Here is a 60,948-nt window from a genome sequence, read left to right as displayed (position 1 = left end):
CACTGCATGGCTCAGGAAGGAAGAGTGGAGAGAAATGAGACTGCTGTAGAACTGATAGACTTTGTGTATTGAGAGGGGAAAAAAATCAGTACCGATTATCTTTCAAAATACTGTCTTTTTAATGTGTTCTGCTTGTACAGCCAGATGGCTTTCAATTCTTGACCTACAGTGTCTAATAGAAATAAAAGCTGGTGCCTGTTGAGATTGTGCTTTCTATCTCTACCAGGTAACCACTGTTGTAAGATGCAGAAAGGAGAAAAATAGAGGTAAAATCACTTCAAATTAGCTATGGCTGGGATAGAAGACAGAAGTAGGCATTTTCTAATGGCTAAAATACTGTGTTCACAAGAATATTTCAGCTGCTCTGTCTTGTTTCTGGTTTTAAGCAATCCACATATTCCTTAGTAAAAATAAGCTTAAGCCCTTAAGCTGTACTCATACAAAGAACTTCTGGCATGTGAATATTTTGGCATTCCCAAACTTATGCAGTGTTTACAAGCGTTTACAGAACTAATTGCAGATGTCCTGCAGATTGAAAGTGCCATCCGGCTCTGGTGCAGGGTGCAAAGCTCAGCCCTGACTGTGTCATGTCCTCGTCAAGCATCGTGAAGTCCTGCCCCAATGCAGCTGCGTTTGCCCAGTTCGGCTGTGCTGGGCCGTGCCTGCATCCCCCGCTCAGCCCCTGCAGCTGCTCTAGGTCCAGGCTCTCCTTTCACAACCTTCTCTCTGTCCAAGACGCCGCCTCTGCTGCTTCCTGCTCCGTTCTCCTGCGTTTGAGCTGCGATGGTTCGTGTCAGAGCCTTTTCCCTTGGCTGGGGACCGTGGTGATGCTACCCAGGACCGTGGTGATGCTACCCAGGCCACAGCGCTTGGCTCCGCGCCACCCTCCCACATCCTGCTTTCCTAGGCTCCACCTGCCGTGGCCACAAAATAACAGGGACGATGGCGTTGTTTTTGTTGGGTTTTGTGTCTGTTTCCCTTTCCATTTACCCTTCTCGGCACAGAGGCTGCGGCAGCTGCGGCGGGGCCAGCGCCGCTATCGGGGCGGGCCGGGAGGAGGCGTGGCGGCCGCTGCCGCTGTGTGAGAGGCGGGCATGAGGGAGGGGAGGCGGGCATGAGGGAGGGGCGGCGGGAGCCGGGCTTTTACAGCCAGCGCCTCCGGGCCGGGGGCGAGGCCGCCGCCTGGCCCGGGGGAGCGCCGGGGGCTGCGGTGAGGGGGCGCGGGCGGCGCGGCCTGGCGCGGCTCGTCTGGGGAGCGGGGGGGAGGAAAGCCCGGCGGGGCAGCCGGAGGGCGGCGGGCTCGGGGCCGCTGGGGGAGGCCCGGGGCGGGAGGCGGGTGCGGGGTCCCGGGGTTGACGGATGCCCTGCTCCGATCCCCGTGGCCGCGGCCGGGTCCGCCCGCCCGCAGGGCCGCGCTGCCCGCGCCGTTCAGGGCGCAGCGAGGCGGCGGCTGAAGGAGCTTCCTGCCGGTCCGGGGCTGCCTTGTGCCGCTCCCCGGGCACGCCGGGACTGCCTTGTGCCGCTCCCCGGGGATGCCCGTCCCGCGGCATCCTAAAAGTACCTTTGAAGCAATAAAGCGGAGCTGTACGGTTCGCACTGGCGGCAGCGGGGCTTCCTGCTCGCTGCCCCCGTCCCTGGCCCGGGGGTGCGTGTCCGGTCCCGTGTTCCGCGGGGGCTGCGGCGCTGCCCCCGGGATATCAGCGGGCTGGCAGCCACCAGCTCCCCGCGCCCCGGGGACCAGGGCGGAATCTGCGGAAAACAGCAGCAAATCTGCTTTTCCATGCTGGCAGCCAGGCGAGCATCAACCCCTGTGCCCCAGTGACATATGGTTTGGGCATCGCCAGGTAGCGGCTCCTCTGTGCCTTGGAGATTTGCGTGGCAGAATTTGGAGAGGTTGCACTCATACCTGCGTTTGTAACTGCTGCTGCTGGATAGAGAGCTGTGGGGATAGAGAGCTGACAGTAATTGACAACTTGTAAAAAAACCAAAAGTAACAATCCTGTAATGGAGCATGCGGCGTAATTTAATGACGTATTCATAAAAATGTCATTAAATCGGTTTTTGTTTTTAACATTGGGTAAAATGGGGCTTGTGGTAACATGGAACAAAGCTGAGAGAAGTAATACTTAGCAATAAATAGCAGAAAATTCAAGTGCACAGCATTGAAGTTTAATAGAATAAAATACTTCGACAAAATCCTTGGGTAATTGTAGAAACTAAAATGATTTTACAGGTAAAGAGTTGTAACTGCCATTTTATTTTTTGCCACTGTAAGCAAATCACCAATGTATAAATTTTACTAAGAAATATTTGTGTGCGTTTCTATAAATATATTTATTTTTCAATGTATTGTTTCCAAGGTTGTTGGCCTTTTGTGTGGATGGCTTCAGAGAACATTTCAGGAGTAGGGTAAGTCCTAAGGCTTTTTGGTGTATTTATGGGCTTCCCTTATACAAAAAATGAACGGGATCAATTGTTCACCAACTGTGATGAAACTGGCAGTATAGTAAGCCTTTAGCATAAAGAAAGCTCTAAACACGTACATTTAAATGTTTTAGGGCGTGTGACATCTACAGAATACAGAAAATTAAAAAAAAAAACTATGGAACAGTGTTTGTGGTATTTTTAGGCATCTGAAATTTTAGGCATATGAAATTACATTACATTTTCAATGTCTTCTGCTTTTCAGTCATGTGGAAAGAATTCTCAGCAACAGAATTGAAAATTCTGGTTTTGTCTATTGTATTTGTTTTTCTTCCTCAAATGGACATATATGTCCTTAAATTAGCATTTTCATGTACTCTAGGTATATTTAGTATCAATTTATGACCCAAGCTGCTGTTTTATGCCAATTTCATATTAGCGCAGAACTGTTCCGACAAAGCTGCGTTTTTTTTGGCATTTTTATACTTTCACTTTAATGGATGTCTTGCTCTTTCAATGCTAGTTCATTGGTCAGAAATGCAATCTCTCTAATTCTCAGCAAAGCATTTGAAGTTATAATCCCTATAATCCTTGTAAAGCAATTTGATGTGTGGTCTATTTTGAGGCTGTCCTGGTTGTGCCAGTAATGTATTTCAGTTTTCTAGCCTGTATTCATTTGATAAATAATTTTTTAATCTTGATATTTAATGTATCATTGTGTTTCATTTAAATTTACACAGCATTTTTCATATAGTCTTAAAACTATAGGTACTATGTATTATATCTTAATTGTATAAATTCTCAGTTATACTATTAATGGAAAGTTATACCCAGTTTATGTAATCATTTGATTATGTTGTTGCACTTGGTGCATGGTTGTATGAGTAATGCTGCTTTGAGGATGTTTGGTTTGGAGAGATTGGTGTCTTTTGAGTGTCTCTCCTTGCCATCTGTTTTCTGTTTCCAAGTTTAGAGCTTCTGCAAGAACAGTACCCTTTTTGTTTGCAAAAAGACTGCATCAAAATTGTCCTTCTCAGAAAGAAAGGAAGGTTTAAGAGTCAATCTGAGCAAGCATTGAGAACTTTATCAGTGGCTGTAAAGTCTGTGATTTTATAGCAGATCAGTCATCAAGCAACCTTAAAGGAATGATATTGTATGAAAGTTAAAGTTTATGAAAGACAGTACTATTATTAGATTTAAAGAACCAGAAACACCAAATCCCAACACATTGTATTCTTTCAAAAAGTTTATTTTTTTTATTTTTTAGAGCTGCATACGAGTGCCTGAGATAAAAGCAATGATAAAAAAGCAAAACAGGGAAGATGTAATGTAATGTTATAGATGTGCATGAAGTTAAATTTTAGTGCTTTCAATCTCTTAGGTATCTCCTCTTTAATGCTACAGTTGATTTATTTTCCCCCTCTTCCCAAGCAGAAAACTGGAGGAAGTAAGTTTTACCTTACTTATCCAAATTTGTTTCAGACACCAGTGTTTAATAACAACTTAATGGAATGTGTAAACAGGTAAATGAGAGAAGTCTAAACCCACAAGTTTCTGCTATAAAAGTTAACGTGAAATGTCCAAACCCACAAATTATTGTTTCAGTCTGGACGGTGATGGTGTGGCCTAACAGATAAATAGGATCGTGGTAATTTGTTTTGGTCTTTTTGATTGCCAGAATGAAATCTTGCACTCTTCTTTTGCCCTTTTTTTTGGTATCCACTGCAGGTGAGACCAGCTTTATGATAAGGGTTTGCTTTGGCAGAAAATGATGTAACATGATAGATAATGCTGTTCATATTAGTTCCACAAAAATAATCTGTGTTGACTGTTCTGTTGTACTAGTTATTGCCCCACCATTTGTAAACTTTCAGTGCAAAACTTGGCTAGTTCCAGTAACTTTCTGAGACTTAGTACAGTTTTTGTAAATGCACTTGCAGGAATGAAGTGGAAGCCAGCTGAATTCTCTCGTGCCCTGCTGAGACGAAATGACATTCACGTTTGGGGCGAATGGAAGCCACGGCAATGTGTAACATGGGAGGGAAAGGCACGGATGGACCATGTGGCGTGACTCGTTCAGGCTGCAGCTCTTCTGCCTGCTCATGGCAGTGCTGGCTGTCGTGGTGCTGGTCCATAACTTTTTTCAGTTAGAGGTAAGTGGAACCTGTTTCTTCTCCGAGATGGCTTGAGCAACATTATGGGCTTTTGAGTGTGAGGTTAGAATTGTCTGACTGACAGCACTTAGCTATAAATAGGAATCACAGAAAATTCATAGTTGAAGGTATGTCTGGAGGTATTTAATTCAACACCCTCCTAAACAGACTGACATCAGAGTTAGTTTGGATTGCAACAGGGTATTTTGACTTTTGACCATATTCAAAGACACTCATATTTCACAACCTACCTAGGCAGCCTGTTGCAATGCTGCATCCCTCTTAGAGGGAAGAATGTTTGCCTTAAGTGCAACCTTTTATCCTATTAGAATGTTACTCCAGTTCCTCTGTGACTCCCCTGTGGTTAGTGAAAGACTGCCGTTAGGTTCCCTTTTGGTCTTCTCTAGAATTAAAAAAAGATGCTTTGGTTCCCTTAGTGTCATTCCAGTTCCCTAAGCATCTCAAGGGTTCTTAGCTAGTCTTGCCAGCTTTACTCTGGCATGGGTTGTCCAAAAGCCAGACACAGTGTTCTAGGTGTGGCTTCACCATGGTCAAGTTGAGGAGAACTCTAACTTTGCTCAATCATCTGGTTAGGAGCTTGTTCATTCTTTGCTACAATGCTGTGCTGCTGACACACAGTGAGTTTGCTGTCTCCTGGAATCCCTAGGTCTTTTCTGAAGAGCAGTTACTAGCTTGTTCATCTCCAGCCTGTCTGATGCAATTTTTGTTTATCTTTCCCTTTTTCCCCTCTGCTGTATCTGTCTTGCATATTTCTTCATTTTACTTCTTGCTTCAGTGCAGAGGTACTTTCAAACTGCTTAGTCAGTAAGTCCAGATTAAAGTCAAGGAGGATGAGGATCTGTCTTCAGGAGCCCTGGAGGCTGACCCTGCCCTCTGGCTGCCTGCATGGCCAGGCATTCCAGTGCTGCATTTGGTGGATGAGCATGGTAATTAGGTAACACCTTGTTTAATTATAGCTGTTCTTCATACATGCCAGCCAGTCAGTAAGTGCTTTATGCTTTTAAGTTGTGTATATGCTGTGTGCAGAATCTTCCTTCCTCCTGGCTGGTGATGCCCAAATGAAATGATCCAAAAGAGGGGCTGTAAAGCCCCCTCACTCCACACAAAATACAGTTGAATTGGAAGAGGATCATGTAAGGGTAAGGAAGATGTTTGGGAAGTCTAAAACCACAAGTGATTCAGGATCAATAACTGAAGAATGAGTGTTACATATTCCAGTACTTGTGGGCACATTAAATAGAAACTGCAGCAGCTGATTTTAAAGGAAGCAGGGATATTTTATTAAGGATTGCAGCAAAGCTGCAGAAGCTTTTGCAGTAAGTCTTTGTAGTTACTAAATGTATATATTCAAAAACTGGATGAATGCACAGAAGAAAAGTCCATTGGGGGTACTAGATACCCTAGTGTTTAAGAAATCTAAACCATAAAGGGCTAAAAAGTGTGTTAAGTCTACAGGAGGAAATGGCACAGCATGTTCAGTCTGTTTTCCCATATACCTGCTGTTGGAAACTATTGGCAATCAAAATATTGTGTTTGATGGACTTTTGGTTCAAGTTAGCATGATCCATTTTGTTTGTAGGAGGTAGCTTTTGTTTTCTCTTTTTGTGGTTTTATTTTGTTTTGGGTTTTGACCTAGGATGTTGCCTGAGGAGTGTTGATATTTAGAATCTTAAACTGTTTTCTTTCCATTTTAAAATTACATTTCTTAGAGAAAAGTTCTCTGGCAGTGCTTTGAGAGTGAAATGGAAAATGCAGGTTGAGTGTTCACTCTGTGCTTTTTCTGGCCATTGTCCATGATAAGTTTCTTTGTGGCTTTGTTGCCCTTTACATATCTGCTATTCTAACCTCAGTTAAGTATTGTGTTCCTGATAAATCTTTACACTATAACATGCGACTCTAACCCCTTCTGTTGACATGACTTTTCTGAATGGACCTGCTCCTGTATTTGTCTTGGCTCAGTTTTCCAGGCAGTCTAATATAGGCATTTATGCTGATTCTTTTCAGTCAGAGATCAAAGCCAGAAAAAATCTTATAACACTTTCACAGAATATCTGTAACCAAATCTGTTCAGGCTTTGGAAGGAGAGCTTATTGTTGGTTACTATTGAGAATGTGTTTGTAAATGCATCAGACATACTTCTCATCCCTAAATCATCCTAGCTGGTTAAAGCTCAAGATCTAAGGCAATTGTCAGCTGGTGTCCCTTCTGTTTTGCTTTAGGATTTTATACCTTTTCATGTTGGAATGTTTCCTCTTAATTTCTTATACTACTAATCCTCCCAACAGTCATACCCATGTCAGATTTTTACTTTTCTTGTGTTTAAAAAACCCAACAAGCTGTCCACAAAAGGTTTGGTAGCCTGCTTATTATTTACTTTGCTTTTTTTAATGGAATAACTATTCCTTTGAGGTCACATAGTTGATTATATAGTACCAGAAGAAATGTGCGTTTATTTTATTAGATTTTTTTTTCTGTGACTATAGCCAGACAGATAAAATGTGCAATTTTTTGTGAAGTATCAGGATGTTGCCCAGACATCATGCTCTCAGGATGCAGGAGGGATTGTGTATTTGTACTAGTGACCTTTGGGGTGACAGAACCACTTTGGGATTGGTTGTGAGTGCTATTTTATTTACAAGCCCCTAGAAGAGAGAGGAGAAGGTAAGTTTCTTGCCAGGACAGAGTATGAAATCAGATAGCTGAGAGTGAGCAAAAGAACTGTGTAACAAAGTTTTAAATTCTTGCTGCTAAACTGCAGGTGCCTACAAAAGATAACTTTATCTTATTCCAATTCCAATTATTTCTGGAACATTTGACTGTCAGGTGATGGCTTTTGAGGACTGGCTTTGACACTTAGAGTAGTTTAGCAGCCCTTCAGTGCTGTGAGATGGTAATGATAGAGAACTGATTTCATATCTGTCATAGACAACAAATAAAGTACCTGGAGTGTAAAATTACTGAATATAAGATGACTGACCTTTCAGGAATTGGTATTTGTTCAGATTCAGATGCTGTCTCCTGGAGCTTTTATTTCCCCACTGTGCCTGTTGCCTGGGAATCTCCTGTGTTGTTTCCTGTTCTAGTGACAGTGATTTAGGCAGGTTTCCAGCAGCTGTTGAGGCCAAAGCAGGAGTTAACAGCTGGTGGAAGATACTGGGATTTGAGGGGGAGTTCCCCTTTTTCAGCAGCCATGGAAATACTCAATGTTTTCATCAGCCACCTACACCGTGGTGTTTAACTGAGGACAGGTGTTGATTGCAGATCTTCCCAAGTACTCTGTGACTCATCTAGAGTATCTTTGAGAGCATTATTGCCTGGGTTAATCTATATGGTGTACCTAATGTTTGATTAGTTGATGGTGAGAATGCCAAAAGCTGAGGAGATGAGCTGAAACTTCCATTAATTCTCATAAAAATACATTTCCTTTTTTCCCCTTTTATGACATCTCTAATGCAGGAACTGCTAGTGGATTTATTTGTGCTTAACTGACATGTAATCTCTTCTGTCCTGCCTGTGTTACTTGGCAGATAGCCATTAAATTACTTTGTGGTCACATTTGGGTTCTGCTTAGCTTCAAAATGCAGTAAATTAAAAAAAAAAAAGATAGGTAGGAAAAAACCCCAAAAAACCAAAAAACCTAAACAAACTCCTCCCACACAAACAAAAACCGCTCAAACCCAGCAAACAATGGGTTTGCACTTAAAATACATGACACCTTGAATGGGGTATAGATGGAAATAAGCAAAGCAGGTGTTATCCAACATGGAGCCTGTAATCAACACTAAAAGAATGTGTCATAAAGGAAGAGCTCTCTTTAGAAATCCTCTCTATCTGCTTTTCATAAAGGAATTTTGTTTAGTTTAGCTACTAACTACAATAGAAAGCCCTCCATTCTGCACAGTCTCAGTATGATGACAGAGAGGAGCCAGAGAGACTTGGAAATGCCAAGAGGGAGTAGGAAATGAAGTGGGGACAAACTCAGCTAATTATTTACCTCAGAGCAGGCCTTGTGTATCCGTAGGGGCTGGAGAACTTAAGTACTTGTTTGGAGCTGAGCCTGGGAAGCACTTAAGAAAGGAAGATGGTTTGGAAAGCTTTTATATTCCAGTCAGGGATCTTTGGTGTATTAATGGACTCTCAGGCTTTTTCTGCCTTTACTGGCAGGGAGAATCTGTGCAATATTTTATTCTGTGAATAGCATACATGGTCTAGGTTATTTTCACACATAAGCTTCTAATTCTGCAACAATACAGGGTCCTGGTTAGGCTTGAAAGAGGGCTGTAAAGATGAACAAAGATGCTGGAGAAAGAATGCTCCTCAGGATGTTGATGCTCTGCTTTTACCTTCATGGAGCTTCCCCCTCAGGCCCTTTGAAGATAGACTGAGGAAATATTTGTGGTATGATCTATTCTGCTTAGGGGGACATAACCTGGAGATCTTGAAGTGACAGTGCATGTCCTTGTTCTCAGCTGCATACAAGTGAAGAGCTTTGGCCTTATGCTCTGCTAAAAGTCTGTGTAGGGCGACTGATTTGGAGCAATCAACCATATTCTGTTTTCTGAATGAGTTTGTTGGCTTGGTGTTCTCTGCACCCTCTCTCACTGAAAGGTATGGGTATGCATTTGGAAAGACTTCAGAAAGCCTAGCTGGGCCAGAAATGGCATCTCTACATCTCTGACAGAAAGACTGGGTTAAAAGCACTGAGGAAATTTATGGAAAATTAAAATTAGGGATACATCAGTTTTTAAGCTGTCTTAGATGACCATCTCTTCTTAATTTGAAAGGATTTGTTTTTCCCATGTCCGCCAACCATTGAAGAACCAACTGAAAACCAGAAACTTTCTCTTGGGAACTTACACTGAAAACAGCAATTAATCCTAACACATATTCTCCCTTTCCACTCCTCTTTAGGAGTACATAAATATTTTTGCTGAGACATTGTTGGTGGCTTATTGGATGCATCAAAATATATAGCAAACTTTTAAAAATATTTCCATGCAGTATTTTCTGTTATATATATATATATGTATATATTTATGCATGAGCAAGTGAAGGGAAGAAGTTGTGAAGGTATCCAAAAATAGAAACTTGGCTTAATTCAATAGTGCATGTAGGCAAGATTTAAAGTAGAACTGTGCCTGAGATTCACTCTCAGCTTTGGCTGAAATTTACAGGACTAATAAAAGTAATGTGCAGCATACATCTGCAGCTTGGCTTGCTGCAGCTTGGCTTGCTGTGATGGAAAACAAAAATAATTATGAATTATTGCCTTCAGGGAAAATTTATTAAATCCTGGGTGGGACTATAAAACAGAAGCAAAGGCTTCTATTATGATGTTAACATCTAGTATATAGATGGGTATATGTCAATTATGTTTTAGAGCTACAGTGTAGCAATTTACAGTTTCAGGTTTTATAGTTAACTTGGATATCAAACAAAGATTTTGTGTATCCGTCCTACATCCTCCTGTGCTCATCCTCTCTTCTCTAAAGCTGATCAAAACCAATTTATGTCACAGACTTCAAAAGCCTGTATGTTTTTATTGCTTGTTATGTTTACCTTTCTTCTGAATAAGTATGTTGAATCTCAGTGTGGTTCAAATGGTTTTAAGACACTGCTGAAATTTCCATGGCCTAAGAAAGGTTTATAACAATGAATAAGGCTTTAATATGAGTGTTGTGATTTTAGTACAAGACATTTAAAAGTAGTTAGTAGTGAGTAGTTAGTTAAGGAGGAAGTAAATGGAAAATACTGAGGTATTGGTAAGTACAATGATATTTTTAAAGATTTCAAATAATGTAATTTGGATTTTTAGCAATCTTTCAAATCTAAATGAGCATATCATCTGATGCTATGTGAATGGTACACTGTATATATAATTTTAATCTTTGCTTGAAAGACTGTTTTCCTTCTTTATGAAATAGAACTATGGATAAATTCTACTACATATACCTGGTAATTAATTGGTCATTAACTGCTGATTTTGTGTGTATTTTAAGGGGTTTTTCTTAATTTGCTGATTAGAAATCTCATGGGTACCTCTGGAGTCTTAGACTGTGCTATTTTTAAAATTTTCCTAATGCAAACCTGCAAAATTATGTGATGTCATAAAGAAGATGGTATTTGCAGTCATTTGCATGCAAATACAGCTTTGGACACAGATATTTTTGCAAAAAATACAGTTTTATCGAGTTGCAGCAGAAGCCCCCTCTCTTAGTTTAGTTTTGTATTTAAGTATTTTAATTTATAAACTCTTGTGTGATTAGGGGATGCTTTGCTTGCTGTTTCATTTGGTGCTAGAAGCAGCTGTATATAGATTTTAAAATCTTCTAAATAAACAAGCAGGTTTTTTGCCTGTTTAGTCCTAGCTTGTCCTGCACTATTCTACTTGCCAGATGGCTCATGAATTCATTGTCCCAGGAGGATCTGGCTTTTGTTCTTTTATTTCTTTTAATGTGTACACAATGAGGAAACATGCACTTCAGATAATTAGCCAAGAAGAGATGTGAGAGTGACCAGATAAATGAGTGCAGCTGCCACATGCAGCAAGCCTCTCTGGAAGGCATGTGCAGGGGTGCATCAGCTTAACCTGCAGTGTAACATCTATTTCCCTGCATTACATGGAGCAGCTATTAGAACCCATGGTGCTCCAAGGCTAAAATGTTACTGCAGAAGAAAAGGAAACATGAGTTATAATTTATTTTTGTGGGGGTGTTCGCAGGGTCCAGGACGAGGGAAGAGATGAGAATCTTGACTCCATGTTTCAGAAGGCTGATTTATTATTTTATGATATATATTATATTAAAAGAAAATGATATATTAGAACTATACTAAAAGAATAGAAGAAAGGATTTCATCAGAAGGCTAACAAGGAATAGAAAGTAATGAATAATAAAAGCTCATGACTCTCAGAGAGTCTGAGCCAGCTGACTGTGGTTGGCCATTAATTAAAAACAACCACCTGGACCAATCACAGATGCACCTGTTGCATTCCACAGCAGCAGATAATTATTGTTTACATGTCATTTCTGAGGCCTCTCAGCTTCTCAGAAGAAAAAAATCCTAGCAAAAGGATTTTTCATAAAATGTGTCTGTGACACCTTTTGTCATTTTTTTTCACATTGCTGATATTTGGAGAGTGTACTGGTAGCTGAAACACTGCCATGCATTGGATGTATGCTCTTTAAATGCTTGTTTGCCAAAGCAGGATAACTACAGCTTAGAAATCTCATGGTCAAAGTAACAGACTTGGGTCTTCTAGTGAAGTTGATTCATTTGGTCAGCTTCAAAGCTCTGTTAAGCAAAGCCCAGTTCTTGGGACCATTTCCCAACAAAGCATCCATTATTCCCAGTGTTTCATTTCACAGCACAGCTTCAGGTAATCTTTTTCTCCCCAGCACCTGGATGATGACACAGTTTCAGGATCGAATTGGATAACAGAAAACAATGTCCAGCATTCTCTGTCCCAGACAGCCAAAACCACCAGGAAGCCTTACTGTGGGTACACGGAGCAGACCTTGTCCAAACGGGAACAAGCAGAGCAGGAATCCTTGCTTGCTGCAATACAGTGGCCAAAGCCCCCTGATGGCAAAATCCCCTTTGCACAGAGCACTGATCCCACACAGAGTGACTTTGTGATTGTGAAACCCAGCAAGTTCTTCAAGGTGGGTGATCAGTTGGAGGTACTCGTTCGTATGAAGGACTTCCAAGGAAAACCCAAGCAGTATGGTGGAGACTATTTACAAGCACGAATTCACTCTCCTGGCCTGAAAGCTGGAGCAGCAGGAAGGATTGTAGATTGCCACAATGGCCTTTACAAAGTCTTCTTTACCTTGCTTTGGCCAGGAGAGGTCAAAGTTTCTGTGTCACTTGTCCATCCGAGTGAAGCCATCCAAGTCCTCCTGCGTTTGCGAGAGGAAAGGCCGGACAGAGTCTATTTCAAAAGCTCCTTCAAGTCTGGGAGGTATTCAGAGACTACAGAGTGCAACGTTTGCTTGCCTGCAGGTCTCCCAGTCTGTAACTTCACAGATCTCTACACGGGTGAGCCATGGTTCTGTTACAAGCCTCGGAAACTGTCCTGTGCCAGCCGAATCAACCATGCCAAAGGTGGATATCTGAAAGGTCTTCTGACACAAGAGGAAAGTCTCTTTTTCCAAAGGTTTGTATGTTGTTGGATTTATATATGTTCAGTCAAGTAGTTTTGTTTGGTTTTTTTCATACAAATGTTAGCCTATTGCTTAAATATGACACATTGCCTTAGAGAAGGAGTGTAACTGCAGGACCAGATGTTTGGTCTTAGTTGTTGAATAGTCTGTTCCCCTCCATTCAGCAGTGCAAGAATCTTAGACAGCAATCTTAAACTTGGCATGTAGTTCTCTTTCTGTGCTTTGAATTCAACCTTACTGAATTTCACAAGAGCATGCTGTCTAAAGCTGGTGGAAACAACTGGGGGACTTTTTCCTTATTTTCTGTTTCCATACCTGCACTTGCAATATTAATAACAATGCTTTGAGAAGTATTTTTGTTCAAATCTAAACTATTCAAAAAGGATCTGGGTTTTAGGCTCATTTTTACAGAAATTACCAATTGTTTTTGTCCTAATCAAAAATTGTCTTAAATGTGTTCCTTGTCACTCAATATAACTTTCAAATCTTATAAACAATTTTCATAAAGGAAACACCTGGTAGAACAAATTGCTGAGCAATACCCATGCAAATGGAAATGATCTGTGCATGTTATTTCAAGTGTCAAACTAAATTAGTTTCACAGTCATATTTTATTTCTGCATTCAGCATTAAAAAAACCCCAAGCCTTCTCTTATTGCCTGCGTATGTGTGACAGAGCTGCTTCTGTATGAAATTGCACAGCTGAATTTAGATAGTTAGTTACTGGGTAGTGTCAGAGTTGTAGATGTAGGCTAAAGCCTTGCTCTCCAACAAAGATGTTGTAGGGAAGTCTTTTGGCACTATGTTCACTTGATGTTTAAATTGGGAAAGATTTTAGGGTAGCAGCTCCAAATAGTGTAATTTAGGAAAGTATGTGTGCATGTTCATAACCAAGACCAGAAATAAAAAGTAAGCATCAGTGGGGGTTTTTTTGCTCTTCCAAATCAAGTTTGTAAATGGGTCTTTTGACTTTCTGTGTCTCTGCCAGTCCACCTGTAAAATATAGCTTATATTTATTATGGTGATGTTTCCATATGGGAATGGAAAAGGTGTTTTTCTTGGTTTAGTTTTGATTGTTTATTTGTTTGTTTCATTCAGCTCTGAGATCCTTGACCGAAGTGGCTTAAAGAAATTCCAAAAAATTTACTTCTTAAATGGAGGGAAAAAAAATAGACAAGGATTCTCTTCAAAACAGTAGCAAAAGACAGAACAAGATCTCAGTATTAGTCAGCTGGGAGCTGCTGCTGTAGCCCTGTACCCTTGCAGTGGTTTGTCCCCACAAGTTCTGCAAGCTGGGAACATCTTTGGGGCAAATCCCCAAAAGCTTCCTGCAGACCTCTGACAGCTTGATTGCTTTATTGAGATTTGTGTCAGTACAAGCTTGCACAAGATTTGTGTCAGTGCCATGAAATTTTGAATTTGGATCGAGAATAGCAACGCTAGTCTCAAAATAAATGTGGAATGAATTCAGCAGTGGGAAGTAGAGTAAACTTAGAGTAAAAATTCATAGTACTGTGTGCTTATTTGAAGTGGAGTAAGAAAAAAAAAAGATTAATATTACCTCCAAGTTTCACAGTAACTTTTACAAATATTGCTGTGTTCATTTTTTGTTCAAGTGACGTGAATATCAAAAGGCCAATACTCTCCAGTGGACCTGATTCAGTCATTGTAAAGCCCAAGGCATTTACAGGTAAGGTGAACTGCTTAAGATTCTTTTTGGTAATTCATAATTAAATTTATAAAAAGAACGACAGGCATCAAATAATAATTTGGGGTTTTTTTTAGCATGGCAAAAAAGTCAGTATCAGATTTCTATTGAGATGATGAAGGCTTTTGGGTGTTAACTTTAATACAAGTTCAGAAATAGTGATTTTTTTTTTTCTGAAATTACATACATAAATGGGATTATTAGCAAAAGAAGAAATCAAAAGAAGAGAGAACTTTGTTCTCTTGCCAAAAATGTCTTTTATTTCCCCTAGCATTTACTCACAGTGTAAAATGTCTTAAAGTAACTGCTTACCAAACTCTCAATCTAATGAAAACAGCTGTGTGGTGTTTCTTAATTTCTTTCTTTGTTAAGAATGTTGTCGAACAGATTTTGATAACTTGCATTTAGGTATTATTATAATTTGTGTTACCACAGGATGTCAGAATCTACAGTTCTGGACCAGAACTTAATTGTTCTGTGTCCTTTCTAAGAACAGAACAAAGACAGTCTGTACTAAAATTAACTCAGATTTTATCTCATTCATATCCAAAGGCAAGATTTTTATGCTTCTAAAAAGTCTGCATAAAATGTGATACACAGTAAATTATTTCTTAAATGAAAACTTTTCATATTTGTTTTTCATAAGGTCATAAGAGACTTTTAAGGTAGAGTTACTGACCTGAGCAATAAAGTCTGAATAGAAGGCGACTTAGAGCATTTCTTGCTTTTAGTTTTACTGTTCACTAAAAAAATACAGTTCTGCTACTAGGTTTGCAGCATTTTACCCTCCACCTTTTCTTTGTCCAGATCCTTTAGCTGATATGTTTGTTGCTTTTTTCATCCTGTATGGTTCCTGGCAGAAACTGCTGCAAATTCAAAATTTGATTGTCACCCTTCTTCCAGGAGCTAAGAATGATCAAAGCCTGCTTATAATGTCCTGACAATTAATGCTGGGTTAAAAAGTGTTGATAGGCATAGCACATTTCCTCAGGGAAATTCCTTCCAAGTACAGAAGTCTCTGAATAAATAAACTGAACTCATTGGTATAATGCTTGTGAATGTGTGGATTGGTTAGGACTGATGATACACACAAACTCTTTGTTCTGCTGTTGTTCTTTTTGTACAGGTTTTTCTGTACGGTGGTAAATGTAGATCAAGTTTTTAAAAACATTTTCTGAAATACAAGTTTTTATTTCTATCTTTGTTTTTTAACTTCAGATTGGAGCTTTTATTCTCTTTTATAAAATAAGGGCCAATTCTGAATTCTGGGCCAAAACTGGTATGATACTATACACAGACTTGATTTACTATGGGGCACCAACAAGTTGTTCTAGTACCACTCTTATATATATAAAAGTATCCATCTAAAAGGTAAATAATTGAATTGCTTTTGCATCAAAGCTTAGAATCTAACAAACTCAAGTTGGGAATTCACATTATGAGTTAGTCTTTAACTACATGATCATGTGAAGGCTTTTTTTTTTTCCTTTCACCTGTTAATAAATATTAGATGAGTTCACATTATTAGCTAGGGGTTTGTTTTCTTCCTTGTTCCTGCAGTCAGATTTAAAGAATCATCCAGAGATAGAATTTTCTGATGGCTTTGTTCTGTGGTAATTGTGATTATATTATTTGTGTTATACAAATGTGATTATATAGTAGTTTGCTTTTTAGTGTCCCTGTGAGGTCTAAGGAGGTTAACATCCTCTAACACAACATGCAGAGGATATTGAATAGAAAAAGAGCAATTAAAAATGCTTATTAGGAAAGATGGTTATGGTTGGCTCTATCTGTGTTATAATGAAGCATCTATCAGAGGATGCTTTTGGGCCCTGGAATTCCAGTGCTTGTACTTTTGCATCATTCAAACAGTCCCTGGCATGATTTTGGCCATGGCAAGGTGTGCTTTATCAAACAGCTGTAAGTTATGACAGGACATGGACTGTTCTTAGCAGTCCCCACACCAAGGTGAGTAGAAGTGTTTAAACAGCTGGAAGTATCTGCTCCATGCAGCTGGTGTTTGTGCCAGGGAAGATCTCCATGCTTGTTCAGCTGAGGTATTTAAATACACAAATGGCAAAGGAGGAACCTGAAACAGCCTTACAGAACTTTGATGTACCAATGTCACTCTGGTTACTAAGAGAAATATGGCAATATTTAGCTGACATAACCATGAGATTGCAGTTTCTCTTCCTGATACCTTTGCTTGCAAGGTATTGCTCAACTTCTGCAAGTTAAAAGGGCATCCTATGGAGCAGAGATTCCCTGATGTGTAGTTGCCCCTCAGGGAGCTGCCTGTCCCATGCAGTAAATGGGGAGGGGGCTGGATAGCAGAGATAAAGTACGAAATCCACGGAATTAGGAACTCTCTTAGTTATCCTATTCAAATGGCACATACACCATTTTTGGTCATAGCTGCAATTCTGGCATTTTCTAGCTTTGGAGGCCTTATGGTTCAGACTTAACTCTTCTATAGTGCCGAGGTATGTGTTATTCCGTAGGAGTAGTTTTTCTGGGGTCTGTTTCGGTCTGTTTGGGGGTTTTGTGGGTTTGTTTCGGGTTTGTTGGATGTTTCTCTGGGTGTTGCCAGGCTGTTCCCGCGGGTCGGTGTCCCCGCCGAGCAGCGCTGCCGTGCGCGGACCGGCCGCTGGAGGGCAGCAGCGCGCCGCGGCAGGGCGGCCTCCGCTCCTTCTGCGGCGGGACGGGGAGGATGCTCCGCCGGGCTCCTGCCTCGGCTCCTTCTGCAGCGGGACGGGGAGGATGCTCCGCCGGGCTCCTGCCTCCGCTCCTTCTGCGGCGGGACGGGGAGGATGCTCCGCCGGGCTCCTGCCTCGGCTCCTTCTGCGGCGGGACGGGGAGGATGCTCCGCCGGGCTCCTGCCTCGGCTCCTTCTGCAGCGGGACGGGGAGGATGCTCCGCCGGGCTCCTGCCTCCTCTCCTTCTGCGGCGGGACGGGGAGGATGCTCCGCCGGGCTCCTGCCTCCGCTCCTTCGGCGGCGGGACGGGGAGGATGCTCCGCCGGGCTCCTGCCTCCGCTCCTTCTGCAGCGGGACGGGGAGGATGCTCCGCCGGGCTCCTGCCTCCGCTCCTTCTGCGGCGGGACGGGGAGGATGCTCCGCCGGGCTCCTGCCTCCGCTCCTTCTGCAGCGGGACGGGGAGGATGCTCCGCCGGGCCCCTGCCTCCGCTCCTTCTGCCGGGCAAACACTGAGCGCTTCCAGCGTGCAGAGAAAGGTGGCAGATACGTTTTTACATTAGGGGCAGAGATACCATTTAATTTAAACCAAGTTGAACTATAATCGGCCAACCAGCTCTTGTCAGCAGTCGCTGACTACATGTCAGTGAAGATTATGGAGGCTGTTTTGGTTGCATGTTAATTTCAAAGGATTTTTCTCTTCCAGATTCAAGCAGTATGGGGAGAGCTGAAGATCCCACAGCTTCCCCTTCTGGTTATTATTATGAAGACCAGTGGAGGTCCAGAACACATTGGATCCATAATTTTAACAAATCAGAGGATATAACTGAGTGCTTACAAGGAAAAGTAATCCACTTGTTTGGAGACTCTACAATAAGGCAGTGGTTTGAATATTTGACAGCATTTGTTCCAGGTAATTTTTTGTTATTTAGCTTTAAGAGCCTTTACAAAGCCTTATTTCTCACATCTCAGACACAGAGCTGGTTTTACTGAGTGACAGTGACAAAAACAAAGGAAGAGGAAAGACAAAACCTCATCAGAAGCCCTGGCAGACAGCCAAATGTTTGAGCAGACACTGAAAACATGTAGGCCTTGTAACTGGGGCCACCAGGTATCTGCAAAGTTGTCCTTGTAACAGGACTGCTGCTGTGCTTGTGAGTTAAGGCAGCAGGAAATCACTTGGGTTGCCTCTGTAAGGTCTTGCAGCATCCTAGTCACAGGAGAGATTTTGGAATGAAGTAGCAAATTACCTCCATTGCTATTTATAGGTTTTGGGGCCCTCTTCATTAAAGTTACTTAAGTAGAAGAACTTCAGTAGAAAATGAAATATTCCTGCCTCACTCATCCCTTTCCTCTGAACCACTTCAGTTGTGTTGGAATACAGTCTTTGAGCTGCCTTAATTCCTACAACTTGAAATAGTCTTTAAATTTAATGGAGTCCTAAAATTGCTAGAAGGGTTCTTGTGAACCCTGGATTCAGAGAGTAACACTGAGTATTTCGAAAATTTATTTTTTGCTAGAGAGAAGGAAATAGTTTGGGAAACTTGGAAAAGGCATTGGCAGCCTTATGAAATCCAAATGTGCTGTCCTGCAGATTTCAACACCCATGAACTCCACTCTGAAAAATGATGCTCACCTTCTGTTTAGTTTTAGAGTTCTTTGAAATATGTTCAGGTTTCCTTGTCTACTTCTGCTTTGCCCTGTGGTCCAAGCATCTTGTTGACAGCTTGAAGTTCTTAGTTGTCTCTGTCCCTCTGCGAGCCTCTCAGGAACCCTGGGCTAGTCCTGAGTTGGCAGACACCGGGGGGCAGCCCCGACACGGCCGACAGCGGAGACACTGTCTGTGTGTGCCCCGAGAGTGCTGAGGGCACCTGGGCTGACAGCAGGGAGACACTCTCTGTGCCCCGAGGGTGCTGAGGGCACCTGGGCTGGGGGGAGACACTGTCTGTGTGTGCCCCGAGGGTGCTGAGGGCACCTGGGCTGGGGGGAGACACTGTCTGTGTGTGCCCCGAGGGTGCTGAGGGCACCTGGGCTGACAGCAGGGAGACACTCTCTGTCTGTGCCCCGAGTGTGCTGAGGGCACCTGGGCTGGCAGGGAGACACTCTCTGTCTGTGTGTGCCCCGAGGGTACTGAGGGCACCTGGGCTGGCAGGGAGACACTCTCTGTGTGTGCCCCGAGGGTGCTGAGGGCACCTGGGCTGGCGCCTTTGCAGCACAAGAGACACCAGAGACATTGGTAGAAGAGAAAGGGCGGACACTTAGCAGGGGTTAATCCAAGGTTTTATTAGGAGTCCCAAAGGAGCTTCTGCACCTCAGGGGGCCTCCTGCCGAGAGCCCTGGGAGATGTGCCAAGGTTACATTTAAAGGGAGGTGGAAACCAAAAGTAGAGAACATTTTACCAACCAATAAGTGACTCTAAGGGGTGTGTACTGGGGGATAGACATTTAGGACAGTGTATGGGGCAAGGCTTGGGGGGGCTGACTCCCAGCCTCTGGCTAATCACTCGACGACCTGGACCGAAGCTTCTAGATGGAGGGATGGGATGCTGAGTGATTGACAGAGAGCCAGGGTGGGGGTTTGGGGATGATCTCATCCCGGGAGAGGGATAACACAGGTAAAGGGAGGGGTGTACAGTCTGGGATAAACCATTTGGGAAAAATATGGGGATACAAAACAAAGCTACTTCAAAGTATTATAAAATATAAAAATGCACTACAACACTTAGTCTTTTGCTAACGCTTGCTCCTGGCCTTTCAGATCTGGTGGAATTTAACCTGGGCAGCCCGAAGAACGTGGGCCCTTTCATGTCGGTGGACCTGAAGCACAACATCCTGCTGAAGTTCCGCTGCCACGGGCCGCCCATCCGCTTCTCCACCGTGTTCAGCAGCGAGCTGCGCTACATCGCCAACGAGCTCAACAGCATCGTGGGCGGCAGGAACACCGTCATTGCCATCACCATCTGGTCCCACTTCAGCACCTTCCCTGTGGAGGTGTACATCCGCCGCCTCAGGAACATCCGCAGGGCCGTGCTGCAGCTGCTGGACCGCAGCCCCAAGACCGCGATCGTCATCAGAACGGCCAACGTTCAGGAGCTTGGGCCGGAAGTGAGCCTCTTCAACAGTGACTGGTATTCCTTTCAGCTTGATTCTGTCATGAGGAAAATGTTCTCAGGAATTGCTGTGCACTTTGTGGATGCTTGGGAGATGTCTGTGGCTCATTACTTGCCTCATAACCTGCACCCTAATGAAATAATTGTTAAGAATCAAATAGATGCGTTTTTATCTTATGTGTGCCCTCTGCAAACTTAGCACAAATGGGTATCCCTATGTCGCCTTTTGCTATAGCCCAAGTACAGCTGCTCTTTTGAGCTGTGGAATGAGGCTGGATGATATGGAGGAAGTCTGGGTACTGTACTTGCATGCAGGATAAGTAGAGTGGCCTTAAAGTCTGGGTAGCTGTGAAAGGGTGGTAAAGAGGAGTTGACTCTTCAGGCCATATCTTCCTGCAGGGTTGATTCCTTCAAGCTTATCATTCATACCTGAGATTATTAGAGAGCACCTTAAATTAAATTGGCAGGATTCAATAAGAGATATTTGGGTTATTAGCTTTACTAGTTATCTGCACTGTATGCCTAATTTAATCTGTGTGACACTGATTCTGTTGCCAGGGTCTTGTTGCTCAGAATAGTGTGTGAAACGTGGGAAGGATTTTGGGAATGATCTTTCTCTCAGCATTCCAGAGCTTAAGGGATGTCTCTTCCAGCTGTGTGTCAGAGAAACACAGTGTCTTGTTTCAAAGTCCTAATTAGAAATGTAAAGGGTGTGTACCAAAGTCACCAATAAAGAAGCACAATCACAATATCTGTAGAATTAAGTCATGAAGAATTTGCTGAAATCTAATTGAGCACCCTAGTTAGGTACCTTTGTTGTTTACAGATGGCTGCTAAATAGTGCAAATAGCCAGTATTTTAGTTTGGTTTCTTGTACTACTGAATTTCTTTTGAGCTTGGGTAAACTGTCTACTCCTTGATTTATCATTAGTAAGGATATGTGTGTTTTATGACCTCAGCGAAAACACTGTTTCAGGCAGTTTCTGCAAGTTCAAGTTGCAGGCTTGCCTACTTGAAGCTTAAAGCATTTGGCAGTGAAAGTGTTTCATTTACCAGTGAAAGTGTTTCATTTGCCAATGAAAGTGTTTCCATTGCCTGCCAGCTGCAGCCGTTCCCTTATGGTTCCTGCAAACGTGGGCTGCCCTCTGCTGTGTCCTTCATACCCCGAATCTGGACAGGGAGCCAAGTGACCCGAGGGCCCCTGGTGTGCTTTGGCAGTGGCTACACAGTGACTCCTCTTCAGGGTCTGGCAGTTCTGTCATTTCTTCATGAACTTCACTGCTGCCAGTATAAAAGGTGGCACACCCTGCACCCAAAAGCTGAGCGTGCCCAGGGTTGCCTTCATGTATCTGCTTGGCACAGACCCAGGTTTGCTGGGCCGACAGCTGGTGGCTCTCTGCCTCCTGGCCTGGCATTTGCTGCTGCTTACTTGATTGAGCCTGTCTACAGTTTTAACTAGAAGCACTTTGAAAACAGTTTGTGATAAAGTCGACTCCCAAATTAAACAGCAGAGAAGTGTTCCATGCTGTCTTATCTTTGGTCCCACTCAGGCCAAAGCCAGTTTTGACACTGGCTTGTGTCAAAACCAAGTTGAGTCTTTGTGAGCAAGCTGAGATGGTTAATAAGGCAAATTGGCAGGTTGCACAGAGTGAAATTATCAAAATATCTTTTATGTTAGAAAAGTTTCACTCCTTGTTAGGTCTGCTGCTCTCCTATTGCCAGAGCCCTGTGAACCAATGCTGCCAGCTACAGCAACAGTGTTTCTTATTGTGCTCATTTTAAACAGCATCTGAGAAGTGGTTTAAAAACAAGTATAAATGATTTTAGCATGTAAAAGGCATCAGTACTATCCATCTATAAACTTTACAATTTAAAAATGTTTAAACATGTCTGGAGGAATTGTGTACACTGAAATGGCACCCATTCTTAGCTTTTCAAATCAGCAGTTAAGAGGTCCAATTTGCTGGTTCCTACTGACAACTGCCTCACACAGCATCTGCCCATACATTAGTGTTAGGTGACTGTTGCTTACTTTAATATGGTAATGGCAATTTATCCTCTGCTAAAAAGAGGCCACACCAATTCAGGTCTGGGAAAGTAAACTACCACAATGAAAAATGAACTTTCATCTTTTCCAGTTGTGATTTTTATAACAGGTAAAGGCTTTCATCCTGAATAACAACTCTATCCTAATAATATTCATAGAAATAGGACTTCAGACTTCTTTGAAGGAAACTACTGAATTTGTGGACTGACCATTAGGTTTAACTCATAAAGCCATATTGTGTGTGAAAATGTTGTGGCTGCATGTGTCTTCTCTGGGTGTTGTAGTGCTTGCTACTGCTCCTCAACAGCAGCTTTATATCACTGTTAGCTACCAAGCACAGAGAGAGAAGAAAATATTATTTTGAGTGCTTTGACAGTTGAGCAAAATAGAACAGAACTGCTATTAGAAAAGGTGTTGAATTGCCTTCTGGTAGAACCTCATCCTTTAGATTAATTAGATTAATTTTTTAACAACAGATGAATTAACTTATTGGTAATGAACTTCAGGGAAATTGCCAGTTGGTTTAGAATGAGGCTCAAGATTTTATTTTTTGGGCTCTGAAATAGACAGGGAAGAGAAATGAAGAATATGAGGATTTACCTGTGTTTGGGGACACTGTGTTTTTAGATGTCATTCAGGTGATCTATTAACGGTTTTTCATTTCTCTTCTCATCTTGTTACCATCTATCTCCTCATGTTACCAGTTGTGTATGTATGGGATATGCAAACACAGAAGCAATAAAATATTTTTAAATCAGTTTCTTTAAACTTCTAAATGGATTTCAATAGGGACTTAGGTTAAGGTGTTGGTTATTTTTGGAATTACTTAATGTGAAACAGGACTGGAAAAGAATTTCTCAGCATCTGTTAAGTATCTTTCTCAACACATAAAAAATTAATTCACAAGGTTTTCAAAGCCTTGTCTTCCCTTTCTTTGCATTTTCTTCCTTTGAAAGGAAAACATTGTATTATTTTTATCTTTTCATTCTTGTACTGATAATTTTGATTATTAATCTTTTATTAGATATTTATTTTTTAATTTCTTCATTCAAAATCCAGTTCTCTCAAATTCCAGTCAAAGAAACTACTTTTATTGTTTTTATTAGACGATTTCAGAATAATTTATTTATAATGTAAGTAAACTCCATTTTATATGTATTAGTCTTGCACTGTAATATTTTGAATCTTGTTTTTCATGTGTATATTCTTAGGCTGATTTCTTCCTTCTAGAAATTTAGTAAAAATGTTAGTTGAATTGTTGATGAGAAGGGAGGATGAAAAGCAAAAGCTTCCCTTTTTTCAAGTTTTCAGTTGCTTCTAATTTCATCTGCAAATGTAGCACTGCTTCATGAGATTTAAATTACCATTTTTCATTGCTTTACTTGTTATAGGTAAGCAATTAAACATGGAAACTTAGCTTACCACAAGTGTCTGTACAACTTTTTATGTACTGCAAGTGACAATTTCATGGGTACATGACAAAGATGAAGGTTTGATGTTGCCTTCTAGAGGGGTGGAGGATAGTGGGGTTTTGCTTTGGTTTTGTTGTAGAAGTGTGGGTTAGAACATTCTTCCATTCATGACAGTTTAAGTAATAGCAAAAAACTTCAGTCACAAATGTGTTTTTCATTTATAAAGCACTTACTCCTTAAGTCTAGATAATTTAATGTATATTTAGACTGTTTGGAAGGCTCTTACTCTGTTGGGAGCAGTGAGGAACTCTGTATATTAGAGAAAGAACTTGTTTTTTTCTAATATATGTATGCTATTGTAATGCTTACAATATACAGAAGGCTCTACTGTCTTGTTTCCTGATGCGATCAGAAAAACAATTTAAATAGCCAAAAAGCTCAGAGAATGAAAAGTTCCTAATAAAGAGGGCAAGTTTACTTGAACCATTTAATCTGATTTAGTCTCGGTTTATCTTGTTTGCTGTAACCACACATCCTTTATATTTTTATAGCTGCATAATAATTCCCTTAGTTTTACATATGTTTTGTGTTGTGTGTTAGGTAGGAGTTTCACGCTATGGTTTATAGATTAAAATCACTCTAAGTAATTTTTTAATGTGATTTATATTTGGAGAGGGGTGATCTGTGCCTGACATGAGACCTAGCACTGAAGCACCCTGATGTTTCTCTCTGTTGGTGTGTCAGGCCTGACATGCAATAAAAGCTCGTACACAATCCAAGCTTACTTCTTTGAGGGTTTTTGCAGCCCAATTGACCCACAGGACATCCTTAAACCACTTCATTTAAAAAAGAGAGTGAAGACAGATAAAGCATGGTCATTGCTTCTCTATCTTATGAACAGTTTTTACTTAAATAATGGAAGAAAAAATGAGGAGAGATGTGTCCTGTGAGTCAGTCGGAGTGTTCAAGAGCTGTAGGGCATCCTACAGTGGTGGCTGTGAGTCCACTGCCCTGTGAGCCCAAGGGCTGTGTGTGCAGGGTCATGGCAGAGGGAGAGAGTGGCTGCCTGGCACAGACTGGGGAGTCTCTGGGATGGCCCAAGGGTGGAGGATTTGGGGGATGTCCATTGGCTTGCCTTGGAGTTAGCTTGCAGCCAGGGTTCGCAGCTGGGAAAGCAGCAAGCAGGGCACAATGCCCTTTGTGCAGATTCCTGACGTAGATAGCCAAAAATATCCTGTTTGACCAGGCTAAAAATCCCTGAATGACACAGTCCTGACAGCCAGGAGAGAGTGCTGAGGCAGTATTGCCAAGTATTTGTTCCGGCTTTTTGTTCCCCTCTCATTCCGTGCTGACTGCTGAAGGGGGCAGGGTCGGGCAAGGGCCAGGGGTGTGATCTGGGTGCTGCTCTCACCTTCCTGCTGAGCACAGAGCTGAGGCCATGGCCCAGCCTGCTCTGGCCAGTCCCAACAGCCCCGAGGGGACAGGGCAAAGGCAAAGCAGCTTCTTCCCAGCATTTAGCTCTGGAAACTGTACTGAAGAGTGCTGCCACCATGTCCAACCTACATCAGCCTTCACTCAGCCAAAAAATGAATGCGAGAGGCTGCAAAGTATGAGCTGTTTTTCAGTGTGGTATTAGGTCAGGCCCCAGGCTTCTTCAGAGAGGAAGTGAGAGTGATGAGTAGGACAGAGAAGGGAAGCAAAAAAGTAGGATGTAGTTAAGGAAAAACAACACACAAAGGTCTTGCTTTGTGACACCAAGGAGAGGAAGAAGGTCAGGGATTTGGTCATGTGGAGATGTATTGCCTTTGGAAACCACAATTGTGTGGGACAGACTCACTCCTCTGAGAATACACATAGATGTGTTGTCCCACATGCTTTAAAAAAGGAACAGTTCTTCCCACCTAGGCTGCTCACCCACCTCTTCCTCTATGCCCCTGACAGCGATGACACAGCAATCATGTTAGGTACAGTTCCAAACTCTGCCTGCAGTTGGTTTGAAGCCATGTGTACCGTGTTCTCACATGACTGTGGATGTGACAGATATCATAGCTGGGGAACTTTTTAAAAGAAACCCAAAGAATTTGTAATCAAGCTAAGGAGGAGTGCACAGGCAGGTTTTCATTGTGTGCCAAGTGCTCCTCAGGGCTGCGGTGACTCAGAGAGGCATGAAACTTGCCTGAGATGGCATAGGTTGCTTGGCAAGAGCAGGGGCTTGAGCCTCATCCATCAGACACAGAGACAGGAGGCTCACCAGGGCTGGCAAAAAGCCAAAGCTACATGGTTTCTGATCTGGTTGGAATAGGGTTTCTTGTGTTCATCCCATGGTTTAGCCCTGCATCCCCAGTTAGCAGCATATAATGCAACTTTTAATGTTAGCTGTTCTATTTATGGTGCAAGATCAATGTGTTTGAAACCAGGGAAATGTTTTATGTCCTTGAACCTGGATCTTTGAGTCTTCCTGAATTGTTAATTCATCACAGTACTTGTCACCTGCATCTGAACTCTCATGTAAGGGAACCTAGCTTAATTTGGGCAGTGATTCCAAAATCCTGTCCTAATTACTGTGTCCTTCACTGTTGGTGTTACTAGCCTCTTGTGGGCATATTCAGTAATCTTCTGGTCTGCTCTGTGTGTCTATCATGGTGAATTGTACAGGAGCTTCTCTGCTTGGAAGGGGAAAGAGGGATTTTGTGGGGGAATGCTAGAGAATTGAGTGTGTGAGTTACTTTCTGTGAGCCCCAGATGCAGAGTGAGTAAGTCACTAAAGCTAAGTGAAAGTGCAACGTGCCCTCCCCCACATCCCAACTCTGTCAGCTTGGGCTTAATAGATTAATCCCTTAATGAATGTGGCCAGAAGAGGGCTTTGAGGCACTGAAAAAGAGTCTGGGATGACTCTCAAATGAAAAACATAAGCCACAACATATTTGTCTTGGTGGTGGTTTGTTTTCTAACTCCTCCATAGTTTGTGTTTTGAAAACAAATGTCACAAATACCACTGAGGCTCTTTTATTTGAAGTTCGTGAGTGAAATCAGTTAATGACATAGATTTGATAACTCTTAGATTGAAGAGGATAATTTTTTTTCCCCCAAAATATTATTTTAAATCTGATTTTTTATCCTAAGCCACAAAAGGATCAAGAGGAGTAAACTTTACCAGGCTAGAATAGTGTATCTCAAGTTACTTCTTTCTGCAACATTAAGCAGTGTCTGTGGTCTGAGAGCAAGACATGCTGTAGCAGTCAGTGTTCTCTGGGTCAGCCATCCATTAAACATTTTGTCCCCTCCAATTTTTACTCTCTCCTTCCCTGGTCAGTTCTGAAAATGGACAAGTGCTTTTCACCCTTTGCCCTTGCTCTTGGGCCCTCTGGAGGCACCTGTTGTTTTGTGGTTCAGTTTGGTACAAGGCTGTCCCTTTGCTCCCTAAATCTCTGCTGCAGGCTGTTTGCAGTGACCAGGAGTATTTCTATGATATTCCTCTGCTGTGGGGTGGCAGCTCCCTCTGAAGGACCTCATGGAAGAGTGTCCAGGTGGGACATGCCTGTGGGAGTGCAGTAGGTGGGAGGCATGGCACAAGGAGGACCTGCAGTGAAAGAACCATGACAAATTACAGGGTTTTTCCCCTCTTGCCATCCTGCAGTCAGTTCTTTCCACTCCTTCCTACCCTTTGGTTTTCCCTGAGCTGGGTGAGTCATCCTTTCCAGTCCTGCCTGCCCTCTTTTCTGAGTCAGCTTCTCTCAGGGAATTGTCGCTTGCTCTTGGCAAGGCAGCTATTTCTGTCTCTAGCTGTTTCTTCCTTCTAATGGTTTCATATCTTTCTGCTCCACATTTGTGTATTTTCCCCTGTGTAGTATTATTATTATTTGCTTTTTCTGTGCCTTGCTTTTGCCCTTGCTTTGATAAGTAAAATTAGAAAAAGAAAGTTACTTTACTGAAAAAATATCCTGTCTTAAAAATCCAATTAAAAATATCAGGTGCTCCAGTAACAAGCTGATATTATAATTACTTTACATTATTGTAAAATGTGTTCAACATATGTGTATCTTCCAACCCTAGAAGTTTTATATCTGCTGGTTGAAATGTAGGTTCCCTATGTTAACACATTTCTTCCTGATGTCCTGTTGCCTGTGTTCTTGTGCACAACAAACATTGTTACAAGTAGATATTTTCATTTGGGGCTGGAGTCATGACTTTTCATCCTGCCCTGCCACACATCAGCGATGGCAATTTTACTCATCTTTCTTTTCTTGTCAGACTTGGATTTTCCTTTTCTTTGCAGCAGGTACTCACCTCTTTGCACAGGAGGGGGCTGACCTCCATCACATATTCAGGTCATAAAAATGTCCCCTGTTGTGGCAACTCACACGGGGTCACCAAATGTGGCAGTGTTCACAGGGGTCCCAGGACGAGGGAAGAGATGAGAATCTTGATTCCATGTTTCAGAAGGCTGATTTATTATTTTATGATATCTATTATATTAAAAGGAAATGATATACTAAGACTACACTAAAAGAAAAGAAAAAGGAGACATCAGAAGGGTAGCAAAGGAAAGGAATGGAATGATAATAAAATCTTGTGACTGCTCACAGCCTTGACACAGGTGGCTGTCACTGGTCATCAAGTAAAAACTATTTCACATGCTGGGTAAACAATTCTCCAAATCACATTCCAAAGCAGCAAAACATGGAGAAGCTGAAGCTTCTCAGGAGAAAAGATCCTGGCAAAAGGATTTTTCATAAAATATGTCTGTGACACCCTGTGATTTCTGGAGTCAAAGCACCTGAGCTGCCCTAACTCCAGAGGCAGTGACACCTGGGAGAATGGATGAGCTCCGTGGTGCTCCAGGTGCTGCTCCTACTGCCTGTGGTGTTGGGCCATCTGTGCCTCTTTGGGGCTGCAGGCTCCCCTCTTTGCAAAGAGAGATCTTGACCCCTTGTGGAGGCGCTCAGAAGCCCCTCAGTCCCCAAAGGCAGCAGGTTTTGCTTCCCAGCTGCTGCAGGAGAGAGCAGGGCAAGGGTCTGGATGAGGCCCTGCCCTGACCCGTGTTAGACATACTGAGGGCAGCACGGGCCTTCAGAGAGCAAACAAATAGCAGCCCCAGCTGGAACAAACCATCCTGATTTCAAACAGAAGTATCAGCCCATCAAGATTATCAGTTGAACATGTTCCAGTGATACAATGCATCTGCCAACAGGAAGATGGAGCCCACGCAGAGTTTCCTGCCTGCGGGGGGAAGGTTTTGAATGTATCACCTTTGGGATGGAGATGTTCTCTCCCACCTCCCTCCTGCAGCTTGCTGGGGCAGGGCAAGGGTGGGGATAAAGTCTGAGGATGTTCTGTTTGTTTTTAACATCTATGTTCCAGTGCAGGAGGCACTGGGTACACAACAGGCAGAGGAACCAGTGGTCTGGTGCTTTTGCCTTGTTGGTGCCAGCTGCTGGAAATTGTATCAGTTAGCTGCATTGGGAAGGGGCAGCACAAGGCACTGAAAGTTACAGGTGTTTGCTCTGGAAAGATTTGGGTGTCCTGTCCTTGCTCACCATGTTTGATATGCATGGTGAGTCCTGGCCCATGCCACTGCTGAAAGAAGAAAGGAAAAGGGATTATGATTAAGATGGATCTACTCACATTTTAGGAAATTCCAGGACAACTTTTTTATACTGAAGGTTGTTTTTATCTACTGTAGCAGGTGACTATTTCACACCTAATACATCTGTGAAAAATGAGACTAATTTTTTTCCTTTCTATTTTTTTTTATTTTACATATAACCCCCTTCCCATTTTAAGCAGGCTCCTGGCTGTATGGAGCTTTGACACTGACACTCTGTGAAACTCATTCCAACCTTTCTGAGGGCAAAGTCCTGCTGAAAGCCAGCCATTTGCCAAGGAGAGGTGTTTGTCCTGCACCACCTACCAAAGGCTGGAGCTATTTTTTTTCCTGTGAGACACTGGATCTCTCTTTTTTTCCTCTGTGAATGCTATGCTTATCCAGTTTAGCCAAGACAGAAAAGGGATAGTGAGATGCAGCTCAGTGCCTGTGGCCACACAGGCAGCATTGCAGGCAGGAGGTGGGCAATGAGAACCTGACCCTGGCAGGCAGGAAACCCCACTGGGAAACCTGCAGGTTTCTCTTCACCCAATTGTTGCCCAGCACTTTTTCATCATTCTTATCTCATATCAGTATTTTCTAGACCCTTTTTTGGCAGTATTACACCAGCCTGGGATTTCCTGCCAGCCTCTTTGGCAGGGGAATGTCCTCAACCAGGGCTTACCCCACCTGGGAAATTCCACCGTGCAGAAAAAGTCCAGGGAGCCATGCTCACGCCACTGTCCTCCTCCACCCTGCTTCCTCTCACATGTCACAACATCCCTGCTTCCTGTCAACCAGAGCCAAAAGATAAGTGGTGTGCAAGCCACTGCACTAAAGGTGCCCTGTGGGTACTCAGCCAGAAGCTGAAAGAAACTTGTGGGGTGTTGTTTAGGGTTTTGGGGTGTTTTTTTTTCTTTTTTCTATTTTTTTTTTTGCGAACAGAAAGCCAAAGTAAGCAGGACTTTTGTGAGGGAGGGGAAGAAAAATTTCCTTACCACTGCTTCTCTGTTTCACACCTTTAAACCTCAGAGGAACTGCTCAGTCATTCACACGGACATGGCCATAAGGAATGATCAGTTGCCAATGGGGTGCCAAGAACTGGCTCGTTTTCCATAGAACTATTCCTAACTTCACTCCTCCAACATGAAGGTATGCTGGTATAATTTTATTTGATTTATTGCTTAGAAAACCTAATTGATTGAAACAATATTGGTTTCTAATAAGCTTTTTAAAATTTGTAATAACTTTGCAAGTGGCTTGTGCTGTAATAATCTGTGTGCTTTGGGGTTGAGTATGGAAGAATGGTTGGCTTCTGGGAAGGTAATGGGTGACAGCCAAGAGCAAAGAAACCACAAAGAATGGTGTGATTTTTGAAAACCCTTGGTGAATCTGGTGGCAAAATACTCCTAAATAGCTTAGCTGTTATGGGTGACTCTCTCTGAAACAATCTGCATTTTTAGGGAAGGGTGTAATAGCTTTCCAGAGGATGGATGGATGGATGGACGGATGGAAAGCTAACTTGGAGAGTACTGAATGGAAGAAACATTGTTAGTGGAAAAAGGTGTTTTGTATAATCTTGATTACAATTACAATCCTTTCCTGGCAGCTCATCAGTAATTTTGGGATAGCAGAGCACCATCAGCATATCAGCCTGTCAGCTTTAACAGGACAGGAATACACTGTCATGGTGCAGTGTGAGACAACACAGGGAACCATATAAAAATAGGAATCTACGCCTACTTTCTTGTAATTGAAAAAAAACCAAACGGTGGGAATGAAAAAGAATTAAATTTAATGAGCTTAAAATTCACTTTAAATTTTGTTATGCTAAGGGGTTTATTAAACCAAACCATAAACTCCTTTTCATCACCTGGCGAGGGTTTCCCTGGCTTACCACACGGGGCTGATTATGCAGCAGCCGGTTCATTAACCGTGCCCATCTCTAGCAGGCAACTAGGGCAGCTCAGCAGGAAGAGCCTTGCAGAGGATAAAATGGGGTCTGCTTTTCAGACCCCAAATGTTTGGGGGCAGGTGTGTGCTGTGATGACATTGGAGATGTGTGTGCTACTGGGGGTGGGTAGCTCACGGGTACTTCAGATGGAAGCCAGGTGATTTCAGCTGAGACGAGGAGGTTTGCTGGAGGCACACAGAGGGCAGGGAAAGGGAGACACCCTGGGCTCTCCCTCTGCCAGACTGGGTGACCAGCAGTCAGGGACAAATGTCACCTAGGGGTCATATTTCTGCTCCAAACAAAACTCCAGTATCAGCTCTGTGATCACGTTCCAGCAAGTGATTTTTTATTTTTGCTCTTTAGACTTCTATTTGCTTTCTTTGCAGCAAGCCACATTTCCTGTTGTATTTGGTGGCAGAGGGTGGGAGCAGGGTGTGTGCAGGGAGGAAATACCCTCTGTCACGGGGGGCAAGCACCAGCCAAGCCCTGGGCTGCTTGGGGCAGCCTTGTAGCCTGCCACCCTGGAGGTCGTGGTTGGGATATCATCATCATCATCATCATCATCATCATCATAATCATCATCATTGTCATCTTCAGTTGCTGGGAACAGGTCTGCAGCAGCAGTCCTGGGCACTGGGGAGCTTCCTTTCCCATCCCTGGGCTGCTCAGAGCAGCAGAGTGGCAGGAACAATCCCATCCCTTTGCTTCCTGCCCCGGTGCTCTGATCTGGCTTTGCTTCTCATCTGGACTTTCAAGAATAGCAAAACTCAGTCCTGGTGGTGCTGCTAAGAAACCCTGCTAAGAAACCCCTGTGTGACTTCATGTGTTGCCAGTCACAAACTTCTGAGACAAAACATGCAAGACAGAAAAAGGAGCTGCTTTTACTTTTGCTTTCTTCTTGAGAAATTGGCAGGAAATTAAAAGGAAACTTAAACATCCATGGGCTGGCTTCTGTGGAGAGCAGCGTCCTGTCAGACAGGATGTGTCTGGCTTTGGAAGGTGTCTCTTCCCAGCTGGGAACTGGAGGAGGGAGCCAACGCCTGGGAACAGAGCTCTGCACAGTGCCCCACCAAATCAAAGAGTTTATTTCCAGCTTTCTTGATGTTTTATGCTAACTCGTGCACGATTTACATATTACTGTGAAGTTGTCATTACTGTCATGGATTTCTTTCTAAACCTGTAGCAGGTGGCTGTTAAGTCAATAGAAAGAACAGAGTATTTGGATCCTTTCTGTGATATTTGTATATTTTACGTAGACGTCTGGGATTGAGACTTGTGTGACAGCAAATTCTGACCCATGGGTGCAGAGGTATTGTCCCAGCTGTTCCAGCACACTTTAACTGAAGATAAAGCCTGCCTTAGTAGATGCAGTTCATCCTAAGCACCAGAAAAAATTTTGTGTCACTGTTTGGAAGGGACCTAACATTTTCCCTACTATGACAAAATTTTATTATTCTGCCTTGAATTAGGTGCTTTTTTCAATGAGAAAATTTCCTGTTCATTGAGTTTTTGTCTGACTACTGGAGGACAGCTCTATAGCTGAGTTTCAGGACTTTCCCAATGGTCAGATAGACGTGTATTTTGAAAGCTGGGAGTTCTCTAATGAATGGATGTCTGAACTGAAAGCATTTAAACTCTATCAGCTGGAAAACACAGTGAAATAAGCTCAAGACATTAGATGAGGTTATTCCCTTCAATGAACTCTACAGCGTCAACATGCTACAAGTGTTTTTTACTGGTTGTCTTGCTTATGCCTGGACTTTCCTTCTCGTTAATCTGCACCCTTGAGCTGATGGTATGCACACAGGATGTGTAGGATTGTGCAAATCAGTGCTGAGGCTTCCTGCAGGTGTTGATCCCGCCACGCAAGTGCTGCACAGGCGGGCTGTAGAAATACTGAGATTGTGCCCTCAGTTTCTGGACTGGTCAGCTGTTAGACCTGCTGTCTGGTAGATGTGACTGGTTTGCCATGTCCAAGAAGAGCACAAATTTTCAAAATCTGCTTAGACAATGTTTTTGAGTGGAAAAATGCATGTTTGAGAAACCTGGATATATGGCAACCTTAATCTTAGATAGGTTACCTGCCACTACATACAAACTGAGTCTAGGAATGCAAGTGTCTGGGTAGAGAACAGTTCAAAAAATCATGTTTTTCTAGGTTCAAATCTCACTTTGAGATTTTTTTCCTCCCACTCCTGTGCTGAAGTGTTGCAATGTGCCTTGGGACAGCTCTGCAGTCCCTGTTAGAAAGTGGTTTTGTTTTACAGGTGGTTGAAGTGGTCCTTGTTTGTGGAAGGCAGGAACATTGAAATCAAAGTACACTAGAGCCCAGCTCATCTACTGTGCTTGCAGCACATGCTCCTGCATCTGACAGCAAAACATGAAATTAATGTGAGCTATGAATGTCAGATTTTGGCCCAGATGGATCACCTGGGTTAGGAAGAAAAATGTCTTCAGCATGAGAAACAAGGAAAACTGATGCTGACCCTTCCAAACCTACACTGTCTCCCTAGCAGCACTGAGAAACTGTGCCAACTCCCTTTCTAAACTGGAATACCACAACAAGCCACATACTTTGAGGCAAGAAGATGCACTCTCTACCTCATCTATGCACACACAGTATCCTTTAGGATAGGTGACATATGACGTTGCCCTTTGCTATGGGGAAATGGCCTCCTGCTCCTTGTTTACACGCTGTGACATCAGTGGTGTGTGTGTTTCTCCCCTGCTGCAAGGCACTAATGAACTAATGAGACAGGTAAGCTGCTGAGAAAACATGACTAACCAGGGTAGTGAGTATGTTGGGAAGAATGTCCTCAGACATGAGGTATATATACAAGGAAACTGCTTTCACAGAACTCAGGTCCTCTCTGCCAGCTTTGCAACACTTGCTGGGTTTAGGGTTTCTTTTCTTCTCTACTGATTTCAGCTGGTTTATATACACAGTGTTGAAAGATCTACTTAGGAGCACCCCACTTTTTTTTAAATTTACTTTTTTTTTTTTTTTTTTAATATCAGATGGCTTGAGAGAAAAAAAGCAGAATTGAGGGTATTCTCTGGATCAAAGGAGTAAGGCCCAAAAGAAATATGTTAAATGAGAAGTCTAAGTTTTTCCTTAATATGAAGAATTATACATGCCCCCTTTTGATGTTCAGGTTAATCCCAGAATGTCAGTCTTGGAGACCAAAGTCTAGGAAAAATGTAGCAATACAAGTATAACAAAGAGGGGAGAAACACTAACTCCTCTGTACCAGCTTTTAGAGTTAAACCGTGTCATGGACCACTTCCAACCTGCTGACAGGTGCTCTCCAGAACCCTTAAAGCAAATGCAGGTACAGACCCCGGACGCTCTCTAGGAGTGAAATGGTTCCTGAGATTTTACCTCTGCTTTTCTCAATGCCAGTCTAGAAACAAGGTGAATGTTTTGCTGCATGGTTTGGGAGGTGTGTGCTGTTGGAAATGCTGCTGGGGTGCAGAGGTGTGGCTGTTTGCACACCTCAGCTCGCAGTGTGCAGCAGGAGCCTCAATTACACCCAGCAGAGGATAGGGCATGTTTGACATCAACACAGCAAATATTCACTTGCATTAAGCAACTGGGTTGTAAACTACCATTTTTATGTCAAGTTTAAGAAATACCATGAAGGTCATGCTGCTCCAGAAATGTGTTGCAAAACCAAGTTCTTGTTTCTAGCAGTTTGTGCCCTGACACTTCACCTAGAGGCTGTCCCTTACTCCATGCTGCTGCTCAGGAGACAGAGTGAGGGGAGAGATTTATTCTGCTCCCATACCTGCCAAACCAAGGCCTGCTCTGAGAGCTGGTATGTTCCTCACTCACACAGGGAGCTTGTACAGTGTGCCTGGCAGTGTGACTACGTGCTGCTCCACAGGGAAGGCAAAGCTCCACTTACTGGGCTTGCTTTATTCATTCATTTATTTCTTTAAAGCCTACATTCCCTATAGCGCTCACCCCAGTAGGTGCCCCGGGGACCAAGCAGTGCAGGCATGCTGCATCTTTTCTCTGTGCTTGTTCTGATTAGGATGGCAAAGGGGATAAACATGACCTTGGTTAGCCTAGATGTTTAGCAGGTGGTTGAAGTCTAAGGTGCTGGTATTCAGCCTCTTTGCTTTCTCTAATGAGACCCCTACCCAGCAAGCACAATTGGATTTTGGTTTTGTTCTTAACAAAAGTTTTTTCTGGATCCCATGAAGTAGTTCATGGGTGTGCACAAGTCACACTCTCAAAAGTTATTTCATTAATCAAACATATTGGATTAACCTAAACCAAGACTGATTGCTTTTAATGCTACAATACTGGGCTGTGCTCTGAAGAGAGGGAAGAGATGGAGTTCTCAGAAACAAGTGCATTCTGTTTCCTTTCTGTTGTTATTTGAGATACCAAGATAGGCTTATCTCACTTTTTGCAGGTGTATAGAAAAGTGGTTTCAGGACAAATGCTGTTGCTGACGGCCACTAGTTGGCATTATTGATACATCCCAGTAGGGAGCTGGTGCAATAAAAACATGGGCAGACAGCACATCGGGGAGCTGAGGTGGCTGCCTTGTGCTCACCTCGCAGCCTTCTCCAGATCTGAGGTTGGTGGGTTACACTGAATTACAGCTCGGCCAAAGAAGGCTGAAACCAGCTGGATGCCTTCCCAAGGAGAAGAGGTGACAAGTGCTTTTTTCTTTGGTCACCACCCTGCCCCAGAGGAACTTACTTTGGTTGAAGATGCCTCACAGGGTTTTGGTCACCACAGATGTTATGTAGTGTTTGGGCCAAGACCCAAAACCCATTAATGCTCAAGGTCTGCAGCATTAATAATTACAGCTTGTGGATGTGGAAATAATTTACCAGTAACTCTCAGAGAAGCAGTTTGAGAACACAGGGCTGCTGTGAGCCAGCACATCTTGTGCAACCAATGGGTGTGTGTATATTTTTGAAAGAGCCTTTTGTTATGGAGCTTGGTGGAATTAGACTTGTCTTAATCTGCTTTGCCTGGGAGTAGATTTATGCCAGGAGACCTGATAAATAAGATGTCACTGATGAAACAAGTAAGAGCTCAGGTATCAAATTGTTGCCTGAAATGGATTTTGCTCGGTAAAAGGAGAGCAAGTCAACAATTCAACCTTCAGGGGAGTAGAGAGTTTGGAGTAGAAGAGAAAAAGAAATTCTATGCCCTCTTTAGGGAAAAAACCAAACACAAACTCATTAAATTGTTTTATAGAAGAGTTTTCATTCATATGTAGAGACTAATCTCCAATTAAATCCATTCCAAAATTGTTATTGAATAGCAAGGATAAAGGTGCTGCCTGTCCCTGCCTGCATGTGGTTTAGGAACCTTCTACGACACAGAAGAACTGCAATGAGACAAAACCACTTTTGGTTTGAAATCTCTTTTACTCTTGACATTTTAAAGGGAATGGCAGGCAACACGGATGACGAATCTAATTTTCTGGGTTATCAACTTCTCAGATTTGCATTACCATCCACTTGTTGAAAGACAAGATGCATTTTGTAGGACTTGCAGAGCCTCCTGTGAGATTGAAATGAGTGGCTTTCTGGGCTTCCTGGTAGGGACGAGAACACAAAAGTCCATCAGTTGCATCCACTTTGGAAAGCTGAGTTGTGGGTCCTCCTCACAGCCACTGAATGTGCAAAGAGCATTCGTGGGCTCCAGGATCTCTGAGCACCAAGTGCTTTTCAATGAGGAGAAAAGCATCTGCTTAAGGTTAAGGTATCATAACTGAGGTCTAAGGCTTGAAAATCAAACCCTCTCCGTGCTTAAAACACACAGCCTGGTTTAATAAATCCTCACATGTGTAAAGTGCTTTGTTAAATGAGGGAGAAGGTGTGCTTGGGGGTGAGTTTCTGCTCGGGGAGCAAATAAATTTTTACCTCTATTGGGATATTTCTGCCACTACTTGGCATCTGATTTTGTTTTATGGGTTCTACTTACAAATTTCACTCCTGCTGCATAGATTCACGGCTGCATATATTCAATCTATGGTGTAAAACAACAGTCTTTGGAGTAGAAACTGGCCTAGACAGTTCTCAGCAAAACTCTTTGTTCACTTGACGGTGGGAGAAATATTTGAATAATATAAAGCAATTCCCTCCTGCCTCCTCGTGGGCTGATTAACATAATTTCATATTGCACTTGACCTGTGCTATTCAATACAATTAAAACATATAAATTATAGACCTCCAGTTTGCATAATATACTTTAGAAAGACCATGTAAGACCATGTTGTTCTACTACATATTTATTGGAGCAGCCACAGTGCTAAAAACATCCTAATCTCAACCTTGTGGGCAAAATCGCTCACTTGTACTTTAGAAGATGGTGACTTCAGTGGAAATGGGAAAGCAGAAATATTTGTTTGAAAAGTAGAAACCCAGGAAGTCTTCCTGAGGACATCGGTAATAACTCAGTGATGTTAACAGTAATCGCACAGTTTCGCCCACTTTTTGTTTTGGCATTGTGTTGCTTTCCCGCTTCTCCCCAAGAAGAAGGTTGAGGTGGCCTCGACAGAGAGGCTCTTGCCACCACATTATGGTGCAAGCTACAACCAAAATCACTCCCTGTCTGCCCCTGCCTACTCCACACCGGGTAAGAGCAACACAGATGACTCATCTCAATTGTGAGTAACTGCTCACGCTCCCCTTCTCGCTGGATGCTGCTCGTGGGATGCACATGACCAAAAAGTCTCTGTTCTTCCACACCTGCATTCTGGAGCCAAGGACTGGCAGGATTGGAGCAGAAGTGTGAGGGATGCCTCCAATGGGGACATGAGGTGGCATCAGCAGCGGTGGGAGGCCGAGGGAGATTCTGCTCATTCCCACCTCTGCAGCTCCATAAGCGGGTAGTAATTTGTGGTTGCATGCGTTGTGAGCGAGGGTTGCCCAGGCTGCATCTGGACAACGCTCTCAGGCTCAGTGGGATTCTTGGGGTATCCTGGGCAGGGCCAGGAGTCGGACTCGATGGTCCTGATGGAGCTTTTCCAACTCAGGATATCCTGTTATCCCGCGAAGCCCACGGGGGCAAGCTTGGCGGACAAGGCGGGAGGCGGTGTGCCCCCGGACCGTGACTCCCCGCCGGGCCCTCACGGGCAGGCTCCTCCCGCCGCCCTGACGGGAAGCGCGGCCCCGCCCGGCGGGCCCCTCCCGCGGGGGGCGGACCCGGTATAAGCGCGGCCGCGGCCCCGCGCCCCCAGAGCCGCCGCGCCGCCCGCCCAGCCCTGGCCGTGCCCGCGCTCGCTCCGCTGCCCGCCGCCCCGCGCCGCCGCCCGCCGCGCCGCACCGCCATGATCGTGGAGAGCAGCCGCGACGCGGCGCCCGATGGCGGCGACGGCGGCGCCCTCAGCAGCCCCATCAACCTCGCCTACTTCTACGGGGCCTCGCCCCACTCCAGCGAGGGCAGCTGCTCGCCGGCGCACTCCTCCGCCCCGGGCTCGCCGGGATCCGACTCGGACCTCTCGGTGAGCAGCCGCGGCGGCGGCCGGAGGGACCCCCGGGGCGGCCCCCGCCCCGCTCTGCAAGGTACGGCGGGTCCCCGCGGCGGCCCCGGCCCCGGGGGGTGGCGGGGAGAGCGCGGAGCCGCGGGTCCCGCTCCGTCCCCTCGGGGGCGAAGCCGGTCGCCGATCCTCCCGCGTGGGAAAGCGGCCGAAGCGGGGAAAGGCGGGCGCGTTTGGCCGGCGCTTCGTGCCCGGTGCCGCGGTGCTCCCATCCGGGCAGCGGGAGCGGCGGGGCGGTCCCCGGGCAGCGGAGGAGCCGCACGCCCGTGGGATGGCGAAGGGGTACGCGGAGCAGCTCTCTGGCTCCTCTCTGCTAAACCAGGCTTTAGGTGCCTTTCCACGGACTTTCTAGTTTGTTTGGGTCTTTTTTTCTATATTTATTATTAAACGTGTACGAAACGGGTGGCTTAAGTTCGGGTTCTGTTTTCGTGTCTCCACAGTTGAACAACACATGGGGGGGGGGAAGCAGCACAGAGGACCTTTCCAGGGGGTCCGTGTGAAGAACTCCGTGAAGGAGCTCCTGCTGCACTTCAGGAGCAGCAAGCAGATGTCCTCCGGTCCTGCCACCGAGGAAAGCAAGGTAACCGGCAGCTTTCTGCACTGACAGGCTTGATTTTAATGGTTACTGGCAAGAAAGCACTTCGCGGTAATGCTAGAAATGAGCTTTATCTGCTGTGGATGGAATCAGTGTTTTTCCTTTTCAACGCATAATGGAAAAATGCAGCTGGGAAGAAATCAGAAAGAAGGTTTGCCATGAGAGAAGGAAGCATTTAAAACTGTTCTTACTGAGCTTTATTTTCTAAAGGGAGTCTGGATAAAGATACATTTGTGTTGCGAAACCACAGAAATTCCGTGTTGGCTGGAATGAGATCATTCATTGGAAGGGTTAGGGATTTTTCTCAGATTTGTTTGTCATACTGTTGTGCCTCTCTGTTACAAGCACACAGTGTAAAGGTAGACCCTTTCAGTCTGAAAGGACAAAAAAATTACAGGAAATTCTGAGAAGATTAAAGAGTGTTTTTGATTTGATTAGATTCTTTTTTGTGAGTGTGTGTTTAAAAGCTTCCTAGATAAGTGTTTTCAGAGGAAGGTATTTGCATAGGAAAGTTCATGGCATTAAAGAATTGTAAAATTGGCTGGGTTATTAATGTTTCAAAAAAATCCTCTGGTCTCTGGAAGGAATAATGTATTTCTCTTGATTTTCTGGAATTTTGTGGTATTATAACAAATGGCCTGAAAAGCCCAAATAAAAACAGTGGGTTTTATTTAAGTTTCATTAAACTCTTTCCATTTTCTAACCTTAATTAAAAGCAATTAAGTTAGGGTTAGACAACCACGTACTAGAATTATTCTAAGGTATATTCTGTGTTTATAGAAGGAAGTCACGGCTGCCTTCTTGTTGTTGTTGGGGTTTTTTTTTGGTGGATTGTTTTTTGTGTTTATTTGTTTCTGTTTGTTTTCCCCCAGAAATAACACTATAATAACAGAAGTTTTTGGATTTTTCTTAACAGGCACAAGGAGGATTGGCGAACTACGAACCATACACAGGTAGACCATTTTTTAATACATACCCTGCAGTAACATTTTAAATCAATTGTAAGTGTAACCTCCAAATGGATTCTGAATTTATTTTCTTTTCATCAGAACTGAAGAGCATACTGAGCCACAGTGGCAAAAGGAAGGCTCCTGAACTCCTTTCTGATGGACCTTCTTTCAAACGCCAAGCGAATGTTCACCCTCATCTCCTGGTGAGTCTGTAGTAATTTTTTCCATGCCTTTATTTTTCAGTTTGCTTTGTATGCTCATAAACTACCAGATACAACTATACCTCTAATTTTCTGGGGCTTGTTTTGATTTGCCTTGTGTTGTTTTTTTCCCCCACCTGTCAGACCCCACCCCAGACACCAACTTCTATGGATAGCATGGAGGAGACCCATAAAGCTGACCCAAAGCACGAGAGCAGTTCTGATCTGCTTCAGAACATTATAAACATCAAGAACGAGTCGAGCCCCATTTCCCTGAACACGGTGCAGGTGAGCTGGTTGCACTCAGTCTCCAGCCACGGCTCTCCTGCTGAGCAGTACCAGGACAGCCCGGGAACACAGGCGTTCTCCCCGTCCCAGAAGTACCAAGCATTCCAAGACCACACCAGCCAGCACATGCTTGATGCACCACAGCATTACCAGTTCCCTGCGTCCCAGAGCCAAGATTTGCCACAGAGTTATCCCTCAGATGGCTCCTCCCTGGACTACAGGCCGTTTGTTGGCAGTGACCAGTCTCCTGCCTACCAGCAGAGCACCTTTGAGAGCCACGAGCTGCCGTACTGCCCGTCGCAGAGCTTCTCCTCCCTCCTGAACGACTCGGAGGGCTCGGACAGCATCTCCGCTCCCCTCCAGCCGCTGAGCAGTGCCCACCCCCAGGCTGAGGTTGCCCCTCATGCCCCCAATTTCAGCTTGCTCTCCAGCAACCTCTGTGGTAGTCTGGAGCGCAGCATCTCTCTGGCTACTCTCAATGTCTCGCTGCCTGACCAAAATGTTGCCAGGAGCACGACGCAGCTGGGCAAGTCATTTTTTCAGTGGCAAGTGGAACAGGAGGAGAACAAACTGGCTAACATCTCTCAAGACCAGTTCCTTGCAAAGGACGCCGATGGAGACACGTGAGTGCTGTTTATCTTGGTGTTTCTTCTGTGGGAGGTTGGGGAGTGTTTCTGTTTGGGTTTTGGCAGACTGTGGGTTTTAGTGAAGCAGTTCAATAGCTGTGTTTGTGTCACAAGTGCAGTGGTTTGGCTGATCAAGGGAAAGGTGTGGCGTTGCTGATGGCTGCCATGCAGAGCTCCAGCACACTTGAGTAGATGTATTTTCTAATTTCAGGAGCTTATTGTTAGACTTGGTTAAAAGGGGAGTAAAACATTCTAATTTAGATACTTTAAATTGCCCTGATAAGAAAATGCCCATGTTCCTGTCTTAGTTATGCAGAGGAGGTCTGAAGCTGGCAGCATAGTACCTCTTCTAGACATTTGGTTCTCTGCTGTCTTCAGCCCTGGTTTGTGTCTGGTGGTGTAACTCTGTTGCCTCTCTTTTCTGCAGCTTCCTCCACATTGCTGTGGCCCAGGGCCGTCGAGCACTCTCCTATGTTCTTGCAAGGAAGATGGCTGCCCTGCACATGCTGGATATCAAAGAGCACAATGGCCAGGTGAGGTTCTGAAAAAAATCTTTGCACCTGCTTTTTGCACCTGAGTGCTTCTGCATGTCTGAACCCTGGGAAAGATGTGGTGAAATGCTTATTTAATATTAACCCCAAGATTTAGCCTGCATACTAATATTAACCTTGAGCTATTAATACTTCTTGGGATCACCTTGAGCTGGTAAAACTATGTGCTCTGCTTCATTTTTCCTGGCTTCCTAGTATTCATAATCACTGCTTAAATAATACCAGGTAGCTGGGGTTTTTATTTGTTTTAGTTGCTCTTTCCTGTTAGAGATCAGATGACTAATAGTTTAAATTTTCTTCTTGATGTTTGCAGAGTGCTTTCCAGGTTGCTGTGGCTGCCAATCAGCATCTCATTGTGCAGGACCTGGTTAGCTTGGGGGCTCAGGTGAACACCACAGACTGCTGGGGCAGGACGCCGCTGCATGTCTGCGCTGAGAAGGGGCATGCCCAGGTCCTCCAGGTAAGAGCCAGGCAGGCACAGCTCTGCCCCAGCCACTGACTCTTACCCTTAGCTTGGGGAAACTCTGGAAACACCACCACACCAAAAAAAATCCTTCCTTTATCTTTCTGTCTGGGTAGCCTTGGGAGTCTGTCTACACATAGAGCTTAAAGTGGAACTGAATTTCTCAATGAGCTTCTCATCAACATTTTTGAGTAATTTTGGGGGAATCCTCTATTTTACCAAACCAAAACAGTAAGTCTCCTCTTAATCATAGGATCATAGAATGGTTTGGGTTGGAAAGGACTTCACAGATTTTCTAATTTTAATGCCCCTGCTGTGCTCAGTGACACTTTTCACTAGACCAGATTGCTCAGAGGCCCATTCAGCCTGGCCTTGAACACTTCCAGGGATGCTGTTATTTATTGCAACTTTATTACAGCTATTGCAGTAAGACAATAAACAAATTTGAAGCAGTATGTAGTTTGGATAAGATGTAAATGTGTACCTGTTCCCACTTTTGTAGGCAATCCAAAAGGGAGCTATGGGAAGCAATCAGTATGTGGACCTTGAGGCAACAAACTATGATGGTGAGTAGTTAAGAGTTTATAATTTACAGAGTTACTGGATGGTACACTGTTTTATAGCTACTGATGGGAATGCAATAAAATGCAATATTTCCTTTTCAGATGGAAACTTACAGGTGCAGTTGACATATCTTGTCAGATGAAAACGTGATTAGTCTGTGTCTGTCAGGAGCTCTTTCCTCTTCCATGTGATTGCTGTGTTTGGCATGGAGACCTTAGGTTGTAACTGGCCATTGTTTAAACATTGGAGTGCCAGCGTTGTGTCAGTGGATACAGTAGCCAGAATCTGGCAGTAGAAAGCTCTTCTGTTTGGACCCCTTTCCCGTAAAATAGCTCTTTCTAATGTGTAGTTTGTACAAAAATATATTAAAAATTGATTCTTTCATCATCTGCTGGCTGAGAGCTCACAGTAGGCTGCTGCCTCACTGTTCTCTTGATGGACAGTCCAGATCTCAAGCTGCTTGAGACCAGTCACTGTCACCTACAAATATGGAACCATCCCTGGGCTTAATGAGGGTAGAAGCTCCTTTATCCAATCTCTGAAACAAGCAGCCAGTCAATACTTCTGTATTGCATTTGTTCATTCATGATGATTTTCATGTGTTTTTTTGATGTTTAGGTTTGACAGCATTGCACTGTGCAGTCCTGGCCCATAATGCTGTGCTGCATGAACTGCAGAACTGTCAGCCACCTCACTCCCCTGAGGTCCAGGAGCTTCTGCTGAGAAACAAGAGCCTGGTAGAAACCATCAAGATCCTGATACAAATGGGAGCCTCTGTTGAAGCGAAAGTAAGTAAAAGGCCTTGGTCTGAAGTACCAGATCCAGAGAGAATGTGGAAGCAGACTGTGTCCCTTTCTCCCATGCTGCATTTATTACAAGGAAAGAAGGCTGATTTGAAAGCTTCCCTGTAGCTTAATTTACCCAGATGGGCTGAGAATGCTCCATTTATTCAGAGCAGGCTATTATCAATGCAAACGAACCTGGGGAAGGAGGGAGGTGACAGTCTAATCTCTAGACTAAGAATGATGCTACGCTGGCTGCAGTGAGTGAGTGTTGTAAAAGTATGTTTGGAGCGCTCTGAGGTACCCATAGTAGTGGGGTGCTGATGACACCTTGTTCTTGAGCTGCAAATTTTAATTAAAAACTGCTTACCTGTGCAGTTCAGGTCTGTGCTGTGCCAGACCATTACTTAACCAGAATATCAAATATTACATTATGTAAGCTTACTTGCAGATGAGATCAGGTTCCATTGTTCGATAGATGTTGATATTAAAATATATGTATTCAGATTCACTTTTGATGAATTGTAGTGCAAGTATGTTTGCTCAACACTCTGCAGTTACTTTGCTTTCTATATTTATTTGTCTGCATGTTCCCCCTGGATAGGTGAAGCACCTGCAGGGAAGACTAAACAGTTTCTTTTTTTGATAGGATCGCAAAAGTGGTCGCTCCGCTTTACATTTGGCAGCAGAAGAAGCAAACCTGGAGCTCATTCGTCTCTTTTTGGAGCTGCCCAACTATCTCTCTTTTGTTAATGCGAAGGTATGGTGATTTTTCCATAATACAGATAGAGAAAGGAGAGGCTCATGCCCCCGCTTTTCCTTCATGGAGTTGCTTTGTGGTCCCCAGGCTTACAACGGCAACACAGCCCTGCACATGGCGGCCAGCCTGCAGTACCGCGTGAGCCAGCTGGACGCCGTGCGCCTGCTCATGCGCAAGGGAGCCGATCCCAGTGCCAGGAACCTGGAGAACGAGCAGCCAGTTCATCTGGTTCCTGATGGCCTTGTAGGGGAACAGGTAAAAAATTCACAGCAGCCCTCTCCTTCCCTCTGTCCCTGTCCACACAAAAGCTGCATTCCACTCCAGAACTTTCTTTGGGCTTTTGAGTTGCAGCTTTGAAGGAAAAGATTTAGCAAATACCATTTTATTCTTTAGATCTTCAGCTTCAACACCAAGATCAGGCAGAATATACAGACTTGAAATTTTAGGTTTCACGTGCAGCTTTTATTTTTTCCATCTTAAAAGCTTTTACCTGTCAAGATAGGCTTTGTTTCTGTAACCCTGCAACGTACTGGAGGCAATACTCCTTCTCTTGCTCATCTCACTATGGCCTGAGTTCATGCTTTTATTGCTCTTGTCAGAATTAGTCATGACAATTCTTAGGCCTGAGTAACAGAGGAAGAAAATCACTTTTTCCTGCTTGATGAAAAAACTGACTCTTGACCTAAGATTAGTAACTTAAGCACAGCTGAGTTGCTGACTGTTGCCTTTCATTGGTTCAAATGCTGTAAAGTGGGATCACTTCTGGTGTGACTGAACTCAGGACCTAGGCTTGGATAAAGGAGTGCAAAACTGGATCTAGGGTGGGGTTTTTTCAGGACTTACTTCAAGATGATGAATACTGATGTTTCTGTCTTTTTCTTTTCTCCAGATAAGGCGTATCCTCAAAGGGAAGGCGATTCAGCAGAGAGTGTCGCCGTTTTAGGCTCCATGTTTCTTGGAGTTCAGCAACTTACACTCACTGTCAGTCAGGCAGTCCTAATCTATCTGTAAATAGAGCATTTGCCTGGTGTGGGCAAATGTTAGTTGTTTCTATGAAACAAAAGTATTTTGTTCACTATTATATAGTGGCTTACATAAGAGTAAAAAAGCCCCAAATCCAGCAATCAAATTCCTCCAACCAAAAGGGAATGCTTCATTCCCAAGTATGTGGAACATTTTCCTGGCTACCCATATTTTCTGTATTTCATAGCTATGGTGAGACTAATTTTATTTAAACAGCCATACAGATAACTTCTAGACAAGGGCAATTCTTTGGGAATTTTTTTTTCTTTTAATTTTAGAAAGGGCTGATACAGGTCAAAATTGCAGAGGTTGTTGTGTTTTTAGTAACACTTAAATGCAAGAGAAATTAAATATTTTTGAAGTTGAACATTTATTTATGTAACTTTGCGGCTTTGTTCCAGTATCTTGTGCAGGATTGTATATAGTCACTGATGTTATTGTACAGCTGTATAGTTCTGTGAGTCTATTGATCACTTGGGGAAGGATCTGAAGAAACAAGTTCCTTGATCTTGAACTTGCAAATTGCATACAGAGTTATAATACTACACTGGTGCAAATCGGTTTAATTCTGTTGTTCTAAAAGACTGAGGTTGGAAAGTAGAGTTATGGTAGGTTGTCCCTGGCACTGATTTGTGCATACTTTTGGAGTTGTGTAATAAAACATGAAAAGCTGTGCTTCCTCAGGGGACTGTGTCAGTTTTTCTCGTACCCAGTAGGTGTTTTTCTTGTGATAGAATAATAGATTGAGAGAGGAGGATCATTATTTTTATAATATATATGTAACGTGTACTTTTAATCCTGATTCAGTGCAAGTGTTTGGCTGCACTTCACTGTTGATGCATACTGAAATCTCTCAATGTTAATTATAATACTTCAACGTGTGTAAGCCTTCCTAGTGTTGGTGGGGCTTAAGCACATGCATAAGTAGCTTGCTGAATTGGGCTCTAGTTAATTCTAGAGACTTAAAGTTTTCCACCTCCTAAGCAGAGTTAGTCCATTTATGGTTTTACCTTATAGGTATAGTGGCTAGCAAAGTAATATTTGATGTTAACAGTTTTTCTATTTTTTAATAATTATTAATGGAAAATGTATACTAATGATGCTGTATACTTGTGTTCTGTTAGATAAAACTTCCTCCTGTCATTTTTCTGAATGTTCCATGCTGGGCTGTAATCCAGTAATATGTTCTCTGTATGGTCTTTGTTCTTAAACTGGTTTTTTTCATCACATGCAGTTCTCTCTTGTAACCATTTAATTAGTCTGATTATGCTGTTTTGGCAAAGTATGTCTTGTAGACAAGCTAAATGAAAAAATCTGATATGCAAAGGCTTAGTTGCAATGTATTTCTTGAAGGGTTGTGTGTAACTTGTGTTTGAATAAACATGCTCATTCAGTTCTGGTGGTTACTGTGTGTGATACAAATAGTGACGTAGTGAAGCTTGAGGTAAAACTGATTTAGCATGGTAATAGTGTGAGGCTGAAAAGCCATTTGCTAAGATGAAATGAATTCTTACCATTGTGCTGGTTATTCTTTCTCTTGTTTGATGCCAGTGTTCTGGGTCATGCACTGTGCACTTGTGTTGTCTGGGAACTGAGTAGGTGTGCCCCAAATTGAATTTATAGTCCTCAGGTTGGAACCTGAACACGTGTCCCTGCGTACTGGAAAGAATGATAGCAGTTCTGACAATGTTATGGTCTCACCATGACTCCCCTGCCTTGGTCCTCAGTTCTGGCAGCTCAGGCACAAGTGTCACCCTAGCACAGGTGACAGTCTTTGTTAGGAAATAAGGCTGTACACATGGGGATGGGCTATCTGCCTCACAGCTGGTGATGAGGTGGTTCTGATCTGGCAGTGACCCTCTGGGGGACAAGAGCTGTCATCACAGCCTGTCCCAGCTGAGGATGGAGCTGGAGAGGTGGCAGTAGTTGAGATGAAAGTGGGATGCAGCATTAGGATCTGTAGGAAAGGAAGAAAACCAAGAAGGCTTCTATGTAACTCTATGAACCTGCTGGCCAGCCTGCCTTACTGCTGCTTGTGGTGAGGGTGAAAGTGGGAATTGAAGAGGCCCAGAGGTGTGGAGGAGCCTCCTTGCAAGGAGCAGCAGAGTAAACGAGGACAGTCCTGCAGAGCCACAACAGGCCTGAGAACCTGAGTGGGGATGAACTCGCTCTCCTTTCCAGCATGAGAGCTGGAAGCTATTGATGAAGGTACCATGCACACAACAGGCAGCAGGAAACAGAATTGCATTTCTTATTAGGATATGCAAAGGTGAAATGGCCCCTCTATGTGAACAGCTAATTGTGTCTAGATTGTGTTGAAGGTGCTGTCATCTTCACCTCTCACTGCAAGTGACCCTCCCTTGGGTATAACATTTTTAATTTGTGCAAGGAACCTGATAGTACTGTTTCCAGTTAATTTTAATTTTCTTTATAAGAGATGATTACACATGAAAAAGAGTTGCTGATGAGATATTCTGGCCCTTCAGATCAGCCTGATCTGACTGCCTGGCACTCCTTTCTGTGTGGCATTGACTGAGTCATCTCACATGGGGATCAAATACCCTGGGCTTGTAAGGGTGGCACGTGTTCAGCCAGTGCTTGAGCATAGAGTAGGTGAGAGGCATTTAGCAAGCAGTGTGGTGCTTTCTGTGGCACTTGTGCCCTTCTGGAAGGGGCACTCCTGGCACTCCAAGTTAGAAAATTCCTAGGGGGAGGCTCTAGTGTTTGAAATTACGCTCCAGGCAGATGAAGTAATTTCATTGTCTGGAGAGTTCAGTAGCTGCTCTAACTGACTCATTTTTCTTTCCTGGGAAGGTCTGGCATATCTGACCCAATTTAACTAGCTAATCGAAGCAATTCCTTTTTACTGAAGGCCAAGTGACACAAAATATTTAGCACACTAATAGTGTTTCCCTGATAACTTATGATTCTTCGAACTGTTGAATAGCTTTTATTGATGTGGATGTAGGCTAACTATTTCACTGGTTGCAGTAGAGACAGAAGAGACTGGCTTGGTTCCAAGTAGGAATATTAAGATACATGCTGCTTTGTTCCCAGGATGTTTCTGATTTGTTTGTCTAAGTAAGCCAAACCTCAGTAAAGGGCTGCTTTTTGATTTTTGTGGGCTACTCATCTGGCTGGAGTTGTGGAAGGTGGCAATCCATGATTTACAAGAAATGTGTTCTGCTTCTGGAGATGGAAAATGAGCATTTCCCACATTTATTGCTCATTTTATATTTTTATCGGGAAACAAAAACATAGCCAGGAAGTACTTAGAACTAAGCACTTAGTTCTTAGAGAGGTTGGGTGTGGTAGAACTGTGAGGATACAACATGAAATCCTTACCTGACAATTTGCTTGTCTGGTTACCTTTCTTTTAAAAATATATATGCTCCTGTGTAAGGGAAGAGCTGAGGCTGGTTAAAGAGAACATATAAAGAACAGGTTCCTGCAATTAAGTAGCTGCCAAAAATTGATCTGATATTTCAACACATTCAAATCTTTCTATTGATATCTATTACTTTTCCTGAGTTTGGTGATATTCTTGGCCTGAGATACTGATGGCTTGGGAGGAAGTGCTCATCTGTACACAGAGATTGTATGGTCAGCTCTTTTCCTGGCAAAATTTCCTGACTCTTCTTGGCAGTATTTCTTTAGATCTGCTTCCTGATAGCAAAAAATCTCAAGGCAGCACTAATGAAATTGGTAACCACATTAGTGCAGAAGTCCTACATCCGAGGTTGTCTCTCCTAATAGTGGAATTTAGACACTGGTTTCTTCTCCGGTACCTATCTCAGTCTTGCTGGAGAAAAGTAAAATATCTTGGGCTGTGTTTTCCTGGTGTCTGTTTTCAGCTTTTGTTGTTGAGGCTGTCTCAATAAATCTTTGTTTTACCTGATAATCTTTACCTCTTTATCTCAGCTCTGAAAACGCAATCTAGGGTGTTTTGAGAAAGTGATTGCTGTATTAACTGACCTGTATTTCACACGTGTTTTTCCCCTTAGTTTCTGGTGAAATTTTTCCCTTCCCCTTTGCTCATCAGAAGGCCTGAGGGGAAGATGACTAAGGTGGTGCTTTAGTTTTAGAAGAGGGAGCAGACAATTGAAAGAAGTTGCACATTGCTACTGTAGATGTGTCTGGGCTGCAAGACAGACTGAAGAATCTGAGTGAACTGTCTTGTGGATGCAGTGCAGAGATGATTTTGCATGTGCCTGATGAAAGCTTCTAGCTCTGTTCGGATGATCTGGGCCACATAGGTGACCTGTTAGTATCACAGTGGGTACCATCTTTTCCTAAGGTAGGTCATGGTATCAAATGCTGTGTGTGGGCCCCAAATAAGAGATTTCTTCAGCAGTGCTGAGTACTTCCCATTGACTCAACCTGGGAGAGAGATAGAACTTGGCTCATTTCAGTCCATGGCTCCTTAGGATAGCCTTCAGTCTATCTTGAGGCTTTTGTGGGGAGGCCCAGATCTGCCCCATAATCTTTAGAGCCAGGCTGGCCGTAAAAAAGAACAGGAACTCTGTAAACACTGCTATTCATGGCTAGCCAATAAACCCTGAAGAGCTGAGCATGTGCATCTTATTGTTTATCCTCAGGCAGAACACAGGTCCTTGCCCAAGGACTTTCACTCCACTAAAAACTTCCCAGTAAGTGATGCCAACAAATTTGGCATTTCTATAAGAAGAATTGGAAGTTTGAGGTCACAGTGATGAAAAATCCCAAGAGTTGCTTACAGAGTCCTTTGCACTGTGCTGCAGTTGGATTTATGGTGTAGGAGTAAGAACTGGGTCACCAGCCCATGCTCATTTTGAGGGGAAGTGTTTTAGGAGCAGTTTGAGAAAACCCATCAAGATAGTAGCGTGTCATTATCATTATTCATCAGTAGATTTCCAGGTGGCTTCAAAAGCCAGCAGTAATCACCAGTCCCATCGGCTAGATAAGAAACCTGAAGCAGGGAGAAGGAAGGAAGCTCATCTGAAGAGACTCAAAGAACCACAGGAGCTCCATCCAAAGGCTGCGCAGGCTTGCAATTATCCTTCTAGATGGCTGCTCTTTCTAAATTTTCCGAATAATACAATGAGTAATGACTGATCTATTGGTCATTCATGATCCTTCTGTAGGTCACTCATGTTCAGTTCTTGTGTTTTGTGTGCTCAGTTTGGAGACCCTGCCTGTGATACTGCTTTTGCTGGCTGCTAGGATTACCAGGTTGTTTGGAGCAGCCATTGGACAATGCCTCAAAAATGAGCTTTTTCACCTGAAAAATTTAACATTTCTAAGCCCTGATTGCTGGAACAGGAAGAGAAAAAGCAGACCCAGACGAGGGAAAAATGCATGAGAGCAAATTGAGTATGCTACAATGGCAGGGAACTCTGTGTTAGACCCATGAATAGACTCAGAGCATTTTGTGAACACTTGAGGCAAAACTAGGGAAACCTTTCTTAAGTGAGGCAAAATCACATAAAGTAATTTTGAAAAGCTAGTCATGAAATATCATTGGTCATTAATGGATTTCTTAAAAAATAAAAGGGGAGATGAGTCAAAGTGAGGAATAAGCATTTGTCTTAGTGGTTTGAGGTTTTAATGGCGCTTAAGACATCACCACGAATGCTGTGATGGAGCTATATGAAACAAGTCTTCCTGCTGGGATAGAGGTGAGGAGATTGAGCTCAGGACATGGATGACTCATCAGGAAATAACTATGCCACTGGGTCACCTGCTCTGGTGCTTGGGATAGATGGATCTCTCTTAACAAAAATAAACATTGGAGGGAGAAAGAAAGTATTTAAAAATTAGGAGATATGACAGGATGCTTTAATCCTTTTCTTTTTTTAAATGTTTATTTTTACACAGCTTTTATCCACTTCTCTTCTAGCCCCTGGCTCTAGTCTCAGGCTGGTATGATTATTCATTTTCTCAAACTTTCTCACACATGTCTGTGAATAAAATACATGCATATGTAGAGTAAGTTTATAATATGGATCAATTTATTTTTGTATTCTGTAGGAGAATTGTATGTATATATATGCATGCAAAATGTAAGTATGTAAAATGTATTGTGTGGGAGTACATAAGGCAGCAAAACTCTTTCAAGAAGATGAATCTTTTTATCCAGGAGTAATTCATTACTTTAGAAGTTTTTACCTTCTTTTGTTAAAAATAGAAACTTTTCCCATGCTATTCTCTTAAATTTGCAAATTGAATGCACTAGTGAAAACCAAAGCTCTATGAAGAATAAAAGTTGGGTTTCTAATGGTTGTCTGTCCTGAGAATGACTGCCAGTGTAGACTCTCCTCTGCCTAATGAGGATGAAGCACATTCCTTTGCTCTCTGTGAGTACCCTAATGTTCTCCCTCTTTCTTGATAAATCCATAAATCTTGACATTTGTGTGAAATAGTAAGTCTTGCCATCTCTGCTCTCTTTTGCCATAAGGAAAAGGACCCCAGGAAAGGTGTTTTGCATGTAACTTGTGTCACAGAGTGTTTAGTTAACACTGCAAAGGGTTGATCTGCCACCTGGAAACCAACATAGAATGCACCAGCAAGTTCTAGTCCTCACCCAGGGCTGAAACCTGTCTGTGCAACCAGTAGTGCAAAGGCAGGTACCTTTGTACATTATTATAGACACAGTAAACAAAGACTTTTTGTTTCTTCTTCCTTAGCTGTCATAATGAAATTTTATTATTGCAGTGGTTTTATCTGCCTTCTGATGAGCATGAATGTCGTTAGCCTCTTTCCCACGCTCTGCATCCATGTCTCAAGGTGCGTCTCTTGGTTCCACGGCAGCCCCTCCTTTCCAGCCCTTCCTTTCCATGCCCCGTGTCCCCAGCTGGCAGAGCAGGCTGGGCTGTGGCTGAGCCCGGGACAGCCGATGGGAAGGAGCGCTGGAGCAAACCCAGCGTGCGGGCGCTGGCCTCTTGCTCCCTGTGGAGCAGTCTGGGCTCAGGACCAGGATCTGCTTGGATGTGGAGAGCAGTGGCATGGGTGTGCATTTCTGTCTGGCTGGCTTTGGACCCTGGGCATGAGTGAGTGAGAGGTATCCTTGCTGCAGGGACAGTAGCCATCATCTCCTCTTTGTCTGAGTGGGAGCACCTGGAACACAGCTAATCAACGTCATGTGCTTTCTAGGAAGCTGGTGTAAAGATGCAGCAAGAGCTGTGGGGAAGGTAGCCTGCTCCTTTTGCCTTCCTGCTCCCAGGTTGATGCCTGGACTCCTGTTTCCCTGCTCCCATGTGAGGATGGTCCTTTGCTCCCCAGGCAAGAACTTGGTTGTCACTCCATGGCTGGGGCTGCAGCTATGAAGACCTCTTGCCCTTCCCTCTGCAAGCCTAACAATGGCACTTTGATTCAGGGATCTACTGGTGGCTGCTGCTCTCCTCCAACTTTGTGTCCATTCCTACCCTGTCCACCCCAAATGTGGTGTGGATCTTGTGACAACCTCTGCCCCAAGAGCTCTTGTTTGAGATGCTGGCTGCAGGGACAAGTGCAACAGGGGCCCAACTTCAAAAAGATGAGTCTTCCCTGATCACTGGCTTGATATCTTCCCAAAGGCCTCCTGGTGCAGATAGGTGTTTGGAGGAGATTTGAATAAGGAGAGGGAGGAGGCCTGACAGCTCCATCTGGGACTCCATCAGCCACTCACCATTTGTGTACAGACTTGATGCTCTGCTGTGGCATTGTCCTTGTTGTCATGCTGGTGGCTCTGGTTCTTGCTCTGCCTGTTTATTTTTACTCCATTGTTGTATTTACTGCTCCTGAACTCTTTATTCTTGTTGGCTCCTGATAAATGACTGTCTCTTATTAGCCTTAAATTACTTCCTCTTAACAACCTTTAATTATTTGCTGCCATCATATCTTGGTGCCACATCCTCTTAATTAGGGTTGCCATACTAGTAGAGACTCTTCTGTGCCTTTGTTAAATCCATTAGCTTTGCTTCTGGCTTGTCTTGGCCATTCTCTCATCTTTTCTTACTCCTGCTTCCCCATCCACTTGTATCTTCCATTGATACTATGGACCATCCTTCCTGTTCTTTCCTGTTAGCCTTTATGGTCCTACTGCAACCCTCTGGCCGCCAGGTCCTTCTTGCCTTGTTCTTTCAAAACCTACATCCTTTTTTGGGCACTGGAGAGTGTTGGTCAATTTATTTTATTTTTTTCTGTCTCTTCTCTGTTTGCTTTTATGCATTCTTTGATCTGTCTGTCCAGTTTCCCCCATCCCTCTCATCCCTCTTATTTCTTGCTTTGAGAGTGGTTTTGGTTTCTTTTCTCTGCTGGTGTCCCTATTCCTTTGGTGGATGCACTTTGCAACTTTCTTTTCCCCTTTGCTGACAAGCTTTATTTTGAGAACTGTTTTTTCTCAAGGCTAGTTCCAGTGACTCTTTGGAGACCCTTTTGTTGAGTAGCTCCCAGAAGCCCCCATCTCACTGTACTCAGTCCACCACATCTAGCTCTGGTACTTGTTTGCCATATAATTATGGAATGCTTGGGTTGGAAGGGACTTTAAAGATTATCTAGTTCCAGCCCCTGTGCCACAGGCAAGAACAACTTCTACTAGAGCAAGTTGCTCAAAGTCCCATCCAGCCTGGCCTCTTCCCATTTTCTGCTCAGGCTCCTGCTTGGAGCACTGTTTCTGTGCTCGGGCAGTCAGATCCTGCCTCTCCTGGTGCCTTTGGGTGTTCCACCTCCATGGAGCTTAGGTTTACCGGTTTGCTACAGCATTCAGTGTCCATCACCACTCTACATTGTGCCCTGTGTTGTTGTTAGCAGAACTGAATCCATTTCCAGGATCACCACTGTATCCATCTCTCCTGACTGTTTGCTACCTTCTGCAAATCCTACCACCTTTCCTTTGTAGCACCACCAGCACATTTCCTTTTGTGTTGGCTACTACTAAAGTGTTTGCTGTGGAAAAACAATTGGAACTTTGGAGACGAGAAGAGGAAGGAAAAATGGTCAAACCTAGAAACAGATAAACCTTGTTAATGAGCCTAGAATTAATCTATTCTCCCACCTTAGTCTCTTTTTCAAATTCCTCTGCTCATAACCCATTGCTGAAATGTCAAGTGCCTGCTTCTCTCTCTCATGTGCGGGTGCCAGAAGTCCTGCAGCCCCAGTGCCTCTCTGCTCACCCATGTTGAAAACTGGCACAGCCTGCACCTCACCCTCCTGCCCACCCTGCACATGGGGCTTTGTCTGGAACAGCCATCCTGCCTTTCAGCACAGGGGCCGGCAATTTCCATAGTGCTGCCCTTTCTTTCCCAAAACTGGAGCACGAAGATTTCCAATGCTGTCTGTGTTTACCCAGAAGTGTTTTCTTTGCTGTGCCACATCTTCATGGCCTAGGCCATGTGCCTCATGGATGCAGCTGACAGAGGCTGGTGAGGCCAGGGTGTTTTGCTGGTACTGGGGAGCCATTTGCAAAGCAATCTTTGTTCAAGAGTCTCACTTGTCAGTTCTCAGGAGCTGTCTGCTTGCTCCAAGCATTCGGCAAGATTACGGGAATGATTCTGTCTGTGTAAGTCATTAGTTTAACTAATATTGTATCTCTTTATTGTAAAAACCTTCTTTGAGGTTAATTAATGAGGAGTGGGAGGAGATAAAATGAACTCTGGTTTTGCAGGTGAAACACCATTCCTTTAAAACAAAATTCTTGTAATGTTAAAAAAAAAAAATAAACCCACTTAAAAGAAACCTCTACTTCTTCCTCTGGGGAGACTGTTTCCCACAGAAAGTTGTACCTTATCCCCCCCCCTTTCCTTTTTTTTTTTAAGCAAGATATTCCCTGCATGTCCATATCTGCCTATCTTCAGTCCTTCTCTTAACAAAGTGATAACATCTTGGATCACCAGGATGTACGCCGGTGGCTTGTCCCTTCAAAACACATCAGGTGCATAACATAAGGTATGGAAATGCTGTGTGAATGAATGAATCCTCAGATGGGGGACACAGCTTTCTGACTTCCCTTCCATAGTGCCATGACAGCTGCCAGCTCCTGTCACATCTCACAGAGCCTCTTGCACCATGTGCTGTGCCTCAGTGATAAATCTCAGCAGGCTCTCAAGATGTCCGTGTGAAAAACACTCTGTCTGTGAAGAAACATGCCTGAGAGTGAGTGTGGTGCCCAGCTCTCCCTGTGGTGTCCCAGCCTTACCCCAGGAGATGGAAGGTTGCTGTTGCCGGGGACATCCCAGGGTGCTGCTGTGGAGGGGGTGGCACAGCCCCTCTCTGCCCAAAGCCACCATCTTCTGCCAAGGCTGGCAGAGACCTTGCAGACTGCAACAAGCCCGGGAAGAGCTTCCTTAGGTGTGGCTCCTGACTGTCATGTCCTTATCAGAAACCCGCGGGGAAGTTTGTGTTAGGCCTATTCTCTTGCTAAACAGAAGTTCAGCTTCCAAGTCGGTCAGCCCAGCTGGAAATTTCATTCCAAGTGAGGGTGCCTTAGGGAAAGAGCAATGTAGAGGGACCCTGCAGCTCTTGTAGCCTTCCCTGTATCCCATTTCTAATACCACCAGCCTCTTTTGGTGCATAGCTCAATAGCACCTTGGCAGTACCTGGGCTGGTGGGGGAGGAGTTCCTGCTTGGCTCTTACAGAGGACGCAACTGCAGCACTCTCACAATGCATTCAGTGCTCTCCAGCTGTGTTAAAGATTGCTTTTTGCTTTTTCTCCACCAGGCAGATGCTAACCAGAAAATAAGTCCCTACTAAACAGGTTTGGAACTACCTGGTCATTTTGATTGTATGATACACAACAGCCTTGAAAGCAACCCCATAGCATCAGTGTAGGGTGCCATTTTTCGGAGGTGCCTTGTGCTGGTTGGGGTGAGGATGGGCTGTGAGGCTGATCATTTAGCTGCAGAAGTGGAGACTGGGCTGCTGAGCAGAAGATGGATGAATTTTCTCCAAAAAATGTGTGTTTGGCTGCAGCCCAGTGCCTGTGTGCCTTGGCATGCTGTGTGCTGGGATGGGTGAGGAGCAGGAGGGGCGGGCGTGGGGGGAGAGGCCTTGGCACCGCGGCGGGGCGGGCGGCATGCCTGCTCCAAGGAAGCAGGTGGGAGGTGATGGGAACCTGGGAGCTTTTGGTGGCATGGCTCAGCTTGCTCTCTTCTGCCCTGCCAGGCTGGGGCCCTGGCACTCCCTGCTGCTATGCTCCTGTTCCACATTCTCTTTGTTGCTTTTCTTTCCTTTTTGGTGAGCCAAACCTTGTTTTGGAGGGGGAGAGAGAGTGGTGCAAGTGAAAGAGATCTTAGTCGGTGGGGAAAGCGGAGACTCATTCTTAAAATCTCTTGTCTTCCCCTTTCCAACTCTCAGAGGAGCAGCAAAGCACTTCCTGTGTCCATGCAGGAGCTTGCCTGGGATGCTGGCTCCAGGAGGATGCTGTCAGATCCCAAGGTGCTCTCTTGCAAAGCTGTCCATGGAAATGTGTGCATGAGTGCATGAGGAGGGCCAAAACACAAAAACATCCTGTTAGTTCTGCAAGGGAAAGCTCATCATCACACACGGCCCAGCCTGGAGCTGTGTGCCAGTTCCTGAGGCAGGCAGGGATAGAGGTCTGCATGATGGGAACTGAGTTTGGTGTTAATCATCACATCACAGCAGACTCCCAGTGTCTCTAGTGTAGGGATTTTGGAAGAGTGACTCTCTGGGTGCTATCAGAAGGCGTGTAAATGCATGCAGAGCCAGCTCATGCACCCAGCAGGGAACAAGCCCTCCCTTCAGGAGGGAGTGGGTGGGCCTGCTTGTTGTCTGGGCCTGAGAGCTAGGAAACACCCCAACGTCAGTCCTGGCTCCAGAAGCAGGCAACAAAACTGTGTTGGTAATTGCAAGCCATGCGGGGATTTTTGATGGCCCTACCCCACACTGGTTCATTCCTGTCTGGAAGAAAAGAGATGTTTTTCTGCAGTGGGCAAAGGGGAGCTGTGATCTCCTCTCCATTTCAGTCACATCCATTTTACAGCATTAGGAGTGGCACTGGCACAGCTATCCTGGGGGGGATGAGAGCCCTTAAATGCTTTCTTGGCATTTCTTTAGACATCAGCTGTCACCTTTGTGGCATGGATGTAGTAAGGGAGTCCTCTCTCCTTCTTGGTGAGGGGCTTGTGCTGGAGATTGTTTGGCCCATCAAGGCAAAGTGATGCTGGCTCAAGGAGCACTGAAGCCTGCTGGATCTGGGTGGTGGTTTGAGATCTGATATGGTGAAATCCTGAGAGCCTTATGGGGATGTGAAGGGAGGTGAGGTTTTTGACTGGCTGTAGAAGGGTGTGGAGGGCCTTCCTTGCATTTCTGAGAGGTTATAGCAAGTGCAGAGGGTGAACAAAACTCTCAGTCAGTTGGTAAGACAAGGCTATAATTAAAGCCTTTCAACCTCCTTGCCTGACCTAATTTTTGTTAAATCGAATCTTGCCTACTTTTAAACTTTGCCTTACCCAAGGATAAATGCAAAGTAATGCAATTAGGTTCAATGAAAAACAAATGGTAGAAAACTGATCAGTGATAAAAATCTGATTTGATCTCCTACAAAGTGGTGGTCTTCCTGAGGCTTCCTTGCCCTAGCAAAAGCTAAGTTGCCAAGGGGACCTTTGCTTCATCTATCACTCAAAAATATAATTTCCCTTTACTTTTAACACCCAAAACCTCCAGCCAAGCAAATAATTAGTGTGCATCAAGCTTGTACCAAACAAACCAGGACAATGTCCCCACCATTGCAATTAACTTCCAGCACTGTTCCTCATTCTCAAATAGCTGGGATATTCTTGCAAAGGTGACTGTGGCTCACCAGAGCCTTGAGGCCTCATACAAGGTTGCTCTGACCACTTTTCCTACAGAAAATATTTTTTTTTCTTCCCCAGGAAAGGATTCCATTTTAGGTGTGAGTACATCTCCCTGAGCAGCAAGGGCTCATCTCTGCCTGTGAGAGTGGAGGTGGAGCTGGCTCTCCTTGGTGCCCATATGTTGGACACACAGCAGCATAAGGTGTGGGATACCCCTTTGGTGAGCTGGAGTCAGATGTCCTGGCTGTGACTCCTCCAAGCTTCTGATACACCCCTGGCTCACTCATGGGCAGGGCAGGCTGAGGAGCAGAAAAGCCCCTGATGCTGTATAAACACTGCTCAGCTGTAACTAAAACATTAATGTGCTCTCAACACTGTTTTGGTCACAAATCTGAAACACAGCCCTGTATGAGCTGCTATGAAGAAAATATCCCAATCAAAACATGTACACCTCTGATTTCCAGTGAGGAGGCTAAGTCAGAGATTTTATCCTGGTATTTTGTCACAAAAGGAAAAAAATGGATGAGATTTGTAGGTAAAAACATAATATTTCATTAAACCAACTGTTATAAATGCAAAAAAATAAGACAGTCTTTTTGGAATAGGGCAATTCTTTGGTTTTGAGCTGTAGGCATGACAAGTAGGTTTTTTTCTACCTATACCAATTAGCTTAATAAAAGACAGGTTTGCAGTCATGCACTCAGAGCAGGTGACTGCCTCTGTACTACTGAGGCTATAACGAGGTAAGAAGTATAAAAGCAGCACCTGAAGAGGAGGAGACCTGCAAGTATACAGTGAGTGTATAAATCAGGTCAAAGAAATGAACAAATTAACTTGTCAAATTCAATAACAACGTGACATGTAATCCAAAGTTCAACTGTGTATAGGTTTTTATTGCTTGCTCAGAATCAACTGCTCCAGTACCCTGCTGTTGTTTGTGTTTCTTCTGAGTGTGTTAGTGCTGTTATTCCAAAGAAGTAATAAAACTTCAAGAACTGGACTTTGGGTTTACACTGTTTGTGCTTGGGAATTGAAATTTTTTAATGGAATTTGTCTTTATCACCTAGAGAGACAGAGTGTGTGAGAGAGAACAAGCAAGAGGCAGAGTTTTACATATCTACATCATCATGAATTTCAAAGGGCTTTACAAATCCTACTCTTCCAAAATCTACTAAAATGCTGTGCTTTGCATATGATTATATGAAGCTCATTAGTAAGAGTACTAATGAGCCTCTACACACCCGAGGCAGATAAATGAGGTTCCAGAGTAAAATGATTTGCTTAAGGTCAGACTCCTGAAAGTTGACAGCAGAGCTGGAAATAGAAACTATTGTTTCCCAGTCCCTTGTACCATATTCCCACGGATGGAATGTGAGGTTTTTTTTTTTTTTTTTTTTTTAAGATGAAAACACTGCTGTTTGTTCATGCTGTTTCATTTCTTATGTCTTCAATGTAATCTTCACAAATGCAAATGTCCTGACCTAGAGCTATATAAGGCCTTCATTAAAACCTCCCCACAATACCAGCCTTCATGCAATTGTATAAAGCAGAAGGGGTAGCCCAATTTAACAATTCCCACGCCTCATAAAATGATTGGCCTAGTTTCTTTAAAGTGGGTTAAAGCCATAGCCCCCAACGTGATTGAACACGGAAGCCACACCATTAATGGTCTATCTTCTGCCATTAAGGTAGTGAGTTACTGGGGAGTGAGGCAAACAGTGTTTGTCTTTCATGCACTAATAGACAATTTTGCATGTTTTTTTTATCTTTATTTTCAGTCTGCAATGGAGCACACTGACCTTCCTCCTCCCTTCTCCTTTGAGGAGCTGTAATTGGGATGGGGATGAGTGCAGGGAGGTGTAGAACTGGTGCTGCACAAGAGAAGTTCCAGTGTTGGCCTCGTGGCTCTGTCCTGGACATGGGCAGCCACTGAAACACCCTGTGCCCACGTTGCAGAGAGAAACTGGGCAGAGTGTTCCCACTCCTGGAATGAAAGCAGGCAGGCTAACAGAGCTGCCTAGAAACTCCTGGTTACCCTGTTCAGAGGGTAACCATAATGATGTGCTTTACCTGTGAGGGGTGAAAACTCCTCTGGTCTCTTGCCCCTCTCTCCATGAATGCCTTTTCTTCCCTGCTGTACACACGTCTTTTGATCACTTCCCTGAACAGCTGTTGCTCTTGTCAACAATTTAGAGTAAGGCCAGTGAAAGGGGTTTTGACAATTCTAGGCTTGCAGGAAGGCTTGTGGCCCAGAAAAAAAAAAAATACACACACACACACACACACATATATATGTATGTATACATCCATATGTATGCATATATACATATACATGTGAGAGAGAAAGCAAGAGACTGAGCCTGTCAACAAGCCTCCCATGTGAATATGCGTGTGTACTTCTTGCAGGGCACATGTGACATAGTGCCTGCACATTTTATACCATTCCTACACACTCCTCTTATCCTGAGCCCATTTTAAACTTGGCTATCTGGAGACACAAAGCCATTCCCTGGGATGGCAGTGCTGAGGAAGCCATTGGCACCCGTGGTCATGGTTTGCTAGCCTTTGTGGCACTTTTAACACAGATCATC

General features: G+C 43.9%; 2 protein-coding genes across 5 annotated transcripts; both read left to right on the top strand.

Moving 5' to 3' along the window:
- Positions 1-761: 761 nt before the first annotated feature.
- On the top strand, positions 762-24,215 carry NXPE3 (neurexophilin and PC-esterase domain family member 3). Of its 3 annotated transcripts, none has more exons than XM_071433513.1 (7): positions 762-786; positions 2,361-2,409; positions 4,365-4,577; positions 11,996-12,756; positions 14,380-14,453; positions 17,871-18,077; positions 19,922-24,215. In XM_071433513.1, the coding sequence occupies exons 3-7, from the start codon at positions 4,485-4,487 to the stop codon at positions 20,470-20,472; spliced, it is 1,686 nt and encodes a 561-aa protein (XP_071289614.1). In that variant the 5' UTR covers positions 762-786; positions 2,361-2,409; positions 4,365-4,484; the 3' UTR covers positions 20,473-24,215. The 3 variants fall into 3 exon arrangements, with proteins under 3 accessions (XP_071289614.1, XP_071289612.1, XP_071289613.1); XM_071433511.1 differs by lacking the exon at positions 762-786 and adding an exon at positions 1,106-1,210; XM_071433512.1 differs by lacking the exon at positions 762-786 and adding an exon at positions 1,400-1,844.
- A 132-nt stretch (positions 24,216-24,347) lies between these two features.
- NFKBIZ (NFKB inhibitor zeta) lies at positions 24,348-46,980 on the top strand. 2 transcript variants are annotated; one of them, XM_071433509.1, is made up of 12 exons: positions 24,348-38,809; positions 39,225-39,364; positions 40,296-40,332; positions 40,429-40,532; positions 40,674-41,440; positions 41,871-41,976; positions 42,308-42,454; positions 42,960-43,023; positions 43,640-43,809; positions 44,453-44,563; positions 44,651-44,818; positions 45,453-46,980. In XM_071433509.1, exons 1-12 carry the CDS (start codon positions 38,575-38,577, stop codon positions 45,504-45,506), a joined length of 2,103 nt encoding a protein of 700 aa, XP_071289610.1. In that variant the 5' UTR covers positions 24,348-38,574; the 3' UTR covers positions 45,507-46,980. The 2 variants fall into 2 exon arrangements, with proteins under 2 accessions (XP_071289610.1, XP_071289609.1); XM_071433508.1 differs by lacking the exon at positions 45,453-46,980 and having other exon boundaries at positions 44,651-45,445.
- Positions 46,981-60,948: the final 13,968 nt, after the last annotated feature.

The sequence above is a fragment of the Agelaius tricolor genome, unplaced genomic scaffold (assembly GCF_023055355.1).
Source record: "Agelaius tricolor isolate 1412-34295 unplaced genomic scaffold, bAgeTri1.0.p SCAF_9, whole genome shotgun sequence".
Classification (NCBI taxonomy): domain Eukaryota; kingdom Metazoa; phylum Chordata; class Aves; order Passeriformes; family Icteridae; genus Agelaius; species Agelaius tricolor.
This window is presented reverse-complemented; position numbering and strand designations above follow the sequence as displayed.

Excerpts from the sequence above, each read along its gene's own strand:
- NFKBIZ (XM_071433508.1), top strand. The coding sequence starts at position 38,575 with ATGATCGTGGAGAGCAGCCGCGACGCGGCGCCCGATGGCGGCGACGGC. Across the intron at positions 39,365-40,295 it reads CTGCCACCGAGGAAAGCAAG|GCACAAGGAGGATTGGCGAA; the intron begins GTAACCGGCAGC and ends TTTTCTTAACAG. Across the intron at positions 42,455-42,959 it reads GGCATGCCCAGGTCCTCCAG|GCAATCCAAAAGGGAGCTAT; the intron begins GTAAGAGCCAGG and ends CCACTTTTGTAG.
- NXPE3 (XM_071433513.1), top strand. The coding sequence starts at position 4,485 with ATGTGGCGTGACTCGTTCAGGCTGCAGCTCTTCTGCCTGCTCATGGCA. Across the intron at positions 4,578-11,995 it reads ATAACTTTTTTCAGTTAGAG|CACCTGGATGATGACACAGT; the intron begins GTAAGTGGAACC and ends TTTTCTCCCCAG. Across the intron at positions 18,078-19,921 it reads TTTGACAGCATTTGTTCCAG|ATCTGGTGGAATTTAACCTG; the intron begins GTAATTTTTTGT and ends CTGGCCTTTCAG.